This window comes from Populus nigra, chromosome 15 (assembly GCF_951802175.1).
Source record: "Populus nigra chromosome 15, ddPopNigr1.1, whole genome shotgun sequence".
Taxonomy (NCBI): Eukaryota; Viridiplantae; Streptophyta; class Magnoliopsida; order Malpighiales; family Salicaceae; genus Populus; species Populus nigra.
In genome coordinates, this window is record NC_084866.1 from 8,073,496 (window position 1) to 8,144,832 (window position 71,337).

At 30.3% G+C, this 71,337-nt stretch overlaps 6 protein-coding genes and 1 long non-coding RNA gene across 12 annotated transcripts; 5 read left to right on the forward strand and 2 right to left on the reverse strand.

Annotated features, from left to right (window-relative positions):
• Positions 1–3,704: 3,704 nt before the first annotated feature.
• On the forward strand, positions 3,705–6,049 carry LOC133674190 (nudix hydrolase 8-like). Of its 2 annotated transcripts, XM_062095204.1 has the most exons (9): positions 3,705–3,862; positions 3,994–4,286; positions 4,423–4,488; positions 4,617–4,754; positions 4,839–4,913; positions 5,024–5,074; positions 5,173–5,207; positions 5,469–5,577; positions 5,722–6,049. In XM_062095204.1, the coding sequence occupies exons 1-9, from the start codon at positions 3,766–3,768 to the stop codon at positions 5,902–5,904; spliced, it is 1,047 nt and encodes a 348-aa protein (XP_061951188.1). In that variant the 5' UTR covers positions 3,705–3,765; the 3' UTR covers positions 5,905–6,049. The 2 variants fall into 2 exon arrangements, with proteins under 2 accessions (XP_061951188.1, XP_061951189.1); XM_062095205.1 differs by lacking the exon at positions 5,024–5,074.
• Positions 6,050–13,476: 7,427 nt separating this feature from the next.
• LOC133674440 (ATP-dependent 6-phosphofructokinase 6-like) lies at positions 13,477–19,831 on the forward strand. Of its 2 annotated transcripts, none has more exons than XM_062095542.1 (14): positions 13,477–13,693; positions 13,816–13,998; positions 14,098–14,144; positions 14,275–14,314; positions 14,506–14,568; positions 14,660–14,797; positions 15,268–15,426; positions 15,527–15,580; positions 15,908–15,976; positions 16,091–16,220; positions 17,697–17,950; positions 18,115–18,163; positions 18,276–18,430; positions 19,272–19,831. In XM_062095542.1, the coding sequence occupies exons 2-14, from the start codon at positions 13,897–13,899 to the stop codon at positions 19,479–19,481; spliced, it is 1,470 nt and encodes a 489-aa protein (XP_061951526.1). In that variant the 5' UTR covers positions 13,477–13,693; positions 13,816–13,896; the 3' UTR covers positions 19,482–19,831. The 2 variants fall into 2 exon arrangements, with proteins under 2 accessions (XP_061951526.1, XP_061951525.1); XM_062095541.1 differs by having other exon boundaries at positions 13,477–13,657.
• A 4,177-nt stretch (positions 19,832–24,008) lies between these two features.
• Positions 24,009–26,896, forward strand: LOC133674385 (uncharacterized). Of its 2 annotated transcripts, none has more exons than XR_009835225.1 (3): positions 24,009–24,334; positions 24,434–24,512; positions 24,902–26,896. It is a non-coding gene; the product is annotated as an uncharacterized LOC133674385 (long non-coding RNA). The 2 variants fall into 2 exon arrangements; XR_009835224.1 differs by having other exon boundaries at positions 24,911–26,896.
• On the reverse strand, positions 25,569–29,157 carry LOC133674384 (glutathione hydrolase 3). Of its 2 annotated transcripts, none has more exons than XM_062095459.1 (7): positions 28,886–29,157; positions 28,044–28,384; positions 27,291–27,809; positions 26,798–27,039; positions 26,441–26,705; positions 26,140–26,277; positions 25,569–26,036 (listed from the first exon to the last, which is right to left on the reverse strand). In XM_062095459.1, the coding sequence occupies exons 1-7, from the start codon at positions 29,016–29,018 to the stop codon at positions 25,761–25,763; spliced, it is 1,914 nt and encodes a 637-aa protein (XP_061951443.1). In that variant the 5' UTR covers positions 29,019–29,157; the 3' UTR covers positions 25,569–25,760. The 2 variants fall into 2 exon arrangements, with proteins under 2 accessions (XP_061951443.1, XP_061951442.1); XM_062095458.1 differs by having other exon boundaries at positions 26,441–26,708; positions 28,886–29,156.
• Positions 29,158–44,955: 15,798 nt separating this feature from the next.
• Positions 44,956–47,293, forward strand: LOC133673965 (inositol oxygenase 2-like). Its single transcript, XM_062094916.1, has 11 exons — positions 44,956–45,190; positions 45,311–45,428; positions 45,524–45,605; positions 45,701–45,905; positions 45,992–46,051; positions 46,145–46,197; positions 46,303–46,425; positions 46,552–46,621; positions 46,724–46,802; positions 46,932–47,013; positions 47,104–47,293. Exons 1-11 carry the CDS (start codon positions 45,157–45,159, stop codon positions 47,128–47,130), a joined length of 933 nt encoding a protein of 310 aa, XP_061950900.1. The 5' UTR covers positions 44,956–45,156; the 3' UTR covers positions 47,131–47,293.
• Positions 47,294–56,345: 9,052 nt separating this feature from the next.
• LOC133674235 (meiotic nuclear division protein 1 homolog) lies at positions 56,346–58,948 on the forward strand. The gene is made up of 10 exons (XM_062095265.1): positions 56,346–56,569; positions 56,825–56,905; positions 57,018–57,134; positions 57,216–57,254; positions 57,348–57,455; positions 57,542–57,604; positions 57,680–57,731; positions 57,879–57,923; positions 58,045–58,124; positions 58,598–58,948. The coding sequence occupies exons 1-10, from the start codon at positions 56,567–56,569 to the stop codon at positions 58,688–58,690; spliced, it is 681 nt and encodes a 226-aa protein (XP_061951249.1). The 5' UTR covers positions 56,346–56,566; the 3' UTR covers positions 58,691–58,948.
• Positions 58,949–60,579: 1,631 nt separating this feature from the next.
• LOC133673735 (vacuolar protein sorting-associated protein 32 homolog 2) lies at positions 60,580–63,480 on the reverse strand. Of its 2 annotated transcripts, none has more exons than XM_062094610.1 (8): positions 63,315–63,480; positions 63,072–63,193; positions 62,757–62,856; positions 62,048–62,133; positions 61,847–61,938; positions 61,407–61,521; positions 61,097–61,283; positions 60,580–60,865 (listed from the first exon to the last, which is right to left on the reverse strand). In XM_062094610.1, exons 2-7 carry the CDS (start codon positions 63,141–63,143, stop codon positions 61,101–61,103), a joined length of 648 nt encoding a protein of 215 aa, XP_061950594.1. In that variant the 5' UTR covers positions 63,144–63,193; positions 63,315–63,480; the 3' UTR covers positions 60,580–60,865; positions 61,097–61,100. The 2 variants fall into 2 exon arrangements, with proteins under 2 accessions (XP_061950594.1, XP_061950593.1); XM_062094609.1 differs by having other exon boundaries at positions 63,072–63,196.
• Between the last annotated feature and the right edge of the window lie 7,857 nt (positions 63,481–71,337).

The window sequence follows — 71,337 nt, forward strand, 5'->3', positions numbered from 1 at the left end:
TAATAGAGAATCCTTTAATAAATCTCTTATAATAACTAGTTAGACCAAGAAAACTCTGAATCTTTGTTGCATTCATCGGTTTCTTCCAGTTCAATATAGCTTCTATCTTTTTTAGATCCATAAAGATACCATTTGCTAAAGTTACATGTCTTAAAAAGACCACCTCATTCAACAAAAACTCACACTTGTTCAGTTTCACATACAACCAATGATCTCTTAAGGTTTGCAACACAACTCCTAAGTGTTGTTCATGCTCTAAAAAAGAGCTAGAATAAATAAGGATATCATCTATGAATACAATTGCATGTTTATCCAACCAAGGGCGAAAGATTTAGTTTATTAAATCCATAAATATTGTTAGAGCATTAATAAACTCAAACAACATTACTAAGAACTCGTAATGTTCATACCGAGTTCTACAAAGATTCAACCAAAATAAAGAAACTTATCCTCGTGGAATTTCTCCTTTCTTTTACACATTACATATATTGATATCATTGTTTAGCATTATTAACACAAAAAAAAACAATGAACCCTTTATTTTTCACTTTCTCCTTATGAAATTAAACATATGCAACAAACCTGAACAATTAATGTTCTTATATAATTATCACAACAATAATTTCATCCTACTTTATTTAAAACATTGTTGATTGCTACAGTTTTTCTCCACATGGTTTTTTTTTGTTTTTTTATGATTTTCTTCAAAATTATCTTTTTAATTTTAGTTTTTAATATTGAGCTGGTTAAAAATTACAGTTACAATATGTGAGAGAAGCATTGTAGCTTTCCTCGCAAATTACTGTGGATTGCTACAGTGTTTTTTTCCATATAGTTTTTTTTTCTAAAATTGTCTTTGTTAATTTTATTTTTTTGATATTAAACTGGTTAGAAATTACAATTAAGTAATAAGCTAAAGGGGGTGAGGAATTCACTGTTCATCCACACCCAATGCAGTGTGGATTACAATAGTAATCCACAGTCCATTCCTCTTTTTTTTTTTACTTTTTCATTTTTTTTCATCTTTTTTTTTCCAAATTTCCCCTTTTTCTTTTTTTTCTTTTCCAAAATTACTTTTCTTTTTTTTTCCAACGTTCCTCTTTTTTTGTTTTTTTTTTCAAAATTATCTTTGTCAATTTTACTTTTTTAATATTGAGCTGATTAAAAATTTTGCTTTGTAATTTTTTTCCTTTAAAATACTGTGAATTTCTACGGCGTTTTCCCATATGGTTTTTCTTTTTTTCTTTTTTTTTCAAAATTATATTTGTTGATTTTATTTTGTTAATATTGAGCTGATTGAGAATTTAGTTTTGTAATTTTTTTCTTTAAAACATTGTTCATTGCTTATAGTGTTTTTCCGCATGGTTTTTGTTGTTTTTTTTTATGATTTTCTCTGAAATTAACTTTTTCGATTTTATTTTTTAATATTGAGCTGGTGAAAAATTACAGTTATAATATGTGAGAAAAACACTGTAACTTTCCTCGCAAATTACTATGAATTGTCATAGTGTTTTTTCCTATATGGTTTTTTTCCTGTTTCTTTTGTGTTTTTTTTGTAATATTTTTTTAAAATTATTTTTGTCAATTTTATTTTTTTAATATTAATCTGGTTATAATTTAACTTTGTAATAAAGCTTAATCATGTGAAGAAAATATTGTAGCTTTCCTCACAAAACACTATGGATTGCTAAAGTGTCTCTCAACATGGTTTTTTTTTCTTATGATTTTTTTAAAATTATCTTTGTCAATTTTATTTTTTTAATATTGAGCTAGTTGAAAATTACAATTACAAGTCATTACAAATAAGGCTAAATCATGTGGGGAAGCACTGTAGCTTTCTTCACAAAACATTGTGAATTACTACAATGTTTCCAACATGGTTTTTTTCCCTGTTTTTTTTTTTTTTTGTTATTTTTTGTTCTAAAATTGTATCTGTTGATTTTATTTTTTTAATATTGATCTTATTGAGAATTTAGCTTTGTAATGTTTTTTCTTTAAAACATTTTGAATTGTTGCAATGTTTTCCCATATGATTTTTTTTCAAAATTATCTTTGTCAATTTATTTTTTTTAATATTAAGTTGGTTAAGAATTATAATTACAATAAAGCTAAATTATATAGGGAAAGTGTTGTAGCTTTTCTCACAAAACACTGTAAATTGCTACAATATTTCTCTAAATGGTTTTTTTTATGATTTTTTCTAAAATTATCTTTGTCGATTTTATTAGAAAAAGCACTCTAGTTTTCCTCACAAAACATTGTCAATTACTACAACGTTATTCCTCATAGGTTTTTTTTTTCCTTCCAAGATTATTTTTGTTGGTTTTTTTTTATAATATTAAGTTGGTAGAGAATTTAACTTTGTAATTTTTAAAAATTATGGTGAACACAATTATTTTGTTCAATTTCTAAGTTTTTTATCACCAACACAATTTTTTTCTCATCATAAAATATAGACTCTATTATATTTTTAGTTTTTATTACTTATCTAATACTGATTTATAATTATAACACTATTAAATATATTTATTTTATAAACTTACAGTAGCAGCGCATAAGAATACCATCTTGTTTTTATAAAAAACATGTGTGCAATACTCAATATAGGAAAAATACAAAGAAACGGTCTGACATTGAAACCAGATTTTCCTATTGCTTTATTAGGGGTCGGTCTATCATAATTTTTTATTTTATTTTATTTGATAGAAGACTCAAAGTCAACAATTATAATACTGTAAAATTCGAAAAAAAATATTAAACCCTCTGCCATTTCCCTTTGTTAAAATTAACCCATGGTTGTCATGACTCATGCCCACCATTATATCAGTCTAGTCCACTTCGGCATGCATTTTCTCTGGTATTTATATATATATAAAAACAAAAAAGTCCAATCGACGACCTACTACAGTCTACGAGCGTGTTTGACAGTCTAGTTGTGGGTGCTTTTCAAATAGCTTTTCGTGCCGAAATGCATGTCAATGATGTTTTTTTATTTTTTAAAAATCATTTTTGACATCAGCACATCAAAACGATCCAAAAAGTATAAACCGCACTCAATTTTAGCAAAAAAAAAAAATTTAAATTTTAACGAAACACAAGTACAAACGCAGTACCAAACGTTCCCTACTTCTACCCTATATTAATGCATGGTAGCATGAATGGATTCCATTCCCTGTTCATCAAGTGTTTCTACCTTGATATTGACCTGCAACTTGGATTTTCTTAAAAGAAATGAGTCATCGAATATGTTCTGTGCTCCAACTAGATGGGAGCATATTAATTATTTATAATCATTTTAATCCCCAAATTGTGTGATATAGAAATTGATTGTTCGAGAAACGTTTTGCCTATAACCAAGACATAAATATACGGGACAAGGGACAAATTAATGAGATGCAGCAGGTTTCATAAATATTAAGGTTGAAGATAGCAAATCTCCAGAAGCAACTCCATCAACTTCATTGGTTAATATCGTTTTTGGTTGGACTTGAGTTGAAGAAATTACACTTAAAAAGTGACGAAATGGCTATCCTGAACTCTTAATTTGTTATGATAAGGGATTTAGGAAGGGGACTCGACCACACAACCTGATCATGGAGATGGCGTAATCTCCATCCATCTTTCAACTTGTCGAACAGAATGCTATTCCCCTAAATATTCTGCTGATCAGAGACGGCCCATTTGGCACCCTGACAACGGGCTATATATGTATATATATGCGCAAATAGAAATCGATCAGGAACACCATAACTTGCTGCAACAAGGATGCTGAGCATGACAGCAACAATCAATGGCTGGCAATGTTCAGGATTTCATTGCAAGCAATATGCAAGGATGCCTGAAATCTCGTTGACATCAAGAGGTGAGTGATTTTGAAGTCGAGTGGGATCAAAATGATTATTCTGTGTACATATATAAATTATACAAGATATTAAGAATAGGATAATTTCGTGTGACCGATCGCTCATTGATTAATTTTATGGTACTGTATAGGTTTCCTAAAGGTTGGTACGCTTGATTCGAAAACTCCAACTACTGCAGGGCTCAACTCCTCTGCCCTGCCATACGTTGGAGATTATGGTTATGCGAGCAGGAACATGAATAGAGGAGGAATTCATGTTGTGTCGCCGGATATATCATCACCTTCACCAGGATTTGCAGTGGGATTTCTTGAAGCATTTGACGATGAATACGATGGAGTCATTATCGATCCAAACAAATTACCTTCCAGTGCTAATGCTTTTGCCTCTGCCCTCCGAGCTGCTTTGTCCAAATGGAAGTTGAAGGTTTGACGACATAAATCTATGCATGCACACACGTATACATACTCGAACACACACACGCTATGTCAAGTAATTATAATATTATGAAGCTGCTTGATCAAAAAGGCACTCAAATTATCAGAATTTTATCGTAATGCAGGGGAGAAAAGGAATATGGCTCAAAATACTGTCGGAACAAGTTGATCTTGTTCCCATAGCGATTAAGGTAAACAATTAACTGTGAATTTTTATCCATATGTTATCAGTTCATTTCTTTATTGTAATATTGTACACAAAAACCCCAAAGATCCCATACATCGTAGAGGAATTGATACTCTGTGGGTTGCCTGCCAGGAGGGTTTTCAGTACCACCATGCCGAACCAGGATATGTTATGCTGACTTACTGGATTCCTGATTATCCCTGCATGCTCCCCACCAGCCCTTCGCATCAAATCGGTGTTGGAGGATTTGTGATTAACGACAAAAAGGAGGTATGCTCGCAAGAATCTGATTCCCCAGTATTTCTAATTATTTCCACCTTCAACTCGATTACAGCTTCTCATTAACGTCATTAGGTCCTAGCAGTGAAGGAAAAATGCCCCTGCAGTTGCTCTAACGTGTGGAAGATGCCTACTGGATATATTAACAAGGTGAATTGTTTTTAGTCACTTGAATATATACACACACACACTACCTGAAAGCCAATAACAACGTCTGGTTTCAATTTCTTATTAAATATATATAAATATCAATGTCTCAGTCAGAAGACATATTCTGTGGAGCAATGAGAGAAGTAAAAGAAGAGACCGGAGTAAGCCAAGATACTTGGTTGTCTTTCTTTCTTATCGTTTTACGTCATCAGTAGAGCTTGCTGGTTATTGTTGTCATCTAGTTGCCCTCTGTCTGCAGGTCGACACAAGTTTCCTTAAGATGGTTGCTTTCAGGTACTTCGATTTTTATGTATTCTACACACGCACACGCACTCTTCACAGTGTTGCTTGTTTCTGTTCAATTAATACGAGGTGAAAACGACCGAGGAAGATACCTCGAATCATCCCTTTCCGTCTTTTTCTTTTTTCTTTTAAGGTTATTTATGACTCTAATGCTACAAAACACAAAAAATATTAAGAACACCTTTAAAACACAAAAATAATTTTTTTTATGATCGCTGATGCTAATTAATTAACCCACAAGAATAATTGCAGGCACGCTCACATGTTGGCGTTCGACAAATCAGATATACTATTTGTATGCATGCTGAGACCATTATCTTATGAAATCGCAATCGATGAGAAAGAAATCCAAGCTGCAATGGTCAGTGGTTAATAATCAGTCACATAAAACTAATTATAATCTGATTTTTTCATTAATAGTGATTATAATATGATTGATTTTACTTGAGAAAACATGTTGAGCTGACATCCCTTTTTTTTCCCTTCTGGGTTTTCGATTGATCAGTGGATGCCACTAGATGAATTTGTGGGGCAGCCATTCTACGAGGAAGACCATATGTCGAGGAAGGTCATTGATGCCTGTGTTGCCGCCTATGAAGATCGGTATAGTGGGTTCACTGCTCATGAACTAACCTCGAAACTTGATGGCCAGTCATCCCTCTTGTATTACGACTGTTCTTCAGGCTGAACGTGCCTGTGTGCGTCACAAGGCAGGCTCGCCAATCTTGACGGCCAGAAACAACACGTTCTTGGAATAATATTGTTTTATTTATCCAACTGATGATGGCGTGATGCGTTTTGGAGTAAATGCATGAATGCCATTTTGATCTTTATTTATTCCAAAATATAAAAAAATACCCCCTAAAATGTCTACACCGAACACTGGGAAGACATGAGGAAAGAATTCAGTGTTCTGTATACTATTTATAGACTTGAAACAACAGGATGGAATTAGAATTATGTTCTTAATTAAATTAAATGTTGTCCGTTCGATTTAATTAATTCCAACAGTCACGCCTATAAATAAAATAAATAATCCGATTGATCATTTTAGTTCCCGGTGACAAGTAACATTCCGTCATACTATAAATATCAGACCTATCAGCTGGCCTCTCGTAAGGAGGATCCACCAATCATAGCACCAGCACCACCTTATTAGACTATTATGGATGAAGCCCATCTTTATAAATAATTGCAAGGAGTGCTTTTCCTTGCTTTCTTTCTTTTTCTTTTTTGAACGTGGGACAACCTTCTTTTCTATTATTCTTTACAAAATATTCCAACAATTCCGTACTAATTTTTAAAATTTCATTATATTATGTTTATATGAAGGCGTTTTTTAATTTAGATCTTCAACTAGATACATGCCCATATGCTCTACTATGATATTTTTTTCTATCATTGTGCTAAACTTAATTTATGTTTATGTCAGCTAATAATATAAAGAGAAATTAACACAGACCATAAACAGTAACATGGATAGAAAGGTTTTAATAAAAAAGGAGTTAATACACAACCAAACAGTGAGAAGGGAATCCAAATAAAAATCAATGCTTGTCCATTGCAATTTTTTCCAAGTCCGCATAATACAAGTCTAGCATGCTTGTCAAACTCAAGTAGCTGGGGTCTAGCGTGGTTCCCAAACCCATGTCGATTAAGTCTAGCTTGGTTACCAAACTCATGGCGCTAGAGTCTGGCATGGGCCCTTGAGTCTGACGTGGTATTTTTTTCTATCATTGAGCTGAACTTGGTTCATATTTGTGCTAAATATGTAAGATAACATAAGCTTTAACATCTAATAATATAAAGAGAAATTTACACAAACCATAACTAGTAACATCAATAAAAAGGTTTTAAGATGCAGAGGAATCAATACATAACCAAGACAGCATGCTTGCCAGACCCAAGATGTTGGACCCAAGTAGCTTGGGTCTAGCATGGTTTTCAGTCCCAAACTAATTTTTATGAGCCAAACAAAGGTAATGATTTTGTTGAAGACCAAAATACTCGTGCAAATATGTTGAACGGTCTCAGGAAATCTAACTAATAATTCCTTTGGTATTTACCAATAGAAATTTTTTCATCGGTTATTACCAACAGAAATATCGACATGATTTTCAGTCAGTAAATATTATCGCAATTTACCGATGATTTTTTTTTTTTGTCGGTATTTCCATAGATATTTGACAATTTTCTAGTAGTAACTTTGATGAAAATGATGGATATTTGTTTCTAATTTCAATTGTAGAAATTTATGATGGTGATATTCTTTCCATTCCTATAATAAATAATTTTTGGATTGATTGGTATTTAATATACAAATGTTCATTTTATTTGTGCTGAACTTAGTTCATGTTTGTGCTAAATATGGAAGATAGCATAAACTTTAAAAGCTAACAATATAAAGAGAAATTAACACAAACCATAAACAATAGCATAGATAGAAAGGTTTTAAAGATACAAAGGAGTTAATACATAACCAAGACAGTCACAGTGGAATCCAAATAAAAATCAAAGTTTGTCCATTGTAATTTTTTCCAAGTCCATATAATATGGTCCAGCATGTTTGATAGATCCAAGATGTTGGACTCAAGTAAGTGGGTCTGACGCTTAGGATTTGTATAATTTTCATGAGCTCGACAAATGTAATGGTTTTGTTGAGGACCAAAATACTCATGAAAATGTGTTGAATGGTCTCAAAACATCTAACTAATAATTCCTTGTGAACTTCTGATGTATTGTTAAGAAAAAAACAACAAATACATTTACCAAGCACTACTAAATTCCAATAAATAGATGTAGAATTTAAGCTAAACTCTATTATGTTGATACCAATTGTTAGATACATGTCCGCGCTCATATAACTTTAAAAAACTCTAATCAAAAACAAAGAAAAATTACTCTTGCAAGCTTCTTTTGTTAACAACGCAAAGATATACTTATTGTCCTCCAACAAAATTATGATTCAACATATTCAAAGTTCTCATGTTCTACCCATTAATTTGATGTCCAAGCTTTCTGTTACCCATTTTTAATCCTCCTACTTGGGTCTATTGTGGTTATCAAACCCAAGTCACTTAAGTCTAGTGTGGTTCTAGACCTATGACACTTGGGCCTGGCGTGGTTGCCAGACTTAAGGCGTTTGGCCCTGGCGTGGAATCTTTCCTCTTGTCCTCTGAGTCAGACCAAGTATCTTTCATCTTGTCCAATTCACTTTCCTTCTTTTCATGATCTAAGTTGTAAGAAGTTAAAAAAAAAAAAAAGGAGAGAGAAGAAGCAATGAATGAGAAAGAAAAAAAGCCAAAGAAATATTTTTTTTGCTCACGAAAAGATGAGAAATTGAAAGTAAAATTACTATTAAAATCCACAATAAAAGATCCCTTGATTTATAGTGATTTTCCCGTACCATTTAGCTTTTGTTATAATAATAAAATAAGTTTGGTAAAACACAACGTTTTCCTATTCTTCTTTAATTTTCTATATTTTTTTAATAGTTATTTTAGTTCTTTCAAGATGTTCTAAGAATTAACATATCTTGATTTTTTTTCTTTTATTTTTAGGTTTAATTTTCCAAGTTAACTTTTTTGAAGCTGATTTTTTAAAAAATTAATATATTTTAATGATTGATATATTTGTCTAAAAAGTAGTATAACAACATGTGAGAGTGAAAAATTATTCCTTAAAATAAGAAGCAAAAACACTTCAATGTATCTCATATATCACCATCTCATATATCACCATTCAATTTGTATAGGATACTATTTGATGGTGCATGAAAATAAAAATTTTAAAAATAATCCTAGTCATTCAAATTAGGCCTAAACAAGTAGATTTCCTCATTGTTTGGGTCAGGCTTGGATGACTAGCTATCCTAGTGCACATGTAACAGTTTCAATTATCGGGACAAACACGCAATCATGTTTATTGAAAACACGAAAATGTTTTTTTTATATTGATAACCTGTCAAAATCTTGGCAGAGTCTAACATGTACAAATCATGCATTCATTCTGCAAATGTTTATAGGAAAAAGCTATAAAACAAGTAAACACAAAAACAAACAGCATATACTACATAAAAATGCCAAAACATTAACATAAAAAAATGGGTTACAAAAAATCAAGGTAAGTCTACTAATTTGATGTGGTGAATCTTAAAAAAAAAACAAATTGAGCCATGATAAGGCTACTCACAGGCTGCATGTTGGGGTGGTTGGATTTGTGATGATGGGTGCTAGATATGTGACAAAATAAGAGGGAGGATAGGTGTTGTTTTTTACAAATAGAAAAAGAAAAAAGAAGAAGAAATGGGAAGGGGGGAAAGGGGCATGCTATTGTTATAAATTTAATATTACCAATGAATTCCCCAATAAAATTAGCAATAGTAAATTATCATCAGTAATTCCATCAAAAATATTAATATGTTAGATTTGCTAATGGAATTAACAAGGAAATACCTGTTCATTTTTTGAATTCTTTGAATTTTACCAGTAATTCATTTGGTATTTACCAATAGAAATTTTTCCATCGGGTATTACCAACAAAAATATCAATATGATTTTCGGTCGGTAAATGTCATTGCACTTTACCAATGATATTTTTTTTATGTCAGTGTTTCCATTGATATTGGACAATTTTCTAATAGTGACTTTGATGAAAATGATGGATATTTGTTGCTAATTTCAATTGCAGACAATTATAATGGTGATATTCTTTCCATTCCTACAATAAATAATTTTTGGATTGATTGGTATTTCATATATGAATGTTTATTTCATCTGACTTTAAATAGAAATTTATTTGATACATATAACTCTTGAAAAGTTCATATTATTTGTTTTAAAGATTGTTATAACTTGCTTTTGACTCGTGATTTTATACTTTATTTTATATAAAAGTTATAAAAATTTAAAATATAAAAACAATTCCTTCTAATAATTGATCGATTTTTCAAAGATAAGTTGTCACAAATCACAAGTAATCTATTTTTATATCTTGTTATTCTCTTTAGTGTTAGAAAAATATTTTCTCCTCCATGCGATAATGGAGGGGCATGTGATCATTGTTGCAGCATTGCCAATAACACGATTTATGCCTTACGAATTCTTTAATTTATTTAGACTCTTTAATTGTTGTTGGCGAATAAGTTGACGCAATAGAAAAGGATCAATAAAATGAAATGAAAATAGAAAAAAAAAACAAGTTATATGCTTCTAAAGCAAATAAAAGGGTCTAAACAGGTTGTTTTTCAACCCAGTGATTGAGTTTGGGTGTACATGTGTAAGGAATGGTTTCCTAACCATAGAAAATCAAAGTTACAATCTCATGATGATGTTCCATTCCAAGTTTTAGAGATAATCAATGACAATGCCTATAAAGCTGATCTTCTAGATGAATATGATGTTAGTACTATATTTAATGTTGTTGATCTTACTTTGTTTGACACAGGTTTTGATTCGAGGTTGAATACTTTTGAGCAGAAAGGGGATGATGTGAATCAGCCTACGAACACCAAGGACCCATTATAAGGTCTAAAGCGAAGGCATTGAAAGAAGCATTGAATGGACTGGTTGTGCAAGTTTCGGATAAGGTTGAACTTGGGGACCCTTCAGAGCATCAAAAGGAGGTCTTAACACATTTAATCCATTTGCAAGAGGGATCCAATCCATCCTTATTTGGGTCATGAAGTTTCAATAACAAGATTGCCAATTTTTTATCAGTTTCGGCCAGCCTTGTTTTGTGATGTTTCTATGTACTTTGTGAATTCCTAACTAGTTTTGGATTTTCTATTATATGTGGGCATATTAATTATTTCCTTTAAATATTCAGATTTATTATTTTTATTTTATTTTTCTTGTCATATAAGGAGAAAACATAATAAAGAAAACAAAGGAATCCAAGCTGACTTAGGAAACACATATGGCGGTAAAGAGAAGCATTAAAGACAACATCTTTTTCCTTAAAAAAGATAGATATAAGCCTAATATTATAATTTTATTCTAACTTGGAAACCAAATGAGCGACGACAACTTCTCTTTTATTCACAGGATTATTGAGCAACATTATAAACTATAAACAAGTCTTATATCATATCTATAATATTTTTTGTTTACTTCTTCTCTTCTCACAATAGAACAAGACTTAGACTTATAGGTTTTTTTTTTAGCTATAACCCAATGCTTATTTGAGCTTAATTAATACTTTATTTTTAGTTAGAATCCAAAACTTATTTAGATCAGGTTTTGAGTTAATTTTTTTAAGTGAATCAATTTAGTCCATAAGGGTAGATTCATTAGGGTTAATTTCTCATAACTATTTAAACACATGTAAAGCCTAAAGTTTGACACCTTTGATGAATAATACTTTTAAACTTTCCAGTTTAACATGTGAAAGAGATTCTTGTATTTTTTTAGTTCTTGAATTAACTGAATCTGACTTATCAAATATTAACTAGCTTCATAACGTTATTCGACTTCATTCCAATATTGTTGGTATCTTGGAACTTGTTTTCATTATGTCACACTCCTATCAGATTTTTTTTTACTTTTCAAAATCAGATCTTAATCTTGATTATATATTATGTGATTACGAGGTGGCATTACAATATTTATTAAAATACAAAAAATATTATATTGATTTCAATGTAATACTACTACTTTAAAAGGTTGTATGAAGTAATGGGTTTTCAATTACCATAATTTTTTTTTAATTAAAAGGTATTGTATTATTGGGAAGAAAAAAAGAACAAAAACATGAGTTATCAATCGAAGAGGATTTGTTGATGGATTCAACACCCTTTAAGAAATTTTATATGTTTCAGAAATCTCGTTCGTATTTCTTAATGCGAAGAAGTATTTATTAAAAAAAGAAAAACTATATGTTAAATCTTTAGTTGTTTTAGACCAATGTATTAGATAAAAGACCAGCAATGGTCTGGTCATCCTTTAAAAGAGAACATGTTTAGGAAAAATCAAACAATGATATACAAATAAACAAATTTTATTAAAATCATAAAATATGATTTTATTTGTTTGTATAATATGATTATAGGAAAAAAGAAATAAAAAAAACCGAGTTTGGTTTGGTGGCGGAGAGTTGTAGAAGAGTCAAGCAAAATAAAGGTGTTGACCAAGCTTAATTTTGTATAATATGATTATTAATTAATTCTTAAAAAAGAAATAAAATAGTTTGAGTAAATTATAAATTGTTTCTTTTAGTCTTGAAATAATATAATTCAAATAGCCCCGTTATTTTTAAGAATTAATTAATAATCCTTTGACCATGTTGACCTAGCTTTAATTTGTAGTATTTACTCTAAAAATTATTTTTAATTAATTAATTAAAGTGTTCTTTTTTCTCATCGATCTTTCCATGTCATCTTTTTATTGTTTTTTTTTCCTCTCTTTCTTAAAATAAAATCAAAATCACAAAAAAAAAAAGAAAAAAAAAGTGGAAGGACAGGACAGGGTTAAATTATAAATGAGTTTAAAATATAGGAAATAAATATACAGTCATGAAAAGGTGTCGAGTGATTGATGGATTTTGATCGACAACAGGAACTGAGTTGTCATTAACTCAAATAATTCTTGGCATTTGGCACACCTCCCACGACATAATTAGTACGGACAGGGGAGAGAGTCAAGAAAGCATGCGAGGATCAATGAGTTTTTATTTTTATATTTCAAAAATATTTTTAAAAAATTATGAAATTTTTTTATTTTTTTATTTAAAATTAATATTATTTTAGTATTTTTAGATTTTACTGATATAAAATTAATTTTTTAAAATTAAAAAAATATTATTTTGATATATTTCCAAACAAAAAATACTTTAAAAAATAATCGTTACCACACTTTAATAGTATTGTGTTCCAAACAAAGATTTGGTTAAATTTTGAATTTTAAATTGTTTTAATATGTTAATATTAAAATTAATTTTTTAAAAATAAAAAGTATTATTTTAATATATTTTTAAATAAAAAATATTTTGTAAAATATCTTCTTAATTATCTCATTAATTATAAAGCAGGAATCTTTCTAGAACCTAATGCAATAAACTGGACTTTTCCTTCCTTTCCTGGCGTGTGCTATAGCTTTTGAGAATAATCTTCGCACATCAAATATATTTTTTTTAAATTAATTTCTTAGCTTTCCGCTGGTCTTCACGGTCTGGTAAGTAACCCAAACGGTTTTCTTGTGAATCCAATCCAATTTCTATATAAATAATTTATTACCAGAAAAGTAGAATAGTCCGGGGAGAGAGAGAGAGAGAGAGGGAGGGAGGGAGGGAGGGAGAGAGAGAGACTAAAACCACTGCTGCAAGTGGAAAAGTAAGTAGTCGGTTGCCACCTGTTTGTTTTAGTTTTGGTTTCAAAAACCAGCAGCACGAAGAGTCCACATAAAAGAAAAGCTTGGTCCTCCTTGTGCGGAGTACACCTTCCTCAGGTATTCAAGGGTCAACGTTGTCTGTGTGCTACAGCGGTGTCTCTCGAACCCTAAACCTCTATATTTGTTAACTGGTTTACTGCTTGGGTTTCTGTCTTTATTTGGATTCGATATATACTCTCGCTCCTAATCATCATCTTTCACTTGAAATTCGCCAGGAAGTCCTCTTCGCTTCGTTTCTACTGCTTCCCTTTCCTTTCGATCTTCATCAACTTGTACATCTTTCGATCTTCATCGCCATGGAATCAAATGGTATCTCCGAGCAGAAGATCGTCACCGGTGATTCTGGTTACATTCTTCAAGACGTTCCTCATTTATCCGATTACATTCCTGATCTCCCGGTATGCTTTTTTTTTTCATCAATCGATTGATTGATTATTCTATTAAAAGCAAGAAATGATAAAAAAAATAAATTAAATTTATTTGGGTGGGTGGTGCAGACTTATTCCAATCCTCTACAAGACAATCCTGCTTACTCCGTTGTCAAGTAATTTCATTTATCTCTTCTTTTTTTCTCTGGAACTTCCCCTTTTAGAATAGAGGGAGGTTAATGGCCTTGAGCAATAATAATTAATTTCACCTGAGTGATTTTATATATATATATATATTTTTTACAGGCAGTATTTTGTCCACGTCGATGACTCTGTTCCACAAAAGGTAAGCAATCCTTCTTCTTTTTTTAATTTATCACATTCTAGATAGTCAAGACAAAGACCAAACTAGATTTCATTAATTAGAATGCAAAAATTCAAAGGTTTCTCGAGTTAAATGTATGGTCTGTAGTTGACGATTTTGATACTTTAATGAGCATACTTGTAATGTTAATTCTGTCTTCCCATCTCTTATAGATCGTGGTTCACAAGGATAGCCCCAGAGGGATACATTTCCGCCGTGCCGGACCCCGTCAAAAGGTATGTTTTCATAGCCATCAAGCTTGTTGAATGTTTTTATTAAAAAAAAATACGGGCATCTGCATTTACACGTTTCTTGGATATTTCTCAGATCTATTTTGAGCCAGATGAAGTTCGTGCTTGCATTGTCACATGTGGGGGTCTCTGCCCGGGACTCAATACCGTAATTAGAGAAATAGTGTACAGCTTGTACCATATGTATGGCGTGACTAGAGTGCTGGGGATAGAAGTGAGTAGTTGTTAAAGATCTGCTCCACTGTATTCCTTTTCTGCCCGTGTCTTCTCATCTCTCTTCTTCTTGTTTGTCGTTCTAGAAATGTTTTTTTTTCCTGTTTTTTACTCGTGAAACTGCAATTTTAGTTTTAGTGATTTCACATGAACATATGTTAAACTTAATCATGCACCCTGGTAAAAAAAAATGTCGAACATATCTTGACTGGAAACGGAAAAGAATATACTGTCTAACCTAAACCTACATGCTGCCTTTCCCTGGTTCATTAGACTGGCTAAACTATAGTGTCGTAATCTCATTGTAATTTTAAGGTTTTGGGATTTTGTTTTCCTCTATTTTTTTAGTTTTATCTTTATTGTTTGTGAACAACAGTATTGCAGTTCCATCGAGTGAGTAGGCTGATTAAATGCTCTTTTCTCCCTACATAACCACTTGGATAATAACTGACAAGGTAATGGAATCTACAGGGTGGTTACAAGGGTTTTTATGCTCGAAACACGATTCCTCTGACACCTAAGGTTGTGAATGACATTCATAAACGTGGTGGAACCATCCTTGGGACATCACGAGGTGGCCATGATACTTCAAAAATTGTCCACAGCATTCAGGATCGGGGCATTAATCAGGTGAGTGGAAGATATAACTTGCTAGCCAGTTTCTCTTATGTCAGAAGATATTCACCATTCCAAAGAGCAAATATTTATCTGTATTTTTCTTGGCAACCAGGTTTACATTATTGGAGGAGATGGAACTCAGAAAGGGGCATCGGTGATTTTTGAGGTAATATGCGTTTTTACAAATTGAGAACTGGGCTTTAGTTGCATCTGGACATTGATGCATAAAAGTGCTCTATAGTCTACAGCTTTGGTTCTTTTACGGATCTTGTTGATCATAATTTGGAGTGAAATAAAAGAGAAAAGAGAGGAATGAAAGGCATGTGCAGAGTTATAAAAGATAAATTTTAACAAAACAAAATATGCAATGGTATCTAAATAAGGAAAATTTGGTAGGGGACTATCATCGACCATGTTTAAAATTGCTTGATAGAAACTATAGTTGATTCCCTCTTCTTTTCTTTCCATAAATATTAACTCTTCAATCTTGCAGGAAATTAGAAGGCGGGGTCTCAAAGTCGTAGTTGCTGGAATTCCCAAAACCATTGATAATGACATTCCGGTACTTTTTATGGATATTCTTATTTATATGATGTATCATATACCACAAAGCTGCAAAGCAACACCCATTATAATTCAACATTAACACATTTTAATATTGTTTTACATGAGGTAGGTTATTGACAGGTCCTTTGGCTTTGACACTGCTGTTGAGGAGGCTCAACGTGCTATTAATGCAGCACATGTTGAGGCTGAAAGTGTTGAGAATGGTATTGGTCTTGTGAAGTTGATGGGTCGTTACAGTGGTATGCTTCAAATCATATCCTGAAATCTTATTTAATATTACTTCCAGTCTTAATTTAATGTGTATAATCAATCTCGAATTACTTAGTAGATTACAAAGAGGTCTACAAACACTGCATTATCGACTCAATTTCTTGCAGGAAATGAAAAAGGGAAATTCTAGCTCTTATGATTGGATTTATAATTCTTTTCAACATTAAGCTCATTAAATATCTGAGCCAAACAATAAAGGAAACAGACACATAAAAACATAGAGAAGCTATCTCATAAAAATTGATCTATTAAAATATATATATATATATTACTTGACTTGGAATGTTCAACAAGGGTAAGTAGGCACCAAAATCACAAAATAAGATTTGTTTTTAGTGATAAAACAAAAAAGAAAACTTAAAAAGCCAACGGGAATAGGAAAACATGCTAAAATAGTTAATAGTGTAAATAACAAACATTATTAACATTATGACAAACTGTCCACCAGGTTGAAGAAAATATTATAGAAACACCCTTTCTACCAGAAACTCTTCATTTATACCCAAATTATCCATAGAAGATTTAAATTTATCTTTTGCATATACATAGCTATTTTATTACTCTAATATTATGATTTCAGGATTAGTTAACAAGAAAGATTGTGTTGAAAAATTAAATAGTCTATTGAGGTAAAATCCAATGATTTATTTTCAGCTAAATAATTCATTATTTTTCTTATGTATGTATATTCAATGTGTTTAAAGAAAACCCATTAAGCCTCACACATATTTGCAAAACATTTGGGGTAGCAAACGATCTGAAAAGTTATATTTGCAGGACTTAATTAACTTCCTAATGTTACCCTTCTAGTTTTCAAAAAGCTCCAATGTTATCTCAATCCATTGAAAAGCCTATTTTTTAAATTTGATTTTTGAGATTTTGAAGTGTTTTAACTGTTTTGGTGAGATACTATGACATGTATGGTATTGCAAGGAAAGTATGAGAGAATAGTAAGGAAAAAAAAAAGTGAAACAGTGAGCCTTATGTTAGTTATCTAGGAGCAAAGGGCAAAACTGAAACTTAAAAAAATTATAGGGTTAATGTTGCAAATTTTAAAATTATGGGATGAGAATGAATTTTCATAAATCTACTAGGCAAAAATATAGTTTACTCAAAAATTAATTAAGCCCCTGTACTGGATATGCATTTTTCTTGTCAATGCAGAGTATCATTTTTTTATTATTATTATTTCAATACATTAATGCAGGTTATCATGGCTCTTAAAGTACTCTCCTAGATACTACCTCTAGTGAGTGTTATGACCATTTTGTTGCTTTGCTGCATTTGAATTGCGTATTTGTCCTCCTGTTGGACTTCCCATTCTATTATTTGTGTTTCAAGCTTCTGCTTTAGCTTTACCTTGTCCTTTCTTTCATTGAAGCAAGGCTATTATGGTTTTTCATATTTTTTTTCCATGTATCAATCAAATTGAATTTGACGTGCAGGGTTTATTGCTATGTATGCTACTCTTGCAAGCCGAGATGTGGATTGTTGCTTGATTCCAGAGTCCCCTTTTTATTTAGATGGGAAAGGTGGACTTTATGAATACATAGAGAAACAACTGAAAGAAAATGGGCACATGGTTATTGTGATAGCTGAAGGTGCAGGCCAGGAGCTGCTTTCTGAAAGCATGCAACAAGATGCTTCAGGAAATAAGCTTCTTCAAGATGTTGGGCTGTGGATATCACAGGGGATCAAGGTTCTGAATCTAACTCAAACTGTTCTCCCTCGAGAATTATATATTATCCCATGAACATGTCATACCATACAGGGACTCAAACTCCCTTTTTCAATCAATTCATATTCAATATCAAAAGAGAGTTATATTCTGCTAAATTATTTCTTTTCTTTTCTTTACTGCAGGACTATTTTTCGAAGCAGAAGAAGATGACTATAAACCTCAAATATATAGGTTAGAATTACACATTTTAAGAGATGTTTTTGTTTTATAATTAAGCTTTTTGGCTTACAATGCTTGTTATTGACTATCATAATGAGATCCTGTAATTTGTTTCTCCTGGCAGATCCTACATATATGATCCGTGCCGTACCAGGCAATGCAGCTGACAATGTTTACTGCACACTTCTGGCTCAAAGTGTTGTGCATGGAGCAATGGCTGGTTATACAGGCTTCACTAGTGGTCTTGTTAATGGCAGACAAACATACATACCCTTCTATGTGAGTTATTCTCTTGCTTATGATAGAACTGCTTCTTCTTTTTTTCCCTTCAGAATAGTAGCACTTGAATTGACAGGATCATTCTTGTTTGTCTAGAGAGAATCAAAGGCATTATCTTAGAGAGTTAATATAAAACAAATTACACCTAATGGCTTAAGTTTTTTAGTTGAGATGGTTTTTTAACACTTAAATTGAGGGGATCATTCTTGTTTGTGTAGAGAGTATCAAAGCCAATATGGTCAAATGGTCACTAGTTTAATTCTTACCATTTCCATTCTTCTAATCAAACCAGAAAATTTCACTTAAACTTTTAAGTTGAGATGGTTCTTTCACACATTAAAATTATGAAATTTTGTGAGTTCTTTCTTATATGGCACTGATGTCCTTTTGGTGCTCACATTTTACATCTGCTCTGTGACCGCTCCCTCTCCCTATGTCTTTAGCTTCGTTTTCTTCTTCTGTATGTATGTGTTTACTGTTGTATCCTTTTTAGTTATCTTCTACCTACATTCACAAGCTGGGAATTTTACTTTGTACTCTTCTTTCTTTCTTTTACTTTTTTCTAGAGAAAACAAGCATTTTAAACATATCTAATTTGTTCCATGCGATCTCTCATCAAATAACTATTTGTAATGTGGTATCTTTTCAAGTTTACTGTGCTTATTACCATATCTATTTTGGTTGAGATACGCAAGGTTGTAGGGCTCAAGAACATATGATTCATTTCACAATCCACATCACATGTAGATAATGTTGAGCGTTAAAATTGTGTTACTTTCTTATGTGAGATGTGCAAGTTCCATGACACTGGGAATAATGTATATTTGGTGTTGTCCTGCAGCGTATCAATGAAAAACAGCACAAGGTGGTTATAACAGATAGGATGTGGGCTAGGCTCTTATCGTCAACAAATCAGCCCAGCTTTATTAGTAATAAAGAGGTCATCGAAGATAGAAAGGAGCATATCTCTGGAGAAGAGAAAAACGAAGAAACCCAGTTGTTGGATGATGAAAATCGTGTTCCAGAGAATGTAGACGACAGCCAACCGTGAGATCCCTATTAAAACCCTAATGATCAATATCATTGCCTAGCCTACAGTTGTGTCCTCTCCTTGTGTTCCTACACGCTTTTAGTTCTGTTGCATTAGTCGTATTCCAAGGTCAATTTCTGCCCTCGTTTTATATAAGTGTATTAGGAAAAGGTAGTCATTCTGCCCGTAGAAAAATAATTTATACCTGTGAGTGACACGGGAAAAGTTAGCTCGTGCTGAACTGCGGATTGCATGTCTGGCATGTATTTTAAGAATTTATTTACTGTAGTTTATGCCCTCCATTCTTTTTATGGACGGATATGAGCATCATTGATTTCCATTAATATGAATTCCCTTGTGAATTTTATGAAGTTAAATCCCCACTACCCCCAGAAAATGGGAAGCAAAATAATGCTGGAAGGCCTTACCGAATGTTTAGGTGCATGTGTGATGGATATGGTCCTACCCACGAAGTAAGAAATCGAAAGACATCTGTAATAGTCGTCGCTACCTTCGATGCTTAAAAAAGAGGGGAAAATTCTCCGGTTTTGCTAACAATGACGCTATGCAAAATAGAGGATTGGCTTTAGAACTTGCAGGTGATGGTGATGAACCAGTGCAATAACATTGACCACCGGATATTTAAGCCGATGGCAAGGTGTATTTTCCGATAGAGAAGAGTCATGGCCTCCCCCTTCACGTTCTTTTATTGTCGCAGCGAGGTCTACAAAGACAGCTCTCTCCTTTCACTGTTTGTTGATGAAATCCTGGTCAAGTTCCTTACTCTTTTACAGGGGTTGCGGTGCTCACGCACCAGAGAAACGCCGGTCATTGACTCGGATGGCTCGGCCAAGCTGTATGCTGCCACCCGCCGAACAAAGTTTATGATTATTAGCATTCTAGAAACGACGGTTCCATGGTTGTTTTATAGAACGGAATAAATATTGACTACCCTGTAGCATCATCCAACTTCGAATCCTCTATCTGTGGAAAGATTCATTAAAAAAAAATAAAAAATAAAAAACACCCGGTCATTTTCTCCAGGCCTTTTATTTAATAGTTTTGTACATCCACGTGCTCTCTGACGTTAAAAGACTCCTGTTTCTTGTTTTATATCATCTCTGTGAATTATATTTTTGTCATGTTATATCTGTTGCACTAACCCGTTAAATAATGCCATCTCCTCAGAATATGGAATATTTCCTTCATGTATTTTTATTTTTTTACAAGTCCTCATGTTTCACAATAATTACAATCTAGTCCCTGTTTTTTTTTTTTTCAATTAAGCCTGTAGATGTCAGATTGTAAACTTAGTTAAAATTGTTCAAACAATTTAAATGTGTTAATAGACAAAGTTAAGAGTTGAACGGACTTAAATGGGTAATACTTATTTAAAAAATAAAATTTTTATTTCTTGAAATTATCATATATCTACTATCATTAGTTTCTTTATAAAAATACTTAAAAATCAACATAAAAAATTTGAGACAAATTACAAGAAAATAAAGAAAAAATAATCTCATAACAACTACATGATTAGTCAGGTGCTCGAGCGCTATCACGGGAAACTTCTTAGCAATGTTATTAAACACCGCCAAACCTAACAGGTGAACATGATGATCCATCAACTAGGCCTCTTGACTAGGTTGAGTTTTAGATTGATCCGAATTAACCTGTGATCTAAATCATGGCCTTACCCAAGTACTTGAATAACTTTGCTTTTTGAAATTTATTTTTATTTAATTAAATAATTATAAAAATAGATATTTATTGTTGTTTTTTAAAGCATTCATTTTAAATAAAAAAATATTTTCTTTTATTCATGTACTTTTTTTTTCTTTTGACAAAAAACATGTTTTCTTTAGTAGCATTGTTTTTTTTTCTTAAGCAAAAGCGTATTATAATTGTGTAAGAAAGCTTTAATTAAAAAATTAAAAAAAATAATGCATCGATCATCTTTCTAAAAGTATCTTAAAAAAACAAGTACAATAAATTTCAAAAAAATTATATATATAAAAAATTACAATTAAGAAAAATAATATTTTATTCTCATTCAATATTAGTGAGAAAATTATTTAAAAATTCTGCATATCAGGCTAATACATAATTATTCAAAACAAAATAACAACATCATCATAAAAAAAATCCTAATCTTCCTAAAAATAACATCTTATTTTTTTGTTAGGAACACATTTTTTGAATTAAAGGCAATGATAATTAAAATAAAATTTTGTTAAAAATTTCTTCAATCTAAACTCTATTTTTTTTTATTAATGCATCTATTGATTATTTTAACAAAAGCATGTTGCTTAATTGTAAGCACTGTTTTTTTAAATATAAACCTTTAATGTTCTCACAACCATGTTTAAAAAAATTAAAATCAAGTAAAAATCTATTTAAAAATTTAAAAACAAAAATTTTATTTTCATCAAATATTAGGTGCATAATAGTTGAAAAAGAAGTTACATTCCCATGAAGATCTACAATTTCATTTAGGAACCATGGTAAAAATAAATAATAATTTAAATATCATGTTAAGTATTTATTTTATAGTTTATTTCGATCAAAATTTTTTTAAAAAATAAGGGCATAGAAAAGAGTCAAATGCCTAGGCCAAAGAGATGGGATAGGTGCGCCTAGCCAAATAAAAAGAAGGCTCGTGGTGAGTGCACCTCCAAGGTCAGGCTCGTGCTCATGACATTCCTTCTTCTTTTTTTATCATCAGGCCAGGCAAAAGTTTTTTCAACGTACAAAGGAATGCCATCATTTGTTCAATTGATAATTCAAATAATATGATTAAAAAAATATAATAATAAATAAATAAATAAATAAAATAACTACAAAAAAAATTAAAAAAACTCAATCTGAGCCAACCTGAATTATGAAACAACTCAATGATGAAATGTAAAATTAAAAAAAAAAAAACCAATTAAACCGGGTTAACTCTCAAACTTTGCAACCATGGATATTGGATTGAGATAATTTGATAAAAAACACAGTAAAAAAAGGTTAAATACCAATTCCTAATAAATCAAATGAGAACATGATAATTCTAAAAAAAAATGAAAAGAAAAAAAAGGTGAAACTCAATCTCTAACAAATAAAATGTTGAAGGATCAAAATGTAAGGAAAAAAATATAATTTAAAAAGGTTAAAAAACTCAATTCGAGCCCACTCGGGTTAAGATATAAAATTTATGATCTAGTTGTGATATCTAGGTGAATGCATTCAAAAACAAATTGAATAATATCTTGAAGCTCAATTATATATATAAAAAAATTTAATGTTGAAGGACAAAAATAAAAAAAAATTAATTTAAAAAAGAGATGAAAAAAAAATATGAATCAACCCGGGTTAATCCACAAACCCTGCAACCATGAAAATCATGGAATACTTTAATCGGGTTCAATCAAGAAGTTTAATTCCCGATCAATTTAATCTTGAAGGATACAATCGTGAAAAAAATATCAACTTAGAAAACATGTCAAAGGAAAAAAGATAGCAATAAAAAGAATGAAGATCAAATTTAATTAAAAAAACCCAAGAAGGATAAAATTGTATAACAAAATAATTGGGATAACCCAACTGATAGCAATAAAGAGATAGCAATAAAAAAGAATGAAAATCAAATTTAAAAAGAAAAAACCCTTGAAAGATAAAATTATAAAAATAATGAACAGGATAACCCAATAAAAAAATGAAAAACAAAAGTACAAAGGCTAATTTCTAATAAATTAAATATTAAAGGATGAAATTAAAATAATTAAACTTTAAAAAATGGTATAAAAAATAAATTCACATTAACCTTTGAAATCAATGATCTTGTTCTTAAAACTGAGATTAATGCTATAGAACCAAAAAATAAAATCTTTGTTAACTCGGCTTAATTTGCATACCTTGTGATCATGAACACAAGATTAGGATAACCCAATAAAAAAGAAATAAGAAAAAAAGATAGGAAGACTAATTTCAAATAAATTAAATGTTCAAAGATGAAATTGAAATAATTAAATTAAAGGAACCCAAAAAAAAAAAAACCCCATAATTATGGTTAAAAGATTAGAATAACCCAATAGAAAGTTAAATCATGTTAACCTTTAAAACTAGTGACTCTAGTCAAGAATCCAAGATCTAATTTCATAGAAGGCAAACTGTAAAAAATTAATAAAGCAAATCTAAAAAATGACCAAATATATATATAAAAAAAATAGCTTTAAAAAGAAAAAAAATAACCTAGACAAATTTTCTAAAGCCGATCTAATTTCTAAAACTCATAACCTGTGAAATCCTTGAACCAGGTGGGTTCAATCAAGAAGCTTAATTTCTAATTAATTTAATTTTAAAGAATGAAATTATATTAAAAAATCAATTTGAAAATCTTGCTAAAGAAAAAAAAAGATAGCAATAAAAAGAATGGTGATAAAATTAAAAAAAAAAACAAAAAGCTTAAAAATGATCTCAAATAAAAATAAACAATCAAAATAATAGAGATTAAATTTGAAAGATTAAAAAAAATAAAAGGAAGGTGAAAGTAAAAAATAATTGTAATTTTATAACTTATAAAAAATAAAAAAAATAATAATAAATTTGAAAAATTAAAAATTAAAAGGGGATAAAATTGAAAAATATTTATGATTTTATAATTTATTCAAAAAAAATATATAAATAAATATAAAATGAAAATAAATTATAGGAGCTAGTCTGATTTTTTTTAAGAGATTGACATGAAATTAAAGAGTGAGAAAGAAAAAGAAAAAGAGATAAAATAAAAACTCTTTTAGCCCAAAACTACGAATGGTTCACCCTGGAAGAATGCCGTGCCCTTCCTCGAAGGAGAAATTGTCCGCAAATGCCTCGCTCGCAACGCCCAACAGGTTTTTTTTTTCTTCCAAAAGGAGAACCCCAAAACATTGGATTTCATTTTAAATTTGAATGGATTTCTTCAGGTCTGAGAGTTAATGTTATTGTTGCAGGAATATTTGAAATGGGTCTGACTCATGTTTTCCTTCATCTGCCCTTGATATAGAAGTGTTCATTTGTAGCGCATCGCAGGTACAAAATCATATACAGTCGCTACGCATCATTGTTTTCTTGGTGGGAGTTGACAATATAATGAAGTTCTTATCTTTTCAACTACACAATGCTTCTTTTCTTTTAAGATCATAGCATGCTACTTATTACTATAACCTTCAGGTGCTTGGGTCTGGTAATCACTCAACGATTAAATTCTATGCCGTGACATGAATATCTTCTTCCTTTTCATGTTTATGGAGGGTAAAAAATAATGTCAATACTGGAGGAAATGGATTACTGGATTTACAAACGAACACTCTCGGGCTTGCAGATGTGTGTGATTCACAATTACAAACCCTGCGGGGTATTTATACTTAATCCACTGTCTTCACCATAGTCTCCTTTCATTCAATGTTCTTTGTTTCTAGCTATTGCAGAACGAGCTTGCAATTTTGGAATTCATACAACTTGTAGTTGAGACCATGGACCGCCATTTCGGCAATGTGGCAAGTCCTCTACTGCCAAGGATGATGTCTTTTTACCCCATGTTGATGGACTAATATTTGGCTTGTCATCTTTGTCGCCAAGGTTGTCTCCTGGTTTTCCTTTGTTACCCTCAGATAGAAGTTTACCTTTTCTCTTTGTTTTAATTTGTTTCTCTTATCTACAATGCGAGCTAGAAATCATGTTCCATTTAGAAAAAAGCTCATTTCATGCTGGAAGAGATTGTCATGAATGGTTTGCATTGATGAGACAAGCAACTCTAACATTCTGAGCCCGACAATTACACTGATGGACAAAACATCTTACATGACTGGTCAGGTGCTATCGTTCTTTCTTGGATTCTTGATGAGTTAGCATTTTAGTTTATCCTTTAGTGTATAAATAAGCTTCAACAGAGACATTTTCCCTGGTACATGAAAAACGTTGTGTTGATTTTATTGTTGTACCGGTAAAATACTCTGCTGTCTTCAACAAAATTTGGTTTTCATACCTTAATCATTCTGTCCATGTGTAAAGTTCAACTCTTAAGCTCAAGTTCTGTGTGTAATGGCTGCACTGTAGTGTCCTTTGCTCTATTCTGGAGGCATCCAATTCCAAGGTGAAGAAGGATTTTTAAGTTGCAGTATCATCAGCCAACATCAAATTTGCTAACAAAATATACATTTTTTTTAGAGTTACGCATAAATTGCCTAATCTTCTACAGAATAATAATGTTTCACAGATGTATTTCCTGCCAATTGGCAACATTTCTCTAGGAAATTTCAATTTGAAAAAACTGAAAGATCAAATTGCTGCAGGCCTGCCATCTTTTCTTAGATCGCTCACTGCTGTGAGCGTTCCATGGAGTATTTGGGCATTTACAGAATCTCTCGAATTTTCTCTGTCCACGTGGATGGGGCTTTGGAGGGTCTGAACAACAAGCTGGACAATAGCTCCCCCTGCCTGAGCCAGCAACTGATGACCCCTTTCCTCCAAGAAAGCTTTTCTGTCCCCTGCAAGTTCTATGTGCTTGCCATCTATTACTGTCCAGTTTTCGTACAACACAGTATTGGGTATTAACTGCTCAAAATCAGATCACATCATATGTCCAAGTATTAGACGGCATATCATATTACCCAGAGAGAAGATAAACATGAATTGACCGTTGAAGCAAGTTTCCTACCTTGTGATAGACCCTTGGACTCTCAACTGCAGTTAAAGGTTCCATCCTCATGACAAAATGATTAAGAAAGACTTGTATCACCGCTGGAATGATGAAAAGTCCGCCACTACCACCCATGACCCCAGCTAGCTGATTGTCCTGTGGAGTTTACAAAAGTGAGATTACTCGAAGTTAGAGAGGATTTATGAAATTGATGACGATACATCTGATTCAAGACCAATGAGGTCGAAACTATTGCTGTTGAGCTGCAAGAATTTCTAGCTTGATAGAGAGTAATATATATATATATATAAAGCCAAACCTTGGTGACAATAATAGGAGTCATGGAAGATAAAGGTCTCTTGTTGGGTTCGATAAAATTTGCTGGAGCAGGAGGGAGCATGTCAGGAGTTATCTCTGTGGGTGCTGAGAAATCACCCATCTCATTGTTGAGCAAAATTCCAGTAGAGGGCGAGAGAACTCCAGCTCCAAAACCATAATTTATTGTTGTTGTCATTGATACAGCATTTCGCTCTGCATCCACAATGCAAAAGTGGCTGGTTCCATGATCTCTAAGCTGACTCCACCTACTAATTAAGGTCTGGAATCTTTAGAATCATGACACAGTGACAATGATACCAGTAAAGCTTTATTTATAATCAGTAGCAAGTAGACATACCTTTCCATATTCATGTAATATTCTGGAGGGAATGTGGTATTGTCCACTATCATTTTCTGTATTTTATCAGCGTAAGATTGGGAAAGCATTTCAGACATATATTTGGCTGTGTTTATGAAAGCAGGGTCCCCCAAGTTCATTCGAACGGCAAACATGTGCTTCATCGCTTCAATCAAGCGATGAAGACCAAGATTTCCCTCTGCAGCTTTAGAACTTCCATAACTATTTAGGATGTTTAAGACCTGTTTTGCATCAGAATTTAGAGAAATCCAATCCACATAATTCAAAAGCTTCACAACCATGAACAGTATTGTAGTCAGAGTAAAATGAAATATCCATATCCTGAAGTCAGCTCACTAATTAGCCCTAGTTTTGTTGGACATCAGTCCTTCAAAGCCAGAGCAGAACAGCCAAAAGATCACTTGATTTTACAGAACAAAATGCTTGATTGACACAATATGCATTCATAAGTGAAAAAATATAACCCACCCACCAGAGACATTCCAAGTGTTCCACTTGAAGGTGGTGGCATTCCATATATAGTGTAGCCCGTAACGTTAGCAGCTAAGGCATCCATTATATCCACCTTGTAATTCTTTAGATCTTCCATCGTTAGAATCCCACCAGCATCTCTGACATCTTTTACAAATTTCTCGCCGACAGTGCCATTATAAAAGGCTTGTGGGCCTTGTTCTGCGACTGCTTCCAGGCTTTGGGCTAGCTCCAGATTAGTGCATTTATCACCAGCTTGTAACAACCTCCCATTCGGAGCGAACACTTGCTGCAACCCAGGATCATTCATGATTTTTTCGGCACATTTAGCAATGGAAGATGCAAGATAGGGAGCAACAACAAAACCATCCCTGGCAAGTTTTATGGCAGGTTGGAATAGAGTCCTCCAATTCAAACGCCCATGTTGCAGCCAAGCTTCATGGAGGCCAGCAATCTCACCGGGAACTCCCATGGACAGGGCACCTGAATACTTGTTATTCAAGTTGTTTGCATACATATTCTATTCATGGACAAATACACCATAAAAGATGAATAAGCAGACCTTCAAAATGGGCAATGAACGTGCAATCCTGGTAAACAAAATTAAAAAAAAAAAATTGATGGAAGAAAATTCTAGTTGATTTTCTTAATTTTTTTTCCTGATGGATAGGATCTAGCGGATTTACTGGGACAAGGTGTGATGTAGAAAAGCTAGCAAGTACTGATATTTTAGGTGAAAGAGAAGACTTTGAACCTGTGAAGCAGCCCCGGGAGCAGTTTCTCTCATGTCATAAGCTTGAGTTTTAGAAGTAGATGAAGACCTGACAATCATGAAAGCTCCACCTCCTATTCCACTTCCCACTGGATTAACAACACCAACGCACAAAGCAGTTGACACTGCAGCATCAACAGCATGCCCACCTTGTCTAAGCATTGATGCACCGATTTCAGAACACCGAGCATCATCAGCAGCAACAACACCTTGTTCTGACTCGACAATCTCAGCATTGTTAACTTCAATCCTCTCACTGTAGTTTTTTCCTCCTCTCAGTACCCAACAAGTGAAGTGGGCTCCAAAAGTTAGCAGGCCTACAGCTGAAGTGCAAACAGTATGCTTAGGTAGCATTAACTTGGATAATTATAGCATTTTCATGAACACTAGAAATGATAATCTGAACGTTTTGCATCTTATAGGAAAGGCATGCAGTCGTGCTCCAACAAATAATTAAAATATGAGATAAAAATTAACAGATCTCGACAGCTACTGATAAGGAAATGGTGAGAACAAAAACGTAGCACTTGCAATATTTGCCCAAATGAATGATTCTTTATAATTAAACGTGGATAATAACTTATCCTGTGAATCCCAGAACAACTATCTTGTTTTGGCTCTGCTAATCTGATTAAACATGCTGTTAGATGGAGGATTGGACTTGGCACAAATTATTGGATGGAGTGGGTTCCAATGATCCTGGAAACCCCACAGAACATGGAAGGAATTCTGAACAACTGTCATATATATATATATATGGAAGGAACAAAAACCAAACATACAAACATAAAGAGAGAAAGAGAGAGAGAGAGAGTGGTTAGTACTTGTAATAATGGTTACGGAGGCAAGAAAGAAGCACAAAGCTTTGCGACTCCAATTCTTCTTGCCATAAATATGATAATTTGTTGATGAGACATCAGTGCCCAAGAGCGGAGCTACGGTGCTCTGTCGCCCCATGATCCCTCCCTTCAACCTTCAACAACAAAGACAGAGTCTAAGAGAAAGAGAAGGTATTATTACCTGATAAGCTGTCAGTGTTGGTTAGGTGTCTTGATGGACTCTTACTGGTTGAACAAGAGACCTTTCTTTATTCATGTGTTAGGCTGTGAGGAATCTTTTGTTGATAAGTGAATATATTTTTTCATTTTTTTTCTCTTTTTTATTTCGATGACTAATAATAAAATATTTTTTAATTTTTAGTTCGATGTCTTTGATAAAGTGAAGCAAAAGGCAGAAAAAAGAAATGAATTGGGTTGGGTTGGTATTTGATGCAGATTCATATGTGTACAAGATTGATTAAGAGTGTTTTTGGCAGTGTGGTTATGGGTATTTTTTAAATAGTTTTTCGTGCTAAAATATATGTTAATGATGTTTTTTTATTTTTTAAAAATTATTTTTGACATCAGTACATCAAAACAATCTAAAAAGTACAAACCGCACTCAATTTTAGCAAAAAAAAAATTCAAATTTTGATGAAACACAGTTACAAATGCAATGCCAAACAATGTCTATATAAAATTTTCATAGGAATTCAGGGTCATTCAAACTTTTTCATGATATGACTAATCTGAATAGAATCTGAATTATTATAACTTTCTAGGTGGTAGTTAAGTGGTAAAAATTTAAGATCAAGAGGTTTATTCCTTCTGTTCTTAGGTTTGAGCCATGTGGTTGCTCATATAATAGCCACTATAGGCTTACATGGTCGTTAATTTCAGGGCCTGTGAGATTAGTCGAAGTGCGCGCAAGTTAGCCCGGACATCTACGTTAAACTAAAAAAAAAATCTGCATTATCATTTTCTAGGATTTTTAATTTTGTCTTTTTCCATGTTCTTCAATGTTTTATTAAGTTTTTTGGGTTTTTTTCTTGGACTTTCAAGTAGTTCTAGATTTTTTTTAAAAAAAATGCATAGATCAATTAATTCCATAAAAACAATTAAGTGATTTTTTTAAAGACACATTTAATTGACAATAATTGAAAAAATGGGTAGACAATAATAATAATAATAAATGATAATTCATACGGTAGATTATTAAAAATTAAAAAAGTTTGGCAAATGAATAATACAACTATCTACAACATTAACTATTTAATGCCTATTTGATAACACGGTAGATAGAGTTTTTATAAAAGTGTTTTTTAATTAAAAATTTATCAAAATAAGTTTTTTATATTTTTATTTTATATTTTATATTAGTATATCAAAACTATAAAAAATACATAAAAAATCAATTTAATATTATTTTCATATAAAAATTATTTTCAAAAATACTTTTAAAAATAGATTTTATCGAACATAGAGTTAATCGGAGCATGTAAACTATCGGAGCAAACTCTGAGGGGTGTATCTTAACTGATCATGCTTTAAATTTGCTCCTTAAAAGTTATCAGTTGGAGTCTCACAAACCTTAAGGCTACTAGAAGCTTATATGATCGTTAATTTCAGGGCTCGTAGGATTAATCGAGATACGTGTAAACTAGTCTGAATATCTACATTAATAAAAAAAAATCTTCAGCACAACGTTTGTTTTTTTTTTGTAATGATAATAATAGCTTTCCAATTTAGCCACGGCAAGCGAATTATAAAACGGTCAATTTTGCATTTTGGGAGTAAAAGGTAGAAACCGGCTAATTCTAAATCCACACGGAAGAGCAAGTATTATTATTATTATTATTATTATTTTGTTACATCATCCTAAACGATAGTTGCTTTGAAAAATGAACATAATTGTACCAAAACAATTAAACAATGTCGTAAAAGGTGACGCCAAATAAATAGACCTCCACAAGTTCAAAGTTGAATAATGCACACCAAATAATTGAAAAGTATAAGGATGGTTTAGTATTATTTGTAGTTTCCGAAGTTTCTTTTTCCAATTTAAGAAAATAAAAAAAAATATATTTTTTAAATTATTAAAAGGAAAAAAAAGACGAACTATCACTATTTTTAAAAAATTTATAATAGTGTGCGTGTATATTCTATCCTTAATGAAACTCATTCTCCAGAAAATTACAATATCAAGTGATGCAATTTATATATTTCTTTTAAAAATCAAATGCAATAATTATATTCCTTAAAGTTTTTTTGTTACTTTTTTTTCCGGTTTAGGATACAAATTTTAATTAAATTCCAACCAATAATTTTTTAAAAAAAATAATTAATCTAGTTAAATATGATTTTATGCCTAGGTGTAAAAACTTTCGTGCGACTTCAGTATTTTAAAACAAGCAAGAAAGATTTAAAAGATTTATTATTTAGGTAATTGAAAGAGATAGCACATGTTATTATTAGAGAAGTGACCCAACAAAGTGTTATAAAATGAACATTTTATACTTATACTTCATCAATTAATTTAATTTAATTCAAAAACAAAAATCTTTTTAAAAAGCTAAATTCAACAAAGGCCTAAAAAAACCCGAGGTACCCATTTTATTTTCATAATAACTAAAAAATCTCATAAAAAATATTGGAGGATGAAATCGAAAAAAAAAATGAGCTTAAAAAAAACCCGGATAAACCTCTTAAACTTAACTAATCTCTGATACCTACAATCAGTTAAATTCTAGATCAAAGCTCAATTAAGAAGCTCAACAATTGACCAATTTAGTGTTGAAAGATGAAATCAATTAATTTAATTTAATTATAAAAAAATTCCTTTTAAAAAAAGCTAAATTTAACAATGATTGGACAAAATAAAAGCAACCCATGTTATTTTCAAAACAACTCCCATAGAAAGCGGAAAAAAATATTGGATGATGAAACCGAAAAAAATAAGTTGAAAAGGAGGAAAAAACCAAGTGAACCCAAGTGAACCTTATAAACTCAACCTGTTAAATTATAAACTCGGGCCCAACCAAGAAGCTAAATACCCAAGCAAATAAATGTTGAAGAATAAAATCATAAAAATATCAATTTTCAATGTAAAAAAAATAGCAACAAAAAATGATTAAATTTGATAGGCCAAAGAACTCAAAAATGATGAAATTGTAAAAAAAATAAATTAAAAACCATCATAAATAAAAAAAATCACAATTAAAATAATAAGGACTAAATCTGACAGATGAAAAAAGTCCATGAAGGATGGAATTGAAAAAAAAAACTAATTTCATAAATCATCTCAAATAAAACAAATAGTAATCAAAAGAATAAGGATATAAAAGAAAATAAAATTGAAAGGTTGTTTTGAAAGTTTGGAAGGGCAATATGAAAATCAACAAAGAGAAAGGGAAAAAAAGCCATACACACCAAATCAGAGACAATTAGACCACACAAGCCACTTGGGCATGGAGGGGTCACTGAGACGCTTTGGTCGCTTCCCTAGTAGCAGGCTTTCGGCCATGAATGAAAAAATAATCAAATTTAAAAGAGTACCCCTACATTGAAGGACAATTTTTTTAAATTTGAAAGGCAATAAAGTAATTTAAATGTTTTTAAATTAAGTAAAAGACCAAAAAGCCCTTAATGTTATTTTCTTTTTCTTGTAACCAAGGTTAGATTAGTAATTTTACAATTTAAAAAGAAGAAAAAGACTATAAAGCCCCTAGAGCCATTCTAAACAAATGTATAAAGACCTTCTTGCCCCTATCTAATTCGTCATTGACTTTTTTAACATTGGAAAAAAATTATTCTATCCCTTATGCAAGGCTTAATGATTTTGGAGTAAAGGCCAAAATCATCACTTTACTATTATAATTTATAATGAACTTGCTCACACGCTACAATAAAAAACCGAGACTAAATGATTTGTGAGTTGAGATACTCTTAAAAAAAAGAATTTTAGGTTTCTTTAATATAAATCATTCTTAGTTTCCATTCAACAACTTGAATTTTTAAATTAAAATAGTTTTTTATATGATATTAAGATTTTTTTGATTAAATGATCATGAATTTAAATTTCATCATGTTCATCCTCTCAAATTAAATTTTTTTAAAAAAAAAACTTTAGTATAAGTTCATAATTGGTTTGTGAAAATTCTTTAATTTTAAAGAATTTTCATTTAAAAATATATTAAAAAGTGTTATAAAACCATTCATGCGAACTTATCAACAACTAAGACTGAATGATTGTTTTACATATCTTTTTATGTAGCAAAATGGAGAACAAGAATAACATGTTGGTTCATTTGAGCTTCATATAAGATTTATATCGAGAGACATTTGTTTATGGTAATTAAAAATGTGATTAATATATTATTTGTATATAAAAGCAACTAATTAAAGAATTGAACATAAACTTTAAAATTAATAGATATATGAAAAGAATCTCAATTCTAGAAAATAATTAAACCTAAATCTTAACATTAATAGATTCGCTGAATGTTAAAGATTCTTGATTTGAGAACCAAAAGACCTACTATATAAAGATATAGCAGAACTGAATATGAACTTTAAAATTAATAAATTTTTTACTTCTTTTTGTGTCTATTTTTTACTTTTTTTGTGTTGTTTGGACCTTAATCCTTATCTCTTTCTATAATTCAGTCTCTATATTTTTATTTTTGGTAATTAAACCCCTAATCTTTTTGTTTTAATTCTTCATTTATAATTTCATGAATTGCATTGATCAATCTTGTGATTTGTTTTCTTATTATGTTGATGCGATGTGCATGGGATTTATGTGATTTATCAAACCAAATCAATTAAAATACTTTTAATTGACAAAATTTAGTTGAAGATACTTAATATTGCTTGACATGTCAAAAAGGCTCTATGATCTTTATATGCATTGTATATGATGTGTGGGATATGTGATTTTTGGGGTTTATAAGAGCCATATAAAATATATTAATTTTACTTTCAAATAAAAAGCTCTTAAGAAATTGTTTGGTTAATGATGAAGCTAGCAATCTACTAGCCTTTTGTATTTGTTAAAATTAAAATAACTAGCAAAATTGATATGTTATTTGCTAAAATAATAATAACGAGCAATTTTATTTTATTATTTTTCCAAGCATCAATGCTCATTTATTTATGATTATTTTTGTTTTATTTTTACCGGTGTCACTTATTATTCCTTCTTATAAATTTAACTATAAAGTTGAGATTGTGCTTTGGGCTCAATTTTGTTATTTTGTTGACAACTCACAAAGTAGGATATAAAAATGAATAAAAAGATTTGACATGCCTAAAAATTCCTATATATTATAAATGAGCTGTAATTCCTAAAAATAACCTTAGGTCCAAGGTTACTTTTTTAGTTTTCATTCTGCTTTCAACGAATTATAACTTCATGATTGCTTAAATGTTGTGCAAGGTAAATATTTTGAAGCATATCTCTACCATCCAATTTTCTCTATATTTTTGGTATTATCCTAATTGTTTGATAAAAAAAAGAGATAATGCTATAAAATAAAGCCCAATGGAAGATAACAAATGAAAGAAGAAATGATTAGGTCATGCTCAGATATAAGATTAGACAAACTATTTTTTGTAGAAAATTTGGTCGGTCTCACTTATGTCGAATTAGATATTGATGTCTCAGTTGTTGTATTGATATAGAGAGAGTGCAAGATTCAATTTAATTTCCATTAAAAAAATATATAATAAATAAAAACAAAAACATTTTTAATTATCGTGTCATTTTCTTTCCAAAACATATATAATTCATGGGATAAAATTAAATATTTTTTAAAATTCAAAGTCATTATAAAACTCAATAAATGATACAATAAATATCCTTCTATAATTTTCTAGAAATCAATCTAGAAAAAAACAAAAATCAAAATAAATAAATCTACACACACACACATATAAAAGATGCATAACTTTCTTCTAGTATTACCTTAATATTGAACCATGTGTGTGTTAAGTTTCCTTAAACATATATATCTAGTGAAAATGGTGAATTAAAAAAGTTTTTGGATGTCCCAAGATTCTGGTAGATAATCTAGGATTTTTTAGTATTTATACAAAGATAACCTAAAGATTATATGTTTTACTTTCTTTTTTTTTGCTTTGAATAATTGCTTCAATGTTGGGTTGTTACAAACCACAAGTCATTCAAGTGTTTGACCCCTAACGGTAATTCACTCAAACTACCAATGAGAAATCTTTTAAACCCTTTTAGGATAAAAAGACAACTATGCCTTTTAGTACTAATTCTTTTCTTTTCTGTTTTTCAGGTGTTCTGTACTATTTACTGTTGTACTGTTCATAAAATAAAAAAATATAATATTCTATTTATAGGGAAATATGGAAACCTTATAAATACAAAAATATCAATTTTCTTATTGAATAATATCACGTGTATCATTTCAGGATAATTTTATAAATTTATTCAATCAAGTCCCTCCTTGATTTTTCTAGGTCTATAATTGAAATTTTCAATATAAATGATATTCTAGTCCTTAATTTTTAAAACTTATTTACAATCAAGTCACACTTGATTAATCATCTTATTTAATTTCTGACCAATGATTCTTATATGTATAACTAATTAGGTTCCTTAATAAATTGACTTTAATATAAATCACAATCCTAAATAAAATAAGATTAAACAAAATAATTTATTATTAATTCAATAATTGTTTAATTCATATTTGAAGATCAAGTACAAATTTTTTTCAACTTTCCATGATCCCCTTAAATATTAGGAAAGTCATTAGTGGTTTAACTTAATATTTTAGTGACTAGTTTTTTAGTGTAATTATTATCTCTTCATCAATAATGTTCCAATTTAAACATTATAGCATAGAGTGTGTCTATCATGTCAAATCATGTTTGTTCTTAACACTATAATCATTGATTATTTGAATAAAATTTGAAACTCTTTTCAAATTTCATTCAATTTTGTGCAGGGATTTACAATCAATACTATTTGAGAATAAATATAATATTTCTCTAATTCACCTAGTGTGAAAAATCTTTTTTTGATTACTCAAATACCTTCATATAATTTATGTTATACCCAATATATGTTTATTTGTTACTCTTGATCAAGACAACATGTAACACGATCAAAGTATAACATTCCTTATATAAGATAATTTAGTGATTTTAAGTATAAGGATCACTCACGTAATCATCATGTAAGCCTTTTTATAGACACATGTGATCTTTCCATATGAGATTCTCATGCAAGTTAGTTTAGTGTACATGTCATCTATCAAGCACCTATATATTAGTTATAAGTATCCATAATACCTCACCTGATGAGAATAGTTCCTTGCTTTTATAAAAGAAAAAACATAAGATATATATGTCTTAATAACTCTAATTAACGTCCACTTTTAATATAGCATTGACCAAGAATATTTATGAATAATACTTTGATGCAATAACAATTCTATAATTATAACAACTTTATAATTTTCTTTACAAGACATTTTTGTCTCTAAAACTTTATCTTTACTCTAAATTCATTAATAGAATTTTAGATGAATATAAAAAATAAATAAAGCTTTTATTATGAATTAAATATGTTTACATGAATAAAGTCAATATCACGTGTAACCAACTAGTTGGTTAAAGGACATATATATTAACAATCTTCCATTTGCACTAAAGTTAATCACGCATGTATCAAATATCATATTGCTTTCTTTGATGATAATGTTTTTACTATAGTAGTGGTTAGTAAGAGGGTCTATAAGATTCTTTTTAGATGATACTCGTTCTATCTTTACATCTTTCATTTTTATGATTCCATAATCAAATGGAATTGTCTAAGTATATTTTTAAATTATTGATGAGACCTTAGTTCATTTGCTTGTGCAATGACTTTATTATTATCACATTATAATGTTATTGGATCCAACAATGCTACGAACCACACCTAGTTCAGTGATGAATATCTTGATCCAAACAATATCTTTTCTCTCCTCATGTAAGGTTAATATTTAAAAAAATAAACCCACCCATTTGGGTTAGTATCCATTAAGTTTAGATTAAATTGTCATCCCTAACACCAATAGTAATGTGACATAAGATGCAACATGGTATTTTATAAGCTCTATTTGAGACATGAATATGTGTCTTGCTTACACTAATTAATGTATGTAAAAGTGTGTTATCTTATATTGAAGTGTGTATAGTATGATTTCAAGTAATATGTATAATTATAGAATATATAAAATTTTAAGAATTGATTAAGACATAAAACATGTAGAGAAAGAAAGAGAGGGAAAAGGAAAGAGTGAGAAATAAAAGAGAAAGAATGGAGAATAAAAGTGGGATAAAGAGAGCAAGAGAGACATTCACTATTTAGTTTTATGAAAAGGAAAACAAAGTAAAGAGAATGGGTAGAGAATTAACCCTGTTATTGCTAGATTATTAGTTATCCACTTGTTAAAAGATTGGTGATCATAAATTCTCAAAAACAAAACTAGGAATTGAGATGGAATCAGGGAAATCATTCAACTATAAATGAAAAGAAACCATAATGCTAAGAAAGCTAGTTTTTTAAAAACAACAAAATATAGATGCCTTATTGTATTTTTATTTGACATAGTGCAAAGCAAGTGATATAGGTGGTTATAATTAGTCATTTATAGATTTACCATAACTGGGCTATATGGATAGCCTGGCAGGGGTATTTATAAACTGATAGGATGGGGTTAAGCCCAAGAAAAGGCCTAGGTTATGTTGAGTCTTGAGTCTAATAAAAAAAGCTGATAACTTTTTATCCGCTATTGGATCATACTTCAATTTTACTAAAAGATTCTACAGGTTTAGTTTTATAAGGGAGTTGGCTCAACATAATCAACCGAGTTTTGAAGACCTTTAAATTAAGCATAAAAGGTGTTGTTCGAGCTAGTTTTATTATTTTACCTCTTATTTTTTTCCCTAAATTTCCTAGTTTGTTTAGAATTTTAATACCTTTTCATTTTATTTTTGAATTTCCTAGTTTGTTTAGGTCAGTTATTAGGTTTATTTAATGAGTTATAAACCTCTTATATAAATTGACTACTTGAAGAGGGGTTGGCTCGCTACAACTAGTTGAGGTCTACAAAACCTCCAAATTAGACCTCAATTGTGATGTTCAAGCTAGTTTTACAATTTTTCCTCTTATTTTTTTATGATTTTCTAGTTTATTTTGGACTTTTATTGCTTTTTTTTTCTTTCTTTTTAGATTTTCTAGTTTGTTTAGTTTTATTTTTAGGTTTATTTAAAAATTTGTAAACTTTTTAGAGAAGCACTACTTAAAGAAAAATTTCAAATAATAAGATTTTGAATTAGGATTTTTTAGTGGTGACCCTATTTAATATAATTATACTATGCTTGTTTTTGTTGTCTTTCTTCTAGTTTTTTTTATCTATATTAGTTGATATCAGAGCCCAATGATTACTATTGCTTAGTTGTTAAGTGTTGTTAAATAACCATGCCTAGAAAAGATCGCAAAATAAGACATGCTTATATAAAAAAGGATGAGAAAGTTTCTCCTTGAAAAATAGACATTTATAAACTAGTGATAGAAAATATGTAGAGATAGATGACAATATTGACCCATTTAGTTAGTGGAGGTAAGGAACATGGATGAACATGATGAAGAGAGTGATTACAAATCTATGACCATATTTAAAAACTTATATTAGAAACAAGAGTTGAGGAGACAATTTCTTACTTAGAATATGTATCCTTAAGATTTAAGTTCAAATAAAGCTTTTTGAGGTTGCAAGAACCTTGCATGCAAATGAGTTTATTGATTGTTTGAATGAATTAAATAGGTTATTTTAGGATAAGGAAGTCCCAAAGCTAATAAGAATAAAGATAATCGCCATTAAATTAAAGAGGTAAGTTTTTGTTTGGTGGGGGCAATTGCAGAGGTATCGAGAGAGATGGAGTAAACTGAAACTTGGTAATTGAAAGATGATGAAGAATCTTTTTTTTTTCAAGTACACTTAAACTTTGTACCAACAACTTCATACATAGAGACAAGATAGGAGGATTGTTGATGAATATGCTTATGATTTATACCAATTGGTGGCTAGGAATGATTTGTTAAAAACAAAAAAGAAGTTGTTTTTTATGTACCTGAGCAAATTATAAGAATCCTTTTAGGATATGATGTGTTTGTAGTCTTTGTGGATAGTTTTAGAAAACAATTAGTGGGCTTTGATTATAGAGCAACAAGTTACCAATAAATAATAGGTCACTTAGGTAACTAACAAAGATGGCTTTTGATCTAGCTAGAATAATATGGGGTGTGCACTAGCAAATAGAAATTGTAAATTTATAAATTAGCAGATGAAAAGAATTGAGTTCAAATATCTACATTTGGCTTTAAATTTTAGTATGTTCAGATAAGGTGAGTAAGGTCATCGATTTTCTAAGTATTGTAAGCTAGAGAGTTATCAAGGTAAGAGTTTATTGTTAAAAGAACCTAACAAGGAGATAGGTGATCCTATTTATGATGATTCAGGTGGTCATGAGAAGGTTTAACAAGGTGATGATGATGCTAATTTAGTCATCCAAAATAGCTTACTTACTTCTAAAGGTGATTCGGGTGAGGATTGACTATACATTAGCCTTTTTCATTCAGCTTATACCATTAAGAATAAGGTATCTAAGCTGATGATTGACAACAACAACTATGAGAACATGGTGTCAGACTAGGTAACAGGAAGTTATTGCTCTAGACAGAAAAACATCTTGGGCTCTATAAGCTGAATTGATTGAATTGAGACAACAAAGTAATTATGGATAAAAGTTGTCTTGTTATTTGGTGTAATGTGATTTATATGAATGCATCTCATTTATCGTCAAGTAGACATGAAAATATGACATAAATATCTTTCATGATAGGCAACATAACATGTACATCCTCAATATAAAAAGAAATCGCGTGGTGTTAGCACATAAAAAAAAAGTTGTCGTGGTTGAACCAAGAAAGGGTAATAATTTATTTTTTTAACCTAGTTTATAAGGAGGAAGAGAAGGAGCATATTGAGAATCAGAATAATGTCAAAAAGGATATGATGTGGAACAAGCTATTGTGACTATAAATGGTTCTGTAAAGATTGAGAGTGTTTTTAAAATTGATTCTTGACCTATTTTATTTGAGTTTTCTAACTATTTAGTGTTAATGTGTTTGAGGTAATTAAGTACAAGGGTGCTAACACTGTTTTTAATGGTCAACAATAATGATAGCATAATCAGTTAGATGGTCAGAACTCGAGAATGAGTTCTTTTCAACACAAAAGGCTGATGCATGTGGTTATGCTAAGTTAGTTATGGATCTACCATAACTGGACTATGTGGATAGTCTTGAAGGAAAATTGATGGACCAATGGGATAGGGCTAGGCCCAAGAAAAAGTCTGGGTTATGTAGCATGATTGGCTTAATAAAAGCTTCCATAATTTTCAATTCAACTGTTAAATGGTGCTTAAATTTTCCAGGAGACTTTACAAGACTAGTTTAAATAGGGAGTCGATTTGTTGTAACCAACTGAGGTTTAAGAGACCTCCAAATTAGGCCTATATGGTGTTATTCAAGCTAGTTTTGTTATTTCTTAATTTTTCAATTTCCTAGTTTGATTAGGAATTTTATTGATTTTTGCTGTATTTTCAAATTTCTTAGTTTTTAGATTTATTCAAGAAGTTTTAAGCTTCTTAAAAATATAGACGACTTGAAAAAAAATCAGTAATAAAATTTTTAATTAAAGTTTTTGAGTGGTGTCGTATTTGATATAATTATAAATTAGTTGTTTATGTTATCTTTTTTAGGTTGTTTCTATTTATATCAGCAAGTCTATATAATTAGGCTTTAAAGTGACTTGGTAATATAAAAAAAATGGGCTAATAAAGTTTTATTAAATTAAAACATATGTATTTTTAGTTAATTTGGGTTGGATTGAAGACTCGAATAGGAGTTGTTAAATATTATAAAATAATAATATTAATTTAAAAATTTAAATTATTAAGTAAAGTTGATTAAATAATTACAATATTATATTTCATTATCATGTTTAACTTAAATAGGGTGATAAGATATGAATTCCTCATTTGATCTTTAAATATTTAATATTATCTTAAAAAACCATTCCAATCTCAAAAATTAAACCATTGATCGATTAAAATCGAAGGAATTATTGTATATTCTCGAACACAAATATGCATGGAACTCAAGACATGATGTGTGTGTGTGTGTGTGTGAAACATTCAGTAATGGATAGACGAGCTGGATCTGCATGGCTACGAGGCTTCGTATCTCTAGTTCTCTACATGCACTTCACATCATGTGATAGGGGTATATTGTGTATGGACCCTTCATCTATATAAGATTGAAAATCGAACGGCTGCTAATTGTACATCTTAACCACCTTGCTGATGCAGAACGCTCGACGAGATTTTCTATTGGAAAGTGAACCATACGCCATGCATATAGAGTGACGGTCCACCACTATTCGGTGCTTCGCTTATAACATTTACCGCGAGATTGATTGGCCACGGTCCACCAACAAAAAGCTACATTTTTGTTTTAATTTTTTATTTGTTGCATCTTCCTTACTACTGGATGCTTGCGGGTGCTGGTACTTTGTGCGGTGTGCGCAGACCTATGAGAATATTGCTCATCAATTGCATGCAATCGTCATCCATGCTTGTGAATTGTGATTTTAACTTTTAAGGCCGTTTTCCCTTCAATTGGCTACTTTCAAGAATTAAAGTCGGTACGGTGACATGCAAGCTGTACAGATTTCGAATTTATTATTACGATTTGAACACTGAAAGAAAACAAAAACGTGTTGACGCCATTGCACATGTCCTTCCTAATAAATTCCGGGCTCCATGTGCTATAAAAGATAAATAATCCTTAATCTCAGGGGTCATTCAATTTTAATTTTAATTTTTTTAATGATTATGAGTTAGAAGTTTTTAAAGTTAATAGAGGTTTATATAATTATTAATTTTAAAACTTATAAAATTATTCAAGAAACATATAAAGTACTCCGTATATCCATATAAATAAATAAATAGTGAAGGCAAAATGTGGATATCACTTAGTTACCCAGCCGACTGCTATATTTTATGACAGATATATCTGCTGGGCTGGCTCCCTCTAAGGTTAGCAACTTGCATATTCCAGCCAACGAGACAATTCCAAGAAAAAGTTACCGCTGCGTTACATGACAAACAAATGGCTTGATGACGTGGCTCAATCTGGACCGTCTGCTCCTTCCCCCCAACTCTTTTTTTTTTTTTGGTAAGTTTTCCCCCCAACTCCTCTACTGCGCGTCGAGGGGTGGTTCGATCCGGGTTGCTCGCAGGTCAGCCGTTGATCTCAAGCGACATCCACCAGAACAATTATAAAAAAGCCAGGGTATTTTTTAAAGTCAAAGGGCTCTTGCTGTGGCATGACTAGATGCTGCGTCAGTGGGCCCTGAAACGGAGCTGTGCATAGCGAAATAAGATATGATATCCACGCAAAGCTGACTCAGGGATTAGCCACCAAATTGCCCCTATTATTATATAGTTTTAGGTTTCGAGCCCTCGTTGTATTTACTACAAACTATTATCCTTGCATGCAAATAAGCAAAGTTTGAGAGGAAACATGGAGGCATGCACAGCCAAATTCAGAAGATTTATCAAAAGAGATATTTACAGCTCAGAACACAAGTCTTAATTAGCTATTTTTTCTTTTGTGGTAGTAAAAATGCTGCGTTTTCCATTGAAAAACTGATGGATTGTTAAACAATCATGTTATGTTGCTAGCTAGTCATGTTATGTTGCTTGTAAAAATTATAAAATAAAATAGGTTCTTTTTATTCCATTTATTTATATAAAAAAATGAAGCATTAATTAAGTTTTAGGGTTGTCATGTATGTTTCTTTCACTACCAAAAAATCAATAAATACAAACAAAAATACCGAGAGAATATTTTTGTTGGTAAATTACCGACGGATTTTACCATTGGTAATTCCATCAATAAAATCATTGGTAAACTGTCAACACTATTCATTATGTTAATTACAAATTGAATTATGGACGAAACATTTCGTCGGTATTTTATAGAGAGCTCTGGAACTATTCACTTTCCAATTGCACTATTAATTATTGTTCTTTACAAATAAAATCACCGACGAATTGAAAAGTCTTCAGTGTTATTTGACGGTTTTCTGAAAAAATTAAATTAAATATTACAGACGGAATCACCGACGGATTGAAAAGTCATTGGTGATATTTGGCGATTTCTGAAAATTTTTGATTAAATTCAAAATTTAAATTAAATATTACAGACGGAATCACCGACGGAATGATTAAAAATATTAATATTTAATTATCCGTCGGTAAAACGCCTCAATAAAAAGTCTAGAATCCTTAATTTCACAACAGACCCGTCTGCTTTCTTCTTCTTCTTCTCCATACTCAGGTATGTCTTCTTCTTGTTTCTTTTCATCTCTTCTCTCCTCAACTCCTTCTCTTATCCTCCATGCTCAGATATGTCTTCTTCTCCTTTCTTATTTTTTCTTCTCAGTTTTTTTTAATTGGTATACTTTACGAATTTTTTTCTTCTTCTTAGCTTCACTTGCAACTACATTAAGGTAAAGAAAAAAATTTCTTCTTTTCGTGTTTTTTTTACTATATTTGTTTTTAATTGTTTTTGTTCTTAATAATAGTATGAATGTTATTGTAGGATTTTTTTTATATGAGATCAATTTTTAGTTGATTTATTTATAGGATTTTTAAATTTTTTCATATGAATTTTTTTAGTTGAATTTATTTTTTCATGTTATTTATTTGTTGCAAATTTTTTTGAGTTGATTTTCTTCTTCTTTTTTCCAAGCATTTTGAGTATTATAGAGTGTTGATTAATATTAATTTAATTATTTTATAGTTTTTTTAAAAATATTTTTTTAAAAATATTTTTAAATAATTACCAACAGAATTACATACGGTTTGTTTTTGAGGGAATTACCGACGGAATGAAATGTTTGTTTTGCTCGCTTTTTCTGTCAGCAAATCCATCAGTAATAATATTTTTTTATTACCAACAGATAAAAAATTACCGACGAAAGGTTCACCGATGGAGACTTGCTGTCGGTGATTTCATCGGTGATTTTTTTACCAACAAAATGGTAGTGCAAATACCAACAAAAAATTCCGTTAATAAAGCTAAAGATTGTGGTAGTGTTTGTTTACAAAATTAAAAACAATATATGAAGATTAGAAGAAAATAAAGAAAAGTCAAGAAGATTCAAGGAATTTATTATTAGATATAAACTTGATAATTAGAGGTATGAAAAAAATATGGTCATGATTAGATATAAGAAACAATTAGAAAATTCACAAACATAAACCAATATACCTCATTTATATTAAACAAGAACTATCATCAGTTTAATTCTGAGAAATGTAACTCAACTGGACAGACCCTAGGTTTACTTCCTAGAGGTCATCAGTTCGAGCTTCACAAACCTCAGGACCACTAGAGACTTATATGGTTGTTAACTTCAAGGCTCATGGAATTAGTCGAGGCACGCGTAAGCTGGCTTGGACACCTACATTAATAAAAACAAAAAAGAAACATCATCAGCTTGATACATCACATTGAATTCAATCACTATGTTACCATATAAGGTACTTTCATATCACCATCGCAAAAAAGAAAAAAAAAGAAAGGACTCACATTAAATTATAATATTAAATTACTATTGATAAATTTTTTGATAGAATTAGTACTTAAACACTAACAAAATATTGTGAGTGTTATGCAACATTCTAGTTGTGATAAAAGACTATAGTAAAACAATAGACAATGAGAAAACAAAAAAGAAATTACCACAAATACCTCATTAATAACAAATACATTTGATAAAGCCATGATGATGTTGTTATTGTTAAAACACACGCGCACGAAGGGGATGTGAAATTCATTTTGTGATAGGCTTGAATTATCTTGGACCGCTTCTCTCGGATTTTTAGAAGACTGAGTTAGGTAGATTTTCAATTGAGGACTCCAAATCTTCCAATTCTCAGGCAAGGACACCTGGTGGTGCTATAAAAGCCCCTTCAGCAGCAATCACCTGTGTCACATTCAATTCCAATTCCTTGAGTTCAGGCATATCCTTCTTCCTTCTATTCTCTGCTTTTCATTTCCATTCAATTTGTTTTTTCCTTTCTTCTTTCTGGTTCTTTGCTAATCATTTGACGGCAACATGACTATCCTCATTCCCCAGCCTGAGCTAAGCGGTACCAAACAATTCTTGCTTCTTCTTCTTCTTCTTTTCCTTGAATTTATTGTTAGGTTGCATGAATTTAGAAGTGTTTCAGAAATATTTATTTATATTATCGTGGTGTGATTACAAGCAGAGGGCCATATAGACGATTATGATGCCAAGGAGTTGGTATTAGATGGTGGGTTTGTGGTTCCAAATAAAACTGAAGCATTCGATGCGCCAGAGATCAATTCATTTGGCAACTCCTTCAGGTTTCTCCTATTTTCCTCAATCTTGTTAAAAGAAATGAAGCTCTCTCTCTCTCTAATTATATATGCAATTAACGGTGACGACAAATATGCTGCAGGGATTATAATGCAGAGAGTGAAAGGCAAAAGACCGTGGAGGAATTCTACCGACAGCAACACATTAACCAATCATACGATTATGTAAGGAGATTTTTAAAAACGGGGAGTACTAGTGGTAAAAGGTATAACATACGAGGTTTGGATTTGACGTCATGCAAATGAATTAATTGATCCAGGTGATGAAGATGCGAGAAGAGTATGGGAAGCTTGACAAGGCTGTTATGAGCATCTGGGAATGCTGTGAGCTCCTGAATGATGTAGTAGATGATAGCGATCCGGACCTGGATGAACCTCAAATTCAACACTTGCTGCAATCAGCTGAAGCCATCAGGAAAGACTATCCCAATGAGGATTGGTTGCACTTGACTGCTCTTATCCACGGTATATATACCCTTCCCAAAATCCCTGATCTGTGCTAATCGAAGTGGTTTTTGATCTTTAATCATTCTTTCTTGGAGTGGTCTCAGATCTTGGAAAGGTTCTTCTTCTTCCTCAGTTTGGACAGCTCCCTCAATGGGCTGTTGTTGGTGAGCATCGTGTTTTGGCCATATATATGAACAACTGGTTTTATTTTTTAATTAACACTTCCTTGAATGCTCAATTTAAGTTTTATGTTTCAGGAGATACATTCCCTCTTGGCTGTGCATTCGACGAATCCAACGTTCATCACAAGGTATTTCTGCTTCTGAACATTTCCGGAAATCTTAGCGCATATAGTAATTGTAGCTGTAAACAATCCAGTTAGACACTGCTCAACTTTTTTAATTTCTTGGTGCAGTATTTCACGGACAACCCTGATTTCAAGAATCCTGCCTACAGCACAAAGAATGGAATTTACAAGGAAGGCTGCGGGCTGGACAATGTGGTGATCTCATGGGGGCACGATGACTACATGTACTTGGTATGTGTTTTTCCCTTTCAAACGCCTGCAAAACCTTAATTATTATGAGACGTTTTCAAGTACCAAAACAATGGCGGCTGCCTTTGTTCCTGATCTCTCTTCTAATTATTAATATTTAAATATTAGGTGGCCAAGGAAAATGGAACCACTTTACCACACGCTGCATTGTTCATTATCCGATATCACTCCCTCTATCGTAAGTGCTATGATCTTCCTTCCCTGTTTATGTTTCATGCAACCAGTATATACTGATCTGATGAATCCATTAATTAACGTAAGGATTTCTTGCGCGATGTAGCTTTACACAAGGCAGGAGCATATAAGCATCTGATGAACAAGGAGGATGAGGAGGATTTGAAGTGGCTCAACATATTCAAGTATATATATATATATGCTTGATTTGATTCACCGCTTTGCATTGATTCTCATTTCTTTCCGTGCAATATATAGATCCGCTTATGGCATTATCCAATCTTAACTTCTCGGACGTTGTGAATGATTTGCAGCAAATATGACCTTTACAGCAAGAGCAAAGTTCTTGTCGATGTTGATGAAGTCAAGCCATACTATCAATCTCTGATCAAGAAGGTGAGTGTTTTTCCTTCTCGAGCTAGTTTTCTAAATTTCTTAACTTTGTTGGTAGCGTTAATCTTATATATTTAAATAATTTCGTTGCAGTATTTCACGGAAAAGCTTAGATGGTGAACAATGACGTGGATTAATTGTACATCATGAGAAAGGCAGGCTGATATTGATGGGCATAATGCATCGGGATTGTTTGCTCCACTTTACATTTGAGTATATTATTGAAGCGAAAAGTTGTTTGAGAATGGAAATAAATAAAGAGATGATTTTTATTGCGTGGAAATATTTTTTTAATGTGTTTATTTGTTTTATAGAGAAATAATATTTCTAGAATATAACTAAATTATTTAAATTTAAAAAAAATAAGAAAAAAAATTCCCAAAATACAATTAAATTCTCTAAATTTCCAAAAAAATAAGAAGAGAAAACAAAGAAAAAATGTTTTTTTTGTAATGAAACGTTTATATAAATTTGAAATATTATAACTGTTAATTAAATAATTATATTTTAAATTAAAATACATCTTTTCCTTCTTTATATATATATATATATATATATATATATATATATAACCACTGATTTTAGTAGAGCACGTACGCAAGGATTTCTTTATTTATATGCAAGTAATTTCACATCAAATAAAATCACCATGGTACTAAGTAAATCAGTATGAAGTCAAGAGGATACCTATGAGTTAATTAAAAATAAGGTTTATATAGTTATTAATTTTAAAATTTATAAAATTAATTGAAATATATACAAATTAATTTAAAAATTCATATTAATAATAAAAGAAACGTAAACATTCTTTTACAGTTTTCCCTAGGTGGGCCATCAATGACCAAGAAGTGTGGAGATAGCTATATATATAGTGGTGGGGCCTGGGAAGGGGAGGACAGATGTTTTTGAGATCTAAGCCTCTATGTTTGAACAAGTGTGGAAATATACTTTGTTAGCTGAGCAAGGGGGCAAAGAATAACTTAACAGTGAATCAGGTTTTTCACCGTAAACAAAACAAGAGATATTGAAAAGGGGAAACACCTCCAAATATTTGCTTGATTAATTAAATGTTTGGTATTTGAAATTTAAATAATTTTATATAAGTTTGATAATCCCTCATTAAAATATTCGATTTTTCCTATTTATTCTCAAAAGGTAAGATTTCATTAAAATAAAAATAATCATATTTAAATTGTTATTTATAATGATTTTAAGAGATAGACAAACTCTAAATAAATGATTTAGAATTATACACTCATAACCTTTCCGCTTCTACAAAACTCGTAAAATTTATAATCCATGTGATTTCACCTAGGCCCATACAATGTAAAATAATCCTATTTGTTTTTGCGTTTTAAAAATATTTTTTAAAAAATTTAAATATTTTTTAATTTTTTTCTTTGTTTTAAATTAATAATTTTTTTAATATATTTAGATCATTTTAATACACTGTTATCAAAAATAATTTAAAAAAATTATTATTTTGATATATTTTTAAATAAAAATTATTTTAAAAATAATTATAACTATACTTTCAAACAGGTTTATAGACAACCTAACTTAAATCCATGCTCTTGAAAGTTACAAGAAACATGGATTGGCTATGGAAAGAATGGCTCTATCACTAAAAACTCATGGACTCGTAGAGGAGGATTAAAAAATAATTTTTATCTGTAATTTTATCGAATATATTTTAAATTTTTATTTTTAATTTTGAAAATCAATAAAAAATTCTTTTGTTATAAAGAGAAAAGATAATTATTTTTATTAGTGATCCCATCAATAAATAAAATTCCTTCCAAATTTTTTTTTAATTTCTTTATAGTTAATTATATTGTTTTTATATTGTGAGTAGTATGTTTATGTTTTCATTGATTGTTTTTAAATTTTGTTATTGCTTTTATGACATGTAAGATTATATATTTATTTATTTATGAAGGATTGTGATGAATTTGTTGTTTTGTTTATAATATTGATGGGCTCGTGTAGTTTTTGGAATTAATTTTCTTTCTTCATTTAACATAAGTACAAAAAAATTAATTTAATTTAATATTTTATTTTTATTTTATTTTGAATTTTATTTAATTCAAATTTTATTTTTAATTTCTAATAGAATTTTTAATTTTAAAAAAAATCCATCAGGAAAATTGTACTTTCACGCTAACTAAATCATCATTTTGACCCATCAACCCCATATGCAAGTTCACTACACGTCACGATGATTAGTCAAATGGGCTATCAATATAGGAGAACACAGTCATCAATGTTGACAAAGATCAGTCATAAAGACTCTGAAAAATAATATATTTTTAAATAAAAAATAATTATTATTACATTTTCAAACGTATGGTTCATCAGGCACCCAAAACCTACCAATCTACGTGGATGTTGTATATTGGTGTGTCTTCCAGCATAGCAGATAGAGACGTGGGGCTTAAATTATTATGGTGAGCCAAGTAACTGATTTTTGAGTATGGGTTTTGGTTTTAATTATTCTTCTGCTTTTCTAAATTTGGTCTGGTCTGGCCTGACAAATCAACTAAAAATCTGTTTGATTTAGGGTTGGAATTGAGCTGGTTAAAAAAAAAACCTGGTGTGACTTGATAGATTGACCCAACGATCCGACAAGACCTCGTTAAAAACTCGGTTGCAATCCATTGATTTTTGTTTTTTTATTAAAATAACATCCTTTTATTTTTTTTTAAAAACAATTGATCCGGATAACCCGATCAAAATCCAAAACCCAAATTTTAAACTAAGCCGGGTCTAAAAACTATGTCTCCTGCAATGTAATGGAGCATGAAGCTCTCCCAGCCAAATGTCTCAATGTTGATCCCCTTAAGGTACACAATGGCTCTCAGTTTATTATGGGATAATACGAAGGCAAATGAGCTCTCTATGGTTAAATCCCAGCGAAGAACACTCTTTCACCTTGTCAGTAAAAGGGAAGAAGGAAAAGTGGTTTCAATCGTAAAGATTCCTCAAAAAGAAAATGGCAAGGCTGGTATCTTGTCGGCCAATAAAAATTCATGGTCGAGAGTAAGTTATTATTCATCCATGCATTTTGTTTTTATTAGCTTCCCATTAATATTATTTTTATTTCATAAAATTATGCTTTTTTCTTTTTACATATATATGTGCGCGTAAATGCTTATTTAAAAAAAAAACAATGTCAACAAGTTTTTATCATGCTATACTTTTTTTATTTTATAAAAATAGGGTTTTAGCTGTTAGGTAAAATGAAATTAAAAATAAAATTTAATTAAAAACAATTAAAGTAAATAAAATAATTGTAATTAAGAGAAGAATGTCTGCATCAAAAGAAAAAAAAAATTGAAGGGCTTGTATAATTGTTTGCATGACCAGTACGCAATCCAATGAAAAAAAAAAAGACAATTGGTATCACACCAGAACTCACTACTATATATATACACACCACCCAGGAAGGAAGAGAATGTTGAAACCATCAAATGATATGGCCAAAGCTTGATTTCAACTATTGTTGTTAGCTGCACGCACTGCCTGAAGACAACGGAGCTACTGACGCGTGTTGGCTACCTTGTTTTTATGTGCACAAAACTGAAAATACCTTTATGACTAAACAACAATAACAAAAAAAAATATTTATGAAATTACAATTAAGCCCTTAAAGACAAGGCTAAAAAAAAATTGAATGGCAAGGCAATGGAGTAATTTAACTGTTCATAAAATTATATATATATAAAAATGCTCATAGGGCTAAATAACAATAACAAAAAAACCCGCACTTGAGGGTCTGGCTCAGTGGTCAACCGTGTGACTTGTTCCGTCCCCGTCCCGAGTTCAATCCTCTATGTGCACGCCTGTCACCCCCGCGATGCCTTACCTGCTCACTGGGCTTGCAGGATGCTCAGTGGGCCGTGGGGAATAGTCGTGGTGCGCGCAAGCTGGCTTGGACACCCTACGATAATAAAAATAATAATAATAATAATAATAATAACAAAAAAAACCCATTAAAAAATGACAATCAAGCTCCTGAAACCAAGGTTAACAAATTTGCATAGTAAAGATACCTGCGTAATTCAACTGTTCATGATAAAATTAAAATTACCATATGACTCCTGAACCAAAGCTTCTAATTATTTACTCTCTAAGGGCAATATAATAATTGCACTATTATTAAAAAAAATAAAAAGACGGTGCTATCCGAAAACAAATAACAAATAATAAATTAATCATATACAAAAACTATATTACTTCTCAAGTAAAACTTTAGAAGTTAAAGGATGAAAGGTAAAGGGATAATTTCACTATAGTTCTAGACATATTGTCCCATGGATGAGCTACAATGAAAAACCCAAGCAATTTAATATTTTATTTAATATTGTTTAAATTGTTTGTTTGTAGGAAATTACTGCTTTATATTGTTTTAGAATAAAAAAATTTGATATTCTAACAATTATAAGTTGTTACAAACTATTTTACATTTACTAGTTATGTTGTGGTAATTTATTTATAATTTAAATAATTGATCTGATTGTGAGGAAATATTTGCATTTGATTCAATATAGATTAAGAAACAAAATATGCTCATTACAGCTACAGCAGTAGTCACAGTGAAATATGGACAACACTATTTCTTTAACAATGCCTCGTAACTTTAGTGTTGTGCAATGAGACTGAAAGTTGTCAAAAAATAATAGAAGAAAAGAGATAAAAGGAGTCGTTCGACAATATTCTAACCACATAAAAGCTAATCATAGTATTAATAGGTTCGTCTTAAAAATAGAATTTCATGAAATTTTCATCTTATCATAAAAAAATAGATTAAAACTCAAATTTTTTTATTTGGTATTCATACTTGTTTTTTAACTATGTTTTAAGGTTAAAACAAGTTTAATTAGCTTATTATAATTTGTTTTATATGGTTTTAAGTGAAAATAAATTGAAATATATATTTTTAATCAAAACAAAATAAGGTGTCCAAGGCGTTTGGCACTGAGGTTGAAAAGCATTTTTAAAAAAAATTGATTTTTTTTTAAATTAATATGTTTTTAATGTTTTCAAATCATTTTGATGTGCTGATTTTAAAAAATAAAAAAAATGTTATTGGCATACTTTTCTGAATGAAAATTACTTTAAAAAGCAACCACAACCATATTATTAAACACGCATGTCTCATCATCTACCGCAAACCAAGTGTCATCTATTTAAATATTTAAAAAGTAAAAATAAAAAGGTAAAGGATGAGGGCTTGACATTGCAAGCCCGGACATGCCTATGTTATTTTTTATGTAGGTTTAACGCTTGGTTATTTTTAGTATTACTTTTTATTTTTTTAATTAATTTTAAATAAAATTCATTATAAGTAAAATATTGAATTATATTAACTAATTTTATCATAGTTGTCGTATAAGATTATAGTTTTTTATGATAATATTAATAAAAAAATTTTATTTTTTTATTTGCTTTAAATTAATATTTTTTTAGTATTTTTAGATTATTTTAATATATTAATATTAAAAATAATTTTTTAAAAATAAAAAAATATTATTTTAATATATTTTAAAATAAAAACTATTTTAAAAAATAATTATAACAATACTTTTAAAACTGCTGTATATAATATATTATAGACAACCACCATTGAATCCATGCTCTTGAAAGATACAAGAAACCACGCACTACAAGAAAAGTAGTTTTTACTGACAAAGATTAGTGACGAAACAATTTTTGTCGCTAATTACGGATACAATCAGCAGTGGAAACTCTCTGTCGCTAATTACAGATGGATTGGCTGTGGAAAGGATACTATCATTGATGAGCACAGGAGAAATGTATGCCTCCCAATTCCTTGAAAGAAGCTCCCTAATATCAAAACAATTTAAAAAAACAAAGAATGGCTCTATCACTAATTACTCGTGGACTTTTAGATGAAGATTAAAAAATAATTTTTATCTGTAATTTCATCTAATATATTTTAAAATTTTATTTTTAATTTTGAAAATCAATAAAAAATTCTTTTGTTATAAAGAGAAAAGATAAATAAATAAAATTCCCTCCAATTTTGTTTTTTTTTTCAAAATTTGGTTTCTCTTCTAAAAAAAATTCCCTCCAATTTTGTTTTTTAATTTCTTTGTGTTAATAGATATTGTAGTTAATTATATTGTTTTTGTATTGTGAGTAGTATGTTTATGTTTTCATTGATTGTTTTCAAATTTTGTTATTGCTTTTATGACATGTAAGATTATATTTATTTATTAAGGATTGTGATGAATTTGTTGTTTTGTTTATAATATTGTTGGGCTCGTGTAGTTTTTGGAATTAATTTTCTTTCTTCATTTAACATAAGTACAAAAAAATTAAATTAATTTAATATTTTATTTTATTTTATTTTGAATTTTATTTAATTCAAATTTTATTTTTAATTTCTAATAGAATTTTTAATTTTAAAAAAAATCCATCAGGAAAATTGTACTTTCACGCTAACTAAATCATCATTTTGACCCATCAACCCCATATGCAAGTTCTCTACAGGTCACGATGATTAGTCAAATGGGCTATCAATATAGGAGAACACAGTCATCAATGTTGACAAAGATCAGTCATAAAGACTCTGAAAAATAATATATTTTTAAATAAAAAATAATTATTATTACATTCAAACGTATGGTTCATCAGGCACCCAAAACCTACCAATCTACGTGGATGTTGTATATTGGTGTGTCCTCCAGCATAGCAGATAGAGACGTGGGGCTTAAATTATTATGGTGAGCCAAGGAATGATTTTTGAGTATGGGTTTTGGTTTTAATTATTCTCCTTCTTTTTAAAATCCAATCTGACCTGACAGGTCGATCAGAAATCTGTCTAATTCAAGATTGGAATCGAGTTGGTTAAAGAAAAATTTTGATATGACCTGGTGATTGACCCAATAATCCGGCAAAATCCGATAAAGAACTCGGCTGCATCTCGTTAATTTTTGTTTATTTTTTTTATTAAAATGACATCTTTTTAATTTTTTTAAAAAAAATTAACCCGGACAAACCAGTCAAAACTTAGAATCTAAACCTTTAACCAAGCCGGATATAAAAACTATGCCTCCTGCAATGTAATGGAGAATGAAGCTCTCCCAGCCAAATGTCTTAATGCTTATCCCCTTTAAGGTGTATACACACCCGCACACACACACGCACACATATGATCATAGAGCTAAATAACAATAACAAAAAACCCATTAGAAAATGATAATCAAGCCCCTACAACCAAAGCTAACAAATTTACATAGTAAGGATGCCTGTATAATTCAACTATTCATGATAAAATTAAAATTATCATATGATCCCTGAACCAAAGATTCTAATTGTTTACTCTCTAAGGGCAATACAGTAATTACACTGTTATTAAAAAAAAATAAAAAAACGATGCTACCCCAAAACAAATAAAAAATAATAAATTAATCGTGTACAAAAACTATCTTACTTCTCAACTATAGCTTTAGAAATTAAAGGATGAAAGGTCAAAGGATAATTACTTCTTTATATTGTTTTAGATTAAAAAAATTGATATTCTAACAATTACAAGTTGTAACAAACTATTTTACATTTACTAGTTATGTTGTAGTAATTTATTTATAATTTAAATAATTGATCTCTATTACAACACTAAAATAGAATGTCCTTTCATTTTATTTATTTTTACGTTTTAAAAGTATTTTATGAAATTTTTTATTTATTTCAAATTAATATTTTTTTAGTGTTTGTAGATCATTTTAATACGTTAATATTAAAAATAATTTTTAAAAAATAAAAAATATTATTTTAATACATTTCTAATTTTTCAATATTCAAATTGCGTGTCTACACTATTTCTTTAACACTGCCTTGAAACTTTAGTTTTTTATTTAACAAAAATTATCCTTTCATTTATGTTAGTATCCTTTTTTTTGTTATTATTTACTTCCCGTTTATACATTCGTGTACACAGTGTCTTTGAAAATTATTAACTCAAATCAAAGAATAATTCTATGAGAAAAATTTTAAAGTGACAAATAAAAAAAATTAAAGGAAAAAAAATCAAAATAAACCCACAAAGCCCACCATTAAAATTTAATAGAAAACTCTAATTTGATCTTTGAAGGTTAAATTTAAGTTTATTTAATCTATGTAATTTTTTATTTAAATTTAAATTTATTATAATTATATTTTAATAAACAAATAAAAAAGATAAAAAAGTATTATTGGACAATATTCCAACCACATAAAAAGCTACACATGTTACTAATAGGTTCGCCTTAAATAATAGAATTGTATAAAAGTGATGTAAAATTTTTATTTTATTATAAAAAAGTAGATTAAAACTTAAAAAAAGTTTTTATTTGGTATATTGTTTTGGTATTTATACCAGTTTTTGATGATGTTTTAAGGTTAAAATGAGTTTAATTAAGTTATTATGATTTGTTTTATGTGTTTTTAATTGAAAATAAATTGTAATATAATTTTTTAATCCAGAAAAACAGAATAAGTGATCAAAATTCAATTAGATGATGACTCATCCAAACCAAGTGTCATCTGTTTAAATAAATAAAAAATAAAAATAAAAGGATAAAGGACAAGAGCTTGACATTACAGGCCTATACATGCCTATGCTTTTTTTAGGGCAGGTTTGGCGCTTGACCTCTTTTAGTATTATTTTTTATTATTTTTAATCAATTTTGAATAAAATTCATTATAATTAAAATATTAAATTATATTAACTAATTTTACCATAGTTGTCGTATAAGATTATAATTTTTTAATGATAATATTAACAATTGTTTTTTGAATTATTTGATATGAACCTGATATAAAATATAATATATTGATGAATATTAAATGAAAGAAGTATCTATATTTTTGTTAATGTTTTACATAATTTTATCATATTAATTGTTATTTAATTTCTTTTGAATTGTGATTTATTTTTGTTTTTAATTGAAACTTGCTTTTACCATTAATATATTTTTTTATATAAAAAAAGACAATGTTTCTTATAAAAAAAATATATGTGTTTGTCGCGATGAAAAAGAAATAAATGAACAAGAGAGTTTCAATTGAAGACACATATTTTTCCTTGTTAGTTAAAATAATTGAAATTTTTATAAATATTTATTTCAATGACTTTTAGTTTTTTATTAAAAAATACGTTAATAATACAAAAAGAATCACATTAATAGAATATATTTTTTTAAGAATTTAAGTATTTATATATATATATATATATTAATTATAATAAAATTAAATGAAAATTAATTTTGAAAAATACTTTGAAGCATCTGGCGGAAAAAAAACTAGTATTTATTTGAAAAAAAAGAAAGAAAGGAGTTCATGTTCCTGGAATAGGAATAACAAAAAGTGGAGTTGGACAATAGAGTAATTTCAGGCAGCAGAATTTCCCGCCAAAACAGACGCCTTGATCTAGCATCGTGGCTCCTCCACACTCCGCTGTGTGGTGTGTTTAGTGTTTCGAGTGAGAGAAAGGTTTAGCAATCAGCAGAGCTGAATAATCGATTATCAGCAGCAAAGCAAAAGGCTAATTCCGATGGTAATTAAATAATCATTTTATCTCTCTATGATTTGTTTTGTTTGATGTAGTTGTGGTAGATCTTGTCAATAAAATGATTGAATCACCAATCCTTTTTTGTTCTTCGTTTAATTGTTTTTCTTTCTTGCTTCGCATCAACTGCTGCGGTTTGGTAACAAACTTAAGTTGCTCGATGAAATGTCTAGCTGAATGTAATTTATTCATAACTTAATCGATTTCTTCTTCTTCGGTATAATGCGCTCTGTGATGCTGTAGTCCAAGAAGCGAGGTCTTTCTTTGGAAGAGAAGCGCGAGAAGATTCTTCAGATCTTTTATGATTCACAAGACTTTTTCCTCGTGAGTGTTATGTTGTTAATCGCTTGCTCTTTGAAATCTCATGCTCAAGGTGCTAATGTCCTCCTTGTCCTCTTTGATTTGGAAACTTGCTGACGCATTCTCATAACTCCAGCTAAAGGAACTTGAGAAATTGGGCCCCAAGAAAGGTGTGATTAGCCAGTCCGTGAAAGATGTTGTCCAGAGTTTAGTGGATGATGACCTTGCTTCCAAAGACAAGATCGGGACTTCTGTGAGTATGCTTTTCCTGATTCACACTTCAAAATGTGAAGTGTCCAGGTACTTAATGGTGCTCGTGATTTTGAAATTTCAGGTCTACTTTTGGAGTCTTCCTAGCTGTGCTGGAAATCAGGTGAAGTTTTTGATGTGTTATACTTCTTTGCCTGGATTTCACAAACTTGGTTTTATAATCGGTTCATTAACGTGAAAACTTTTGTTTTTATAGATGAGGACTGTGTGCCGCAAACTTGATTCTGATTTACAAAGCAGTAAGAAGCGGCATGCAGAACTTGTTGATCAGTGTGATGCATTAAAGAAAGGACGCGAGGAATCTGTGAGTTTACTAAGTTCCATTCCTTATTGTGATTGGATGATACTCCTGTTGGGCTGAATTGGCCTGTCTCCCAACCTTTTTACCAGGATGAACGAGAAGAGGCTTTGGCTGAGCTGAAAACCATTGAAATGAAGTATAACGAACTGAAGGTTTATCCTAACCCTTTATTATACATTTAGTAAAATGAGCAGATCACCAATTCTCCAACACTTCTATTTCATCAGGAGGAGATGGAGAAGTATGCAGACAATGATCCTGCTGCCGTTCAAGCAATGAGTAAAGAAATCTCCATCTTTGTTTGATCTCCAAACTCTTGTATTCTGTCCCAAAACATCTTTTTATAGCTCAGTCAACAGTAATTAACTCCTTGATCAGTTTATCATCCCTGAAGACATATTGATGGTCCTAATTTCAATATTGCAGAGGAAGCTATTGAAGTTGCCCATGTGGCAGCAAATAGATGGACAGGTTTTGCCATTTACACATTATTTATTTTCCTTTTCATATTATTTATCTTTGATCTGTTTCCATGAAAATTTTAACTCCAATGAATCTTATCTATCATGGTAAAAAAAAAACCCCCTTACAGATAACATTTTCACATTGCGACAATGGTGTTCAAACAATTTCCCTCAGGCCAAGGAGCAGCTTGAAAATATGTATCAGGAGGTAAGTTTCATAATTTTTTATTGATGTTTAAACAATTGTGCCCCTTTGTAACATTTGAACCGCAAACTGATGCTGCCTCCGATACCACAAATGAGAAGAACCTGTATTTGCTCCTCTTTTATCTAGTTCCAAACGCCTCCTAGGTGTGACACTATCATATGACAGTCATGCACTCATAGTTTTGAACTTAAACGGTCCAATGCCCTTCATTTGTATATTTGTTTGTCTAATTTTCTGGTTGTCCCAGATTGTACATAAAGAGTGCTCTTTGATTTGTTTGTCTAAAATCAATGTGTTAATTTCCTGTCAAAATGTGAATGTTTTCTTAGATTTGGTCATCCCTTCTTTAACATGCTTGGTCTACATGTTTTTGAGCTTGTGGTTCTTTTAGTACTTTGAAGTAGCATGTGTCCACAGGCTCACTTTTATAGGTTTTGTGTCACTGACATCTTTCCTTCCAAATCTATGTACAGGCAGGAATAACAGATGAATTTGACTATTTGGAGCTTCTACCAGTTATTTCAGTCAACGCCGTTCCTGATCAGATGCTGGAAGGCGACCCTTGAGTGAAGTTATTCAGATGCCTTCTTCCTAGATTTTCAGTTGCAGATGTTGTTCGGATCGCTGGTGTCTGAGGCAGGCTAGCTCGAGCTACCTGTTCTTTACCTTTGAAGTGGTTTGTCTGTGGTTACTTTCCTTTTCCTTTGGCATAGAGTTTATTAATGAACCTTTACAAGTACACGAAAAAAAAAATAAAAAAAATGCAGCACTGTCAGTCGCTTGATCATGAGTTCAACATTGGGCGACAAGTTTTTCTTTTCTAATTTCTTCCAGGGATTGCATCTCCATTTTTTACCTCTCTAAAAATCTAGGGATTCAAAGACCTTCACAAATAATTTCTAGCCACATCCTTTCTCAATAATTAAGCTTTCGTTGCTCCTGGTGAAAAATTTAACTATTGCTGTAGTTGGTTACAGTAGTTTATATGCTGCTCGGTGTTTTATGACTTAGTGGTTGGTTTTTTTAAAATTTTTTATTTTAAAATATATTTAAATAATTTTTTTATTTTTTAAAATTTATTTTTAATATTAGTATATTAAAATTATTTAAAATATTAAAATTCAAATTTTTTTATTTTATTTGATATTCACCAACCATAGTCACATTGAACAGGTTCAAGCATGTACCATTACTTTCTGAGTTTCAACAATGCTAAATGGATCCCACTTTTCATAAATTATTTTTTTGGAGTTGTTTGATGTATTTTTTAGATAGTATAAAAGTTAATTTTTGTTATATCCAAAACTATTTTAATAGAAAAAATTGTTTCACTAAAAATAATAAGATAAATTTGCTTAATTTGTTGTACAAGGGGTTAATGTAGTTCAACTAAATCAATGTAAGAATAAAAAAAATTATTATAGTTTTAAAACTTTATCCGAGACAAGATCCATGTTACAGGTCGGGTAGACAATAACTTGGGTCAATAGTAAGAATAAAAATAATTATTATTAGTCTTAAAACTCAATTTAAGAACGAGTCCAGTTGATCATTAACCTAAATTAATATAAAAATAAAAATATTTATTATCATAATTTTAAAACTTAACTCGGGAATTAGCCTGGGACAAGGATCGAGTTACAAGTCAGGTTAATCATTGACTTGAGTTAATATAATAATATAAATTATTATTATTATAGTTTTAAAACCAGACTTCAAACTTAACTCAATGCCAGGCCTAGATCACGATTCAAGTTGACCATTGATACTAGTCAATATAAAAATAAAAATAGTTATTATTATAATTTTAAAATTCGACTCGATAATTGACTCAGGTCAAAGGCTAGGTTGACCATTAACTTGAATCCACATAAAAAAAATAATTATTATACTTTTAAAATCCTACTCAAGCATCGACCCGAGGCACTACTCTAGTCATGGATTGAGTTGACTATTAACCTGAGTCAACATAAAAATATAAATAATTATTATTATAGTTTTAAAATTCAACTAAAAAATCAACTTAGAACAAGGCCCATATCAAGTCAGATTAACTCAGTTTAAGAAAAAAAAAAATCAAAGAAGCCTCGTCAGAATTTTTACCTCTATTTTATTTTTAGGGTGACCGAGTCATTAATGGACTTGAATTTTTGACCGAGTCAAGTCAGATCAATCCTTCCTTTATTATTTTTTAAACCCAGACCAATTCAAACCTCGAGTCGATCGAGTCTTGTCTAGCGTCTACCAAACAGAAAATCAAGCAAATTATCTGATCTAATCCAAAGCACACCAAACACCAGTCTAGACAGTTATTTAATGAGTCATATCCGGTCCAACCAATACTTTCTGATACCACATACCAAATACTACCCAAAAGGACACTATATGCATTTATTCGCTATATTTTAAACGATAATTGAAGGTAACCAAGTTGGTGACACATAATAAGAAAAAATTTGTCAAAGAATCCCCTTGCCGAGAAAGAAATGTTATCGAGTAAATGTGATACCAAACACAACCAAAAAGCTTCAAACGTCAGGATACAAATTTTAAGGGGAACTAGATTCAGTTTACGCAATCTTTTATATACATTGTCTATTCACTCCTCGATGCACACTGGATGCGTGGGAGTAGCAGCAGAAACTCCATAATACAGCATGGACAATCTTCTGAAGAAGAAGATGGACGCACAAACTTAATTTACGCAAAGTAAATAATCTCTTTGTTCTGGAACATGGTACCTGCAACAGCCAACTAAGAAAATCAACTCTACAAGTACTTGCTCACACTGCAGCAATATTCAACTGCATTCACGTGTTATTTTGTTCAGCGGATAACTTCCAACATGTTTTGTTCAGTGCATCCAATTGCAGTCTACTTTTTCTTAATGGTTTAGCCATCAACTACTAGGTAGTGTATAATGTCTGAAAAGAAGGATCAAATCACAGTTTACGAGCAAACAACAAGTAAACCTGCTCAGAGTGCCATCTCAGCTTGCAAGTCAGCAAGTTCTTCTTCCTCAGCGGTGCGTTTTTGAGGAGCTGGTTTCCTGCCAGCTGGGACGTGCACTGGAGCTGCTGGAGCTGTTGTTGCTGGCTGAAGAAGCTGTTCTTCCAATTCAGCTCCTTCCAGTTCTTCAAGTTCTGCCTCCAATTCATCCTGAAAAGGTCCAACTATTTAGATGCTCTGCCAGATGAAAACTTGTGTGCAATTTGGAGTGATATGCTCTCATAACAGGGTTTAGAATTGAGAGAATTAAAATTTTCCTTGTAAGACACTGACCTCATCAAAATCAGCTGCAGAACCAATGGGGGTTGATAATGCTTCTTGAATCTGTTTCATGTTCTCTGTCTGCTCATTGATCTCATCCATTGTCTTGTCCACATCATCAATATTCCTATAATCCATCATTTTCACATATATTATATTAATCACATGTATCATACAACTTCACTAATCAGATATCACAACTTCAAATAAAATGGAATGGCACACCAAGTTGAAGCCAAATAAAGATAGTGTTTCCTGTTAACAGTCATTCAAAAAGAAACACTTAAATTGGACAAGAGAACGAGAATCGTAAATATTTTCAGGGTGAGCATTATAAATTTACAATTTGGGCACAGCAACCAGGAAAGTGAAAATATTGCAACCAAAGACAATAAGCAAACCATGAGTGAAGATTCCACTAATAAGTTTAAACTGATATAATTAGTACATACGTTGCTTTCTGCATTGCCTTCATAGCAGATGCACCAGTTCTTAATGCATCTACAGTTTCAGTAGTAGCTTTTGCACCTTCTAGCATTATCATCTGTAAAATTGACATCCAGAGCACAAAATTTAAGGCTCTACCATTCAACCTACACAGATTTATTAAGATACAGTTGAAAACAAAAGCAATAGTAAGAACACCAGCTCACCTGATCATGAATACGTAATTGAAAGTTTCCAAGTTGTTCTATTTGCTGCTCATACAACCTCTTCCTCTTCAAACATTGAATTGCAGCTGGAAAAAAGCATCATCAATCAGTATTTGACTGAAAAGAACACAAATTCTGTAAATAATGCTGCACAAGGATTTGTTTTTAAGATATATATTCATGTAATCGATGTCTGTACAGGGAAATCATTAACAATGGTTCTTCACTTGATTACAGTATCAAGATGATACTCCACACCCAAAGTCACAGATTCAACAATCCACTATGCTAAAACATAGAAGCACGTCAAAGTCTAATACTGCTCAGTAGAGTTACGAATTTCAATAAAGGAGTTTTTTTCCAAGACAATATTATCTAAGTAGTACAATTAAAAGAAATATCAATGTCCAATGTGAATATCAGAAACATGAAAATCAATGAAGATATGAAATCTAGAGTTGGATAACTTCGTCTCTTGATGTTCCGTGAAAAAACAAAGAGGGGACAATGACAGATGAAGTACCTATTTAGCAATAAAAATGCAAAGATATAAAACAGCAGCATGTATCTGCCAATTTTCAGTAGCCCACCAAGTAGACTTGCATATGCATTGTAAAAGTAAAATGGATAACACAAAGGAAAAAAATAATAATTAAAGGAAACGATCAAACCAACCATAAATGGTTACTATGATGTAGCATTATCATACCCCTTTTGTTCTTCCCTCTAGTGAATTCCTTAGCCTTTTCAACTTCGGCCGCTGCCTTTTTAACTAGAACCTTCTCCTTTTTCTCGAGCATTTCAAGTGTCTATATAGAGCATTGACAGCTTAGTTGAAAAAAAAAAGGAATATTTTTACAGTACAAATAAAAAATCCAATCAACACATAAATATTAAACCTGGTTGAATCAATCATAAACAATAACAATCTAAGAATAATAAAACATACACAATAATAATTAAATTTTTTTTCTAATGAAATCTATACGGGGAAAAAAGAACACAAAAATAAAAGGAAAATAACCTCGTTTAATTTGTCTAACGAAGTAAGGGCACTGGATTCCAGCTTAGGTTTTCCAAATAAGCGGTTAAACATGGTGGATTGTGTTAGGTTTAAGAACCCTGCCTGCCCGTCTGCCTCGCGATCTACTATATTGCAAACACAAAATTCAACGTTAGAATGTCAAATCAAGCCCCAATTCGAAGAATCAAGACCGATCGATCGACAACAAACTCAATTCAATAAGAGATAATGATAGAAACAGACCTGTGAAAATCAAATCGAGGAAGATCGAATTCAGATATTAGGGCTTTTGATGATGGACACGTTGACGAGAGAATACAGAGAGAGAGAGAGAGAGAGAGAGAGAGGCCGGTTTTGTTTTGGGGATTTATTTTATTTTATTTTTTATCTCCCCCGAAGCGTGATGTTCTTGTGTAGGAGTGAAGCTGTTTGGCTGGCCTGTTTCTTCACGGCGTTTCAGGTCCCACTTATTATTATTATATTATTGTTATGATATAAAATCTGTAATTATATACGAATATCAATTATAATTTTTTAGACTTATGGCTATTGGTTTAATCTCTTGGATTTCCATGAAATTTAAATTTTTTAGTTTATTTTAATATTTTTATTATTATTTATTTTAAATATTAAAAAATATATAAATTTTTCCTTTAAATTTTATTCTAAATATATATATTCTTATTTTTTTTTATTTTTTTAACACATTATCAGCACGATCACTCTAATTAATTTATATTGAAATCTTGAAATATATAAACTTCTATGTTATATGGCTTGTATCAATTTTAATATTTTTTTCTTTTTGTTAGTGTTCATATTTTATGGAATATTTGGTTTTGTGACTTATTTTGATAATTTTTTTTTTATTCATTAAGATTTAAAGTTTTTTAAGAACTAGTATTGTAATGTTCTAAAGAATTAAATAAATTAAATATGGTTCTTGAATAACTAGTATTTTTAAAGAACTAAATAAAGAGCAGTCTTAAAAGATTATTTTTTTCTTTTATATTTATGATTTTATTTAACAAGTTATTTTTTTTTATAGATAACATCAAATCTGACAAAACTTGAATTTACCGCTCTTGATATCTCTAAGAATAATTATTTGTCATGGATCCTTGATACTAAGATTCTACTAGAAACTATGAATCTTAATGACACCATCAAAGAAGAAAATAACGCATCCTTATAGGATCGAGCAAAAATAATGATTTTTATTCGCCACCATTTCCATGAAGAATTAAAAGTTGAATATCTCACAATAAAACATCATTTTGTTATATGGCAAAATCTAAAGGAAAGATATGACCACCAAAAATTTACCATACTTCATCAAACTCGTCATGATTGATTGCACTCGAGGTTGCAAGATTTTAAATCGGTTAGTGAGTATAATTCTGCTCTTTTTAAAATTATCTCACAATTGAAATTGTATGGTGAGAATATCATAGAAGACCAAGTATTAAAGAAAACATTATCTACTTTTCATGTCTCAAATATTGTCCTATAGTAACAATATAGAAAATGTAATTTCAAGAGGTACTCAGAACTAACTTCATGTTTGCTTATAACTGAACAAAACTAATGAGCTTTTGATGAAAAATCATCAATCTCATCCCACATGTTCTAAACCATTTCCTAAAGTGAATGAAACTTTTATCCAAAAGATCAAAAAGAACCAAAGATATAGATATAGAAAAAATAAATAGAAAAAGAGAAGAGATAATACAAAAATGGAGACACGATGAACCCAAAAAAAGGGGAAAGAATTTGCATGCATCTGAAGATAAGTGTTATGAATGTGGTATGTATGGTCATTGGTCTCATATTTATCGCACGTCAAAACAACTTACAAATTTATATCAAGTCTCTCTAAAACAAAATGTAGATGAACTAATTTTATTCATAAAGATGATTTTGAAGGTCATAATACATATCTTGATGTTTATGATTTGTTTGAAAACCCAGATAAAACAAATAACATGCTTAGTAGTAAAATCCTTAGGGATGATTAATATTTTTCATTTGTATTAGAATATTTATCTTATTGTATTTTCAATAAACAATTTCAATTTTATTTCAGTTAAATAATAAACTTTAATTATATTTTGAATAGACACGTGACTTTTTATGATGAAGATTTGTGTCTGGCAAAGAGTGCAACAATGAACACAATTCTCAAAGAAAAGAAATACTTTGAATATTTGACATTAACCAAAGCTAATGTCACTACAATATTAGGTGTGTGTTTGGGTGATGTGATGATTTTTTTTCAAAGAAAAACATGTATTTTTTGCTTTTAGGAGGTGTGATTTGTGTTTTAAAAGGGTTATACTTTTGAAAAAAAGCCATCACACCTCCCACCAAACACACACTTCAACAAACATGATTAAAGGCTTCGAAAGAGCTAATATTTTGTTACTAAATAACATAAAACTGGGCATAAAAAATGCATTATATTCACATGAGTCCAGAAGAAATTTACTTAATTTTAAAGATATATGTGCTAATAGTTATCATATTGAAATAATAGAGGAAACCTATTGAAACAAATATTGTGATAGATTATTTCATATATTTCAGGCAAAAAGCTTGTACTTGAAAAATTACTTGCTTTCTCTTCTGGAATTTATTATACAATCATGAAATCTATCGAAACAAATACACTAGAAGTGCTTCGACCTAAAAATATTTATCTTTTGGCATGATCAACTTGAACATCTGAGATCAATAATGACGAGATAAATTATTGAAAATTTGCATGGGCATCATTTAAAGAACCTAAAGATTTTTTTACCAAGTGAAAATCCATTTACTACATGTTCTTAAGATAAATTAATTACCAAATCATATCCATAAAAAAGGTTGTTATAGAATCACCATCTTTTCTTAAAAGAATTCAATGAGATGTATGTGGATTTATTCATCCAACATGCGGACCTTTTAGATATTTTATGGTATTGATTGACATATCAAGTAAATGGTCACATATTTGTTTATTTTCTAGTTAAAATATTGTGTTTGCTATATTAATAACATAGATTATCAGACTACAACAATTTCCTGATTATCCAATCAAGAAAATTCAAGTGGAAAATGTTGGTGAGTTTACTTCTGAAGCATTTGATAATTTTTGCACTTTTATTGGAATTGTTGCTGAACATCTTGTTTCTCATGTGCATACTCAAAATAGTTTAGCATAATCATTTATAAAACACCTTCAATTAATTGCTAGACCATTACTTATGAAATCAAAATTCCCTATATGTGTTTGGGGACATGCTACATCATTTGTTAGAATTAGACCAAGTGATTACCATAAATATTCTCCTTTACAACTTGTTTTTGGTATACCATAATTATATTTCATTTATGAACTTTTGGTTGTGTGGTATATGTGCCTATAACACCCTCGTAAAGGACTAAAATGGGTCCATAATATAGAATAAAAATTTATGTTGGTTTTGATGCTCCATTTATTATTAGACTCTTTAAACCTTTGACAGATGATGTTGTTAAGGCATGTTTTGAAGACTATCATTTTGATAGAATATTTTCCCATCATTAGAGAAAGAAAAGATTTTTCCTAAAGCACAATAGAAAATTATTTAGAATTGAAGTTATCTCATTTTGATCCAATGACAGATCAATGTGAACTTGAAGTTTAAAAGATAATTCATATACAAAATATTGCAAATCAATTACGAGAGTTTTTACTAATAGTAAAAAGGTGGTTAAATCTCATATTCTTACTGTAAATGCTCCATCTGGAATTGAAATCTCTTAAGGAAAAAAAAAGGCAATATAGTAGAAAATAAATCTATACCACGCTTGAAGTGCGGAAGACATGTTGGTGTTAAGGACAAAAATTCTAGAAAACAAAAATTACAATAAATAGATGATTGCACTCTTGAAGATTCCTCATCCATAAAACATACAATAAATATTGTATCAAGATCATCTTCTAATATTGATTCTCTTAAAGAGAGACCTTTTGAAGAGATATCTTCTAAAGAGATCCAAGTATCTAGAAATAATAAGATCTCTATAAACTATGTTCATACAAGAGTGATTTTGGATCAAAATAAAATTACCATAAATGATGTATTTGTATTTAAGGTTGCTTTTGGCACCACCAAAAGTGATGATGAAATTGAACCACAAACTATCGAAGAATATCGACATAGAAATGATTGACCAATATGGAAAGAAGCAGTCCAACTAGAGTTAAACTCACTTGCAAAACACAAAGTATTTGAACATGTAATTCATACACCTAAAGGTGTTATATTTGTTGGATATAAGTGAGTTTTTATTAGAAAATAAAATGAGAATATTGATATTGTTCGATACAAGGAACGACTTGTTACATAAGATTTCTCACAATGATTATAAGGAAACTTATTCTTTAATTATAAATGCAATCACTTTTAGATTTTTGATTGGTTAGACTCTATATATGTGTTTAATGGATGTAGTTACATAATATTTATAAGGATCATTAGAGAAGGATATCCACATGAAAATCCCTGAAGAATTCAAAATTCCTGAAGCCTTTTATGATAAACCAAAAGGTGTTTATTCTATTAAACTACAAAAATCTTTTTATAAGTTGAAGTAATCTTGTTGAATGTGATATAATTGTTTTAATGAGTACCTCCTAAAACAGGTTTGAGAATAATGAGATTTACCCATGCATTTATATTAAGAAAACCACATCTATATTTGCTATTGTTACAATTTATGCTAATGATTTAAATTTTATTAGTACTCCTAAAGAGCTTATAAAAGCTGCAATTTATTTGAAAGATGAATTTGAGATGAAAGATCTTGAAAAGATAATTTTTTTATCTTGGTTTACAAATTGAACATTTATTAAATAGAATATTTATCCATCAATCAACATATACAGAAAAGGTCCTAAAGAACTTTTACATGGACAATGCTCATCCTTTGAGTATACCTATGGTTGTTCGTTCACTTGATGCGAAGAAAGATCTTTTCCGACCGTTAAAAGAGGATGAAGAAATTCTTGTTCTAAAAGTACTATATCTTAGTGCGATTTGAGCACTCATATCTTGTAAATTGTACAAGACTAAATATAGCTTTTGCAGTCAATTTATGATACAGTTCCACTCCCACAAAAAGACACTGGAATAAGATCAAACATATACTTCGCTATCTCCACAGAAAAACTAAAATAGAGTTATTTTATAGTGGATCAAATTCACAATTGATTGGGCATGTAGATGCGGGTTATCTTTCTGATCCACACAAAAAAATATTACAAACAGGTTATCTATTTACCTGTAGATATACTGTAATTTTTTAGAGATCCATCAATCAAACATTAATGACTACTTCATCAAATCATTCAGAAATTATTACAAGTCATAAACCAAGTTAAGAATGTATATGGCTAAGGTCAATTATCCAGCATATAATAGAAAAATATGGATTGTTAACCAGTGAAAATAGTCTCATAATATTGTTTGAAGATAATGTTCTCATATTAAGTTGTTCACCTCACTGCTCATATCCAATTGAAGATTTTTATTATTTTCACTCCAGTCATTAAAATTATTTTTTTTCTATTTTAATCCTTTTGAGTTATGCTTTTATGGTTTATGTGTTGAGTTTTGTTTCACATTACATGTTATTGCATATACGATGTGGCAAAGATTGTTAATACATTACATTAAAAATTGATATTACCAAATCAATTATGGGGTTAAGTTATAGAACACTTAATAGAACATGGACCGATGTTAACATAAAAAACCTGTTTTTCATTTTTAATATTCAAATGGCATGACATTCTATACTTTGGTCCTTATAGTTTTTTTTTTACTTTTCTATTATAAATATTTATTTTACATTTTAATCCCCAACTATTGATAAAGAAGAGAGAAAGTCACTTAAAAATATAAAAGAAAGAGAAAGCTCCAGGTGGCCAAATTATGACCACTAATAACTTCGATTGTGGTGTCTATGAATTCATCTTTAAGAGAGGAACTTAATAAAGATGAAGACATATTTTTTTTAAAGGGATCTTGAGAATTCAATCCGATGCAAGGTAGACGAACCGGTGTGAAAGCGATTCCTTTCCTAGATGTCAGCCAGCTATCGTTACATATGAGACCACGCCCAGCGAATAAAGGCAGACTTTGGGTAGGTAGTAGAAAAGGGTCAATGTGAATTGATTCCCAGGTGAGCTGCTAGCTTTGATTCCAATTGGAGTAGACCAGATCCAATGGGAGTCTCATGAGCGTTAAGCCATGGTGATCATTACACTCACGAAAACCATTCCAAATTCGTCGTGGAATGATGGTTCATACCTTCAATTATATTAAAGAAAAAAAGATTAGAGCTCGAAAAGTACTTCTGATTTGATTTAATTATAAGTTTTTGTAACGATTAAATTGTGTTTTGTAGTTAGAAATGAGATTTTAAATGTCTATAAGGTGTTTCTTTCATGTTTTTTTTTTTTGGTTTTTATGATCCAAAAAATCTAACCTTGATTTTTTAGCCATTTACAATGATCGAAAATTATTATAGATGGACGATGTCGTCTTTTAAAAGGAAATTATAACCTAGGCTTCAAAGCCCAAATGCATGAGTCTGGACTTTTAGGCCTACAAACACCCGTGCTTGATTCTTTAATCCTTCCTCTTATATTCTATTTTTATTTTTTTAATATCTTAAAATAAAATCCTATTAATATATATTTTAAAAATTATTCTATCATTTTATGATTTTAAATAAGAATTGAGTTGCAATATCTTTTTTATTATGATTATACATAAAACTAGCAACCTTTCAAAATAATTACATATGAATATTCAGTTAGAATAAAATATATATTTCTAGTTTTTTAATTTTCTATTTTTATATTATTTTCTAGAACTACTTATTCTTTTATTTTTCATACAATCACATAACAATAATCAAAACATTATTATTTTTTTGTTTCTTGATACAAATTTCTTTATATACCATGATAAGTTTTTATTTGAAAAACCATGCTTTTAATAATAATAATAAAAAACATGTTTATGCCAAACTTACACTTAAAGGAAAAAAAAAATTAACTGTAGAAATGGTATAATTGAAATTTTCTCCAATTGTTTTACAATGTTGGTAGCAAATTTGCAATTTTAGTTTTTTTAGAAAAAAAGTTTTTTTTATATTTGTTTTCTCTGTATATTTGACATTTTCATTATTTTACACTTGACTTATTTATCAACATTTGTTTTTTCTTATCTTCATTTTTTTTATAATATTTTTTTAGTTTTTCCTTTTCTTTCTTTACATTTCTTTTTGGAAAAAAAATATTATTTTTTTATTTTTTAGATTTAGAATATTTATCACTTTACACTTGGCCTATTTATACCCTTCTTTTTATTCTTATCTTCATTCTTTTGTAATTTTTCTTCTTTTATTTATATTGTTTTTGAAAAATTATTATACAAATCCTAAGGAAATTGTGTGTCAATGTAGCAATTGCAACATTGTCTTATTTTTCTACTAGATTAAAAATAAGCTTGAGATCTTACATGTCTTTATTGACGCATATGATCTTCACTATATTATATTATATATAAATATCGACTTTTTAATTCACTATTTTTTTTACTTGCTATTAAAAATACATTAATAACATTTATACATTAATTCTTTTGCATTAAAAAAAATTATTCACCCTGTAGCTAGGTGAGTCGTATAGATGCGCGTTAAAACCTTTTTTTTTTTTTTTTGCATTTATTGGCCTAGAAGATTCTTGATTTATTTAGTTAAATACATGCATAAGTTTTTTATTTATTTATAGTTAATATTTTTGTTGTAAAAAATGCATTTACAAATGTTGCTTTTTTTTTTTTCAAAAACATATCCAACCAGCAGTGAAACGAAGTCAAATAACTTGTTCTAAAACTAAAATAAATGGTCTAAATTGGCTTCCTTCCCTTCATGTATAAAGCACCAAAATATCAAAGAATCAACCACTTGCAACAACTATTCATCAACCAATGAATCTTTAAAAAAATTATCGTTGATAAATAGAAAACATCACGACCATGATATGGCAGGTATTTATCGGTTATGAAACCAAGTGAAATTTCTTGGACTCTCTCCTTAATGTTGAGGTAATGAAGTTCGTAAAGTTCTTCGTTGATTGATTGTGTCAAATCTTCAAGAATTTTAGCCAGTCTTGTTTAAGTTCTTGAAATCTCGAGGCTCAATGGTAGCCTCGAACATGGTCAAC

Bases quoted from the DNA above. Each gene is read 5' to 3' on its own strand.
- LOC133674235 (XM_062095265.1), top strand. The intron at 57,456-57,541 runs GTGAGTTTACTA...CCTTTTTACCAG, and splicing joins AGAAAGGACGCGAGGAATCT to GATGAACGAGAAGAGGCTTT. The intron at 57,605-57,679 runs GTTTATCCTAAC...CTATTTCATCAG, and splicing joins TGAAGTATAACGAACTGAAG to GAGGAGATGGAGAAGTATGC.
- LOC133674384 (XM_062095458.1), bottom strand. From the start codon at position 29,018: ATGGGGCGACAGAGCACCGTAGCTCCGCTCTTGGGCACTGATGTCTCA. The intron at 28,385-28,885 runs GTACTAACCACT...TTTGCACTTCAG, and splicing joins CTCCGTAACCATTATTACAA to CTGTAGGCCTGCTAACTTTT. The intron at 26,709-26,797 runs GTATGTCTACTT...GACCTTAATTAG, and splicing joins TATTACATGAATATGGAAAG to TAGGTGGAGTCAGCTTAGAG.
- LOC133674190 (XM_062095204.1), top strand. From the start codon at position 3,766: ATGCTGAGCATGACAGCAACAATCAATGGCTGGCAATGTTCAGGATTT. The intron at 4,489-4,616 runs GTAAACAATTAA...GTTGCCTGCCAG, and splicing joins TTGTTCCCATAGCGATTAAG to GAGGGTTTTCAGTACCACCA. The intron at 4,755-4,838 runs GTATGCTCGCAA...TAACGTCATTAG, and splicing joins TGATTAACGACAAAAAGGAG to GTCCTAGCAGTGAAGGAAAA.
- LOC133674440 (XM_062095542.1), top strand. From the start codon at position 13,897: ATGGAATCAAATGGTATCTCCGAGCAGAAGATCGTCACCGGTGATTCT. The intron at 14,315-14,505 runs GTAAGCAATCCT...CATCTCTTATAG, and splicing joins ATGACTCTGTTCCACAAAAG to ATCGTGGTTCACAAGGATAG. The intron at 15,977-16,090 runs GTACTTTTTATG...TACATGAGGTAG, and splicing joins CCATTGATAATGACATTCCG to GTTATTGACAGGTCCTTTGG.
- LOC133673735 (XM_062094610.1), bottom strand. From the start codon at position 63,143: ATGTTTAACCGCTTATTTGGAAAACCTAAGCTGGAATCCAGTGCCCTT. The intron at 62,134-62,756 runs GTATGATAATGC...GCTTTTTTCCAG, and splicing joins TAGAGGGAAGAACAAAAGGG to CTGCAATTCAATGTTTGAAG. The intron at 61,522-61,846 runs GTATGTACTAAT...GATGGATTATAG, and splicing joins AAGGCAATGCAGAAAGCAAC to GAATATTGATGATGTGGACA.
- LOC133673965 (XM_062094916.1), top strand. From the start codon at position 45,157: ATGACTATCCTCATTCCCCAGCCTGAGCTAAGCG. The intron at 46,198-46,302 runs GTATTTCTGCTT...TTCTTGGTGCAG, and splicing joins AATCCAACGTTCATCACAAG to TATTTCACGGACAACCCTGA. The intron at 46,426-46,551 runs GTATGTGTTTTT...TTTAAATATTAG, and splicing joins ACGATGACTACATGTACTTG to GTGGCCAAGGAAAATGGAAC.